Source organism: Xiphophorus couchianus, chromosome 20 (genome assembly GCF_001444195.1).
Source record: "Xiphophorus couchianus chromosome 20, X_couchianus-1.0, whole genome shotgun sequence".
Taxonomy (NCBI): domain Eukaryota; kingdom Metazoa; phylum Chordata; class Actinopteri; order Cyprinodontiformes; family Poeciliidae; genus Xiphophorus; species Xiphophorus couchianus.
Genome location: NC_040247.1, coordinates 23,128,789 through 23,200,877, shown reverse-complemented (window position 1 = coordinate 23,200,877; position 72,089 = coordinate 23,128,789).

Genomic DNA, 72,089 nt, shown 5'->3' with positions numbered 1-72,089 from the left:
TTTACTTTAGCTGGGAATCAAATGTATTTATTGCTAAAATGCTAACATAACATATAGCCACAAATTGCAGCAGCATAACCCTAGGTCCTGTCGCGTACATATAATCCGTTTTTTTCTGGCACTAGTGGCCTTTTTCCATTTTTTTGAAAGTAGGTAGACAGTAAGGAGGCAGAGAAAAGAAGGGAAGACATGCAGCACTGATACCGAGGTCAAGAATCAAACCCTGGACAACCTCAGGTTTTATTCCTGACCTCAGGAATCAAACCATGAGGTTACTGCACCACGTGACGCTCCTCCTATACTGTTTGTTCTAGGGTGTCCATGGCCAAAATAAAGTGTCTGTGGAGGAAGTACGGTAAAGTAAAAATGAATCAACGAATAAACTCTCTGAAACCTATCAGCATATCCAACAATAAACCATTACCAAGGTTGTTAGCTTTCCAATTTAACTTGTTTTTTCTTTAACCTGTAGATCAGGAAATTATTTCAAACATCAACTTTCTGTGTTATGCTTTGGTCTTTTTGCTTAGGTTTTCTATGTTTGGCTTTAGTTTCACTCTTGGTCAGCTACACCAAGATATACATTTATTTTTTAAAGCTGGGGGTGGACTGGGGCAGAACCGGTTAAAGCCTATGCCATGGAGAAGTGGCTATAGACGTATCTAGGACATGAAGACTAATTGTCTCTTTCTTGTGTTAGGCTACTTTCCAACTAGTGACAATGTCAGAAGACCATAGAAGGAGCTTCTGACATAGCTTAGAAGCAATGTCAGAAGCTCCTTCTATGGTCTGTGGATCACTGACCACTGAACTGTTGGTCAGTGGTCTAAAGTCTTGTTTTCACATAAAAGTGAATTTGAGCTTTGAGGATCTATAGATGACAGTCAACAGTAAATTTACTGTTGTTGATAAAAGCCTACAAAGACAAGACTGTCCACCTAATCTAAGAAGCAGGACAAGGGAAGGAATAGTCAGTGTGGCAACTGAGAAACGAATATACTTTCAATGCTATTCTAATTTGTTACAAGTTTAACATTCTAAATAAATTATAGTGAGCAAAGCTTAAACAAAAAATAAAATCATTTGAATGGGGCTTTTTTTCTGCTTCTTGGCTCCAATAGGAGTTTTCTGTACACATCTGTATTCCCTTGCATTGTCAATCTAATGATTGATGTGTGTTTTAGTATATGTGGGACAAACATAACAAAAATGGCAAACCTAAAAAGCACGAGAAGTTGTTCTATCCCACCCCTCCTGCTTTGCTTCTATCTAATTCATTTACTGCAGTGTCTGGTTTTCTGGCAGAGTGGTCAGAGATAATGTTAATCTTGGTCAGCAGCAGTGGGAAGCCGTGCAGTTCCACACAACACAGCGGATTGGGATGATAACACAAATATAGTCAGAGGCAGACATGCGGTACTTATCTGCACGCTGAAAAAGTTTTTGGGGCTGACCATGCGTGACAGAAAAATTCTTGACTTTCTCCAATAAGTTGGTGTTCTTGAAGCAGAACAACATGAGAGCACCGTCAGTTCATCCTTTAACCATTGTGTCCACTGGCGTCAGGTCCTAAATGAAGGATACAGGATGATGAGGGAATTACAGTTGGCAGCTTAATGGTTGCCGCTGAGTTAGACAGAGCAGGAAATTCACTAACCTTTTTCTCATTTTCAGTGCAGGGATCATTCAAGTTTCTAATTGACAACTCATCAGACTCCCCGCTATTATGACTTCATTATATCTGCAGAGATAAAAATTAATGAGAAGCAGAGACACTAGATGGATATGCCAAACTTAGAATTCATTTACATTAAAGAGGGAAACTCTCTATTGGCCGGAAGCATATCTGTAATGACTTTAATCTGTGAAAACTTCTAATTTAATACCATAGTTCATTCATTGTTATTATTCTTTATAACCTTATATATTTATGACTTTGAGCTCCTGTCACCAAATTCCGCTTGATAAGCCCTCATTACATGTGTTTATGCTTGATGTTTACTTTCCTGAAGTCATTTCCTGACCAACTTTCAATGATGCATCCCGCATTTCTTCTCCTGTGGCTTCTCCTTCTCCTCTGACAAGGATAGGTTTCATTACTGTAGTCAATCTAGGCCCAGTGGACAGCTCCTCTGCAGCACTGTGCACCTCAATATAATCCTTTTAATTAAAGGCCTGCCCCCCACCGCCGCTGCCCTGCTCCCGCCTCTGCCCTTTTCTCACACAGCGCCAGCCTTTTGTTCACCCAGGCACTCACCCACTCGCTTCATGTCAAGCCACGCTCTTGCCATTTCAAAAGAAGAGACGTCACCTTTGTCTCTACCTCTTTCATTTGGCTTTAATCTCTGCTGCAATATTGCGGAAAGTGTTTTGTGTGTGTGTGTGCGTGTGTCGGCGTGTCTCTGTGTGGGTGTTCATCCAAGGTAGGTTTCATCAGGGTTAAATCAGTCTTTAAAAGAGCTTGATTGCCTGTGATTGGGTGCTGATAAGAGGGCAAAGGGTGTGGTGGCATTTAGGGTGAACTCGGTGTAGAATTCTCTCTATTGATTTGCTATTGTAAAAGTGTTTTTCACCTGTTATTCTTCTCTGTGGTTCTTTGAATAGAAAGAATCATCTTCAGTCAAGTAGCTCTAACTATGTCACTCTGGTTAACTTTGGCCTATCAGACTAGGTTGTCATCAAAGCCACTCCTGAAAGGTTCTGCAGAAATATATATGAAAAACTATTACAATTATTATTTTACTTACTTATTTTAACTTTTACACAACTTGCCATGCTGAAAATATGAACTTGAATATATTTAGTTCAGAACTTATATGATGGACAAAGACAAAATAGGTCATAAGTCACTGTTAAGTGGAAAGAAATGTGTACACTTCTATTGAAATACATTCAAACAGAAATATCTTAAAAGTGTGACTTAACTCCGATACCCCTAAATTCAGCTTCTGTAAGACACTGTCCATGTTTGTGTTTAAATAACGGATTTTTTGCAGGCCTGTATGTCCCAAAACTGAGGACTCAGTCACTGACCACAAAGTCTCATGCAGTAAAACAAATATAAAGACGCAAAGTAATATACTTCTGCTTAGATACTTTTGCTTTCTTCTCACCTCAGAAAACACATTAACTTCAGTCAGGCTAGTAAAATATGACCCCAGTGACATAGACCTAAAGGGCTCAATACCCAGGAGTATTTACTATCATGAGTCGTTCTACCCTTTCCACCTCCCTGCATCTGGTTCTCTTTTTCACAGCTATCAAAGAAGCTTTATCATGCCGCCACTACCTCAACCTCTAACAAGCCCAGCTTGGTGCTTCTCTTCTTGCATTCCCTCAGTGACTCTCTGATTGATAAGAAAAACTCCCCTACCCATCCTGCCCTTGACCTGTCTCCATGCACTATTCATCGGCATTTTAAAAGTCACATTGGGCTTGCTTGGATTGTCCGTTGTTTGAAGCAGGGTGGGGATGGGGGGCATTATCAATCTCTCCACTCCCCGGCCCCAAACCCCCAGGGTTTTATGCATGCGAGCTGGTTTGTGAGAGTGAGTGCACCCTGTCCCAAGTAGACAGGGCATTTATTCACTCAACTTTCAAAGTCTGTCGGTGGTCGGCGGCCATAGCAATAACGGCCTCGGTCTGTCTCCCTCCCTCTCTCCTTCTTGCTTTCTGTCCCATCTTTCAGACCGGTGTGTTAGCATGCGCAACAAGCATCCAAGGCTTTGGCCCTTTGACAGGCAGACTGTGGGGAATAAGACTGGCGAGAATGGGGAGAAAAAAAAATAGAAAAAGGAGCAAGTCAGAGCAGTGCCCTCAAAGGGTCAAGTCGGCTTCTGGCATTGCCTCATTGAGAATCATGCAGCGTTGAGCTAAATGACCATGCATGGATGAACGGTAAAGGCCGGACTGATAAAGCACAGAGGACGGTGTGACAGAAAAGCAATCTGATGAGTCAACTGCATGGGATCAAAAAGAAAACCTGGGAGAAATTCCAAAGGAGGTGTTTGTACATCCTACATGTGTTTTGACCTTCGGTGTGACTTGCAAATAATGTTGGGCTCTTCGGTTTGCGTTGTCTCTCATTGTGTTGCAATCGATTGAGGGAGACGACTGGTTATTCACAAGCACCACCGGAGGTCAAAACAGTATTTCCTATCTGCCTTCAGTGAGAGACAATTTTATTCTCTCATTAAACTGGACTCAACACTGTCATTCCCATGACAGCTAATTAATGAATGTTTGACCAAGATGAGGAATTGCCCCCTACAGTAACCCAGACAAAGGAAATGAAGGCCCTCGACTGAACATTATAGCTAGCACTGGAGTTTTCACACTGTCTTCCTGAGCCATAAAGGGTTAACTTCCTATGGCTACATTTTCATTTCCTGTAGTGGGCTGTTCATATTGGTTGAAGGTGTTTATGTGAAAGTCTCCTTCTGTGTTTATTACACCACAAATGACAGATCAGGCTCTCTGACCCCTCTGGCTAGCTTTAAATAAAAGCAGTTTATTCCAAGGCAGCAGCCCCACTGTAGACCGCTGACATGAAAGAGCCTGAATAGTGCTAGGAAAGCAAAAGGCCAGTTAAGGGGAAATTATATTCCTAAACAAGGTTTGACAATAAAAGCATGAGTGGGACAGATAAACAAAAGGTACTGTACCTCCTCTTATTGCTTTTCAACAGAGTGCATGAAAAGGCACAGGGGATTTGGTGGGTTTACTGTGCTATGTTTACTGGCTCCTCTGAATATTTTTGCCCGCTGTTGACTTTCCTCTGCTACATCTGACTTCATAATATGCGGCTTTACGACGTGCCCCACATTGTTCTGGAAGAACTATTACCCACACTTTTTCTTAGAATCTTTGTATTTTAGGTAGGTTGTTGTTACAATACTGTGGAAAAGTGATTGTCTCCTAGGAGATTTGATGTTTTTACTTTTGTCACACTTAAATATTTCAAATGATCAAATTTATCAAATGTAAATGCAAAAACAAAATTATTTTATTAAGAATAAAAGCTTTCCAGACCAACCTACCCCTTTGTTAAAAAGTTTGTTGATCCTTTTTCTCCAGGTTTTGTGAAAGTCTGAAGAAGTCTGGCTACCCATTTAGATAACAGTCTGGATAACTGTTGAGTAATAAGATTGAAGGATGTTCATTAATTGCTTCAGAATTTATTTTTAATTATCATCAGCAGAAGTAGCAATGGGTTTCTCCTCTTATGTTAGCCCTTTTATTTGTTTTTACTTGGGTTATTACTTATTGATCGATAAATTTTTGAGAGTGATTAATTATGTAGTGGTAATTTAATGCGACACTATTACCTGTCACTGTTACCTCGTAGTAAAAAGCAAAAATAAATCCCATTTAGACACCTGGTTTCATTAGGTTCAACAAGTTTTAACAGTGATTTTTAATGTCCTGTTCTGTCACTCAAGAGCATCTATAAGGAGGTGAGTTAATGTTCAGGGAGGTTGATAGTAAATCTTGAGGAGTAAGGAGATGAAGAGCTAAGCGTGGGGTGGAGAACATGCAGGTCTTTGTGGTGGAGTGGATTATAGGGGCAGCCAAGGCATGGTCAAGGAGTCAAGTAACTTCTTGGTAGTATTTTTGAGGCTGAGACTTGGTGCTTGATAGGATCTATGTGTGAGGAGCCTAAGTTCTCTTGACCATCAAATTGACAAAGGAATGTTGCTGGAAACGTAAAGCTACCAGGTTGACACACAAGTATTGAATGACTGTCAGGCAATTTCTTAAATCCTTTTTATTTGTTGAGCTTGGGTTCATATGTCACAGTGAACCAACTTTGGAACCAATTGATAGATGTGAGGGCTGCACAGTGGCGCAGTTGGTAGAGCTGTTGCCTTGCAGCAAGAAGGTCCTGGGTTCCTGGGGTTTTTCTGCATGGAGTTTGCATGTTCTCCCTGTGCATGCGTGGGTTCTCTCCGGGTACTCTGGCTTCCTCCCACAGTTCAAAAACATGACTGTCAGGTTAATTGGTCTCTCTAAATTCTCCCTAGGTGTGAGTGTGTGTGCATGGTTGTGTGTCCTGTCTGTCTCTGTGTTGCCCTGCGACAGACTGGCGACCTGTCCAGGGTGACCTCGCCTCTCGCCCAGAACGGTAGCTGGAGATAGGAACTAGCACCTTCCAACCCATTAGAAAATGGATGGATGGATGGTAGATGTGAGCGCGTACCAACATTGTAAATCATCTGGTTCCCCGAGATGAACTATGAAGAGAGAATCATTGCACTGTGTAAAACTGAATTTTGTGACAATTGCCATGGAGATGAATGTACTAGACTCTTTGCTACATGGCTTCAGATGATCTATTGTTGCTGGATGTTAACCAATTAATGTCCAAATCAACCCTTTGTTCAAAGGTTTAAATGAGTTGCTTTCTCATTTTTGTCTTTAAATGTATTTGTTTATCTTTTAGTTATTTTTAATTTATGTGATGTGCAAACTTCTGGGTATGCAAAGACTTTTCCAACACTTTGAGCAAATATTACAATACATGAACACCATAACCAAACAAAAAAAAATATATAGTTTGAATAAATAAAAAGTTAACTTTTTGAAATGATAACACTGAGGCACAGTAGCCTTTAAAGTATTATGAAACGCTGTATAAAACGATGGACAACATTTGGGAACTCAGATATTTTCTATCATTACACGCAGGCATTATGTCAGGCACTAGTAAGCATGCTCCGAGCTGGCCAGAGGTCCATCGGGGGGCGTTGTTATCTCTTCAGAGTTGTTTCACTCTCCATGTTCCTCTCAAAGAGTCAATGTTGCGGCACATCAGAAAGAGCCTTTGCCTCATTAAGCCATTGATATTCTGTGATGCTGGCACCCTGCTGAACACCATATATAGGGACGACGGTGCCAGGAGATGGACACAGTGTGGGTTTTATGGAGAGGCTCTACTAATACTGAGAAAAATACCATTATCATGTGGATATGGTTGGTGTGTAGCAAGCGAATGCGTGTGTCTGTATATTTGTGATTAGTGTGTTTGACAAAGTGCGGGCGAGTGTGTGTTTGGAAGGCAGACCTGCAGCCTGGGGCAAACCCACTGTTATAAATACAGCATTCTAATGGTGACTTTATGGTGTTGCTGGCGTAAGGCTATGGCCCCCCAGGGACCACTTCCCCATAGCCTTTCTCCTCCCTCATCTCCCTCTCCCTCTTTTCTTTTTCCCCCTAATATATTCTCCCGTTTCCCCACATTGAGAATTTACAACCTGACTGAGTAAGACGGGAGCTGTAAATTCTCTGCCCTCCCCTTGCTAAATTATTTATCTGCAGGCTCTGTGACACAAGCAGCAGATGAGAACACTGCTTAAGGAGATAAAAGGTGGAGAAAGTTGGGGCCTAATTGACCATAATGATCAGGTAATGAAGAAATATACCAAGCATGTTAGGGCGGAGTGATTTTACTACATGCAAATGTGGTGACAACGTGTGCTTAGTAAATAAAAGTAGACTTACAACGTATAGGTGCAATGAAATTTGCATGTTTGTGATGCACAACAAGACTACAAGATGAGTGCCATCAGTGCTGGAGTTTAGAACAAGTTTAGGGTCGGGATGTAGCAATATCAAGATTTTGCATCATGATCATTTTGTGCAAATTCACTTGTGACGACTATGAAAACAATTGTTGTTAAAATGTGTTGAAAGCGTACCGAAAGAATCACATTGGTTGCCGGTTCGAGCCCCCTACCCATCTGTGTCTTGGACATGACACCTCACCCAGCTTGCCTGCTGGTGGTGGTCAGAAGGGCCGGTGGTGCCATGTGGCTGCCTTGCTTCTGTCAGACCGTCCCAGGGCAGCAGTGGCTGCAATCCAGTACCTTGCCATCAACCGTGTGTGCATGGGAATCGTGTCTAAAAGTGTCCTGAAAAGCAACATATAAGTCTATTTTTAATGATAGGTTTTGGCTTAAAAATGAGACACCATGTCTCAATGAGATTAACTGTGTAAATAAAACTAAAGTTTGAAACTAATTAAAATGTTTTATTTACTTCTTACTAGAAAAGACTCACTGAAATTTAAAATCTCATTTACAACAATTTTAACATTATGGGAAGTTTTAGGTTAGTCACTAATTACTTTTTGCTAATAAACCTTGAAATCTTCATATTTCTCAACAATCCATTAATCAAAGAAATACATTTTTCTGTTGAGTTTTCTTTCAATAAAAATGTGCATTTGTTGTACATCACAAGATAATTGTAAACAAAGATTATTACGTTAAATTATGAAATTTCCTTTGCAGGGTTTGAAAACACAAATAGACAATGTGTCTATGTTAGTCTCTCAGCTGGTACTGGGCTTTGACAACCTTGATTGGCCAGTCAGAAACGAAACAGCACCAGGTAAACTTCTTTCCTCGTTTAGACATTTGACAAAACACAGAAATCTAATCCTGCCTTGAAGTGTTTTAATAAACAACCTCTAATCTGCACCCAAAAGCACACATTTTACCCAGAAATATGTTGTATTTTTACAAGTTAAGACAATTTTAACTGCTGTAGCATAGCTGCTGTTATGCATTATTATTGACCTCTTTGACAACTACAAACTGGACCCATGTTACTACAATGGCTAGCCAGCTAGCAGATATGCTGAAAGTCAAAGAATAGCCAGACCATTTCCTTCTAATGAGGACAAAAACCTATTTTGAAAGCCTACCTTGTGCAGAAATGAATCCAACTTTAACATTTGCCATTCTTTTGTGGCTGAAATAGCCCCACTTCACTTTTACTGCACAGCTTCCATCTGTGACAAAGCATTTGTAATGATGCTTTTGAGAAATAGTCAAATTTTTAATAGTGCCGTCGTCAAGTACAGCTTAATGGGGATTTCCTTTCGAAACGGTAAGGCTAACTATTGGAAATTTCATCATGAAATCATTAAAATCTGGTTTCATCTCTGCATCAGGGACAACACGGTAGCGTCGATAAATCATTTGTTTCATTTTGTATCTCCCGATAAAACTCACACCTAAAACAGAAGGAAAGAACTTTTTAATTAAATCATCCAAGTTTTCAGCAACGCCCTCAATACTGTAAACGTCTCTATCTCGCCTTTGTTTTCCCTCTAATGATGCAGCCTCCTCCTGTATATTGCACTGTTCACATGATAAATGGTGATAAGAGCAGGCCATTAATACACTGCACCACCGAAGTCAAAGGGGGACAGAACAGAAAAGTAAATGTGATGTCCCTCTCCCTCCCCCACATGATCCTCTAGATCTAATAAGGCTGCGGCTTCTGTAAGGACACCCTGATTTCTAACCCTTCAATGCACTTTATTAAGCAATGACATGGCTTGGTTGTGTTGACCCCAAGGTGTCAAACATCCTGTTCTGATGACTTCCACATTTCCCCTCACCAAATGCCTCTGGCTCAGGGCCAGGGGCATCTATAGAGTCAGAGTATGGGACAAGAAAAGCAAGGGAGAGGGAGGTAAGGAGAAGGATATCTGCAACACTAATAGATCGTTATCTTCCCCAAACCCCCCCACACACATTTCCTCCCACCCCCCTACTCAACACTGGACTGGAAAAACACCAGGAGCACCATGTCTACTGAGATAAATAAAAGAAAGCCTCCGGATCGATCCCCTCCCACCCCTCTGGTTTTCAGGGAGCCTTGCGGTGACCTTTCCACAAGATAAGGTGGTCACAAAGGTCACACCAGCTCTACGCCCCACCTCCACAAACTTTTCCTCCCAGGCAAGCCATCAGGGAGGGATGGAAACTCAAAATGTGGATTCTTGCACGCAAACATTTCCCACCTGCCTCCAAAGGGGTCCCAGAGAAGAGTGACAGAGTCACAACAGCGGACTGATGCGATGATGACTGTCAGATTGACCTTTTTCGAAATGCATCAGGGGGTCAAAAGATGGGGCGTCCTCCCCCTCGGTTCGATGCAGAGGTACGCAGCGGCACATCCCAGGCGTCGCTGTCTTATTTGGTTCAAGTAAAAGCAAGGGAGCAATCTAAAGAGCAATGGTGCCAGGATCACGTCCCTGTTATTCCTCAGCAGAGAAAGGTTACAGAAACAGTCTATAGGAATTTAGATTCAGTGCCTGTCATCAGCATTGCTCATAACAATCCGCTCTCTCTGGAGGAGGAGGAATTCACATTTATTCTTACACTGAAGAAGATGTGCTGCCACAGGAAGCCTATTTCAGTTAATGTGTACCATTACCTGGCAAAATGTATATATCTGCTGGCAGTTGTTTCCTTGATAGTCTTTATTGTTCCAAGATGAACAAAGAAAAATCATTTGTTCGAGCAAAGAGTCATCAAAAGCCTCTTCTTCGTTTGTGTCAGTCTCATTCAGTCTTTTAGAAAATATAACCTTCTTTTGCAGTGTCTACCAAGTGCTTACGCCTTTCAAACTTTGTCATATTTTGCTACTTTGCAACCACCAATTTTAATGTATATTATTCATATTTTATATTAAATAATGCGAAGAAGAACCTTCTTGCAAACTGTAAGAAAAATATATATGGTTTTAAAGACCTAAAGGTGTGTCATAAATAGGGAATTACCAATCCAAAAGGTAATGTGGCATAACCTTAAGTCTTATGTATTGGTGTGTGTCTTTGTTGCTCATTGTAGCTCATTCTTTTTTTGTCAGCTTACTCAAGCTCAGTGAGATTTTATGGAGTACGTAGGTGAACATACATTTTAGAGGTGTGTCACAGATTCTCAATCGGATTTAGGTCTGGACTTTGAGTCATTCTACCACATAAAAACACTTTAATCTAAACCACCATGTTTCTGTGCAGGTATGGCATGACATTTTTTCCACAAATAGCATTTTAGGAATTGACCAAAATGTTCCAAGAGATGTTTACTGGGTTCTCATGAATAATTATGCCATTTATTCCCAGATTGCAGTGTAAAGATAACACTTACTATGATTGTCAGGTGTAAATCTCTGCAGTTCTACCAGAATTACCATGGCTGTTTTGGCTGCATCTGTAATTAATGCTCTCCTTAACCAGCCTACCAGATAAGGTGAACGACCAAAATGGCCAATCCCCGCCCCGAAAAAAAATCTAGATTATAAAGCCATGCATACGTACACCAGCAAGCAATTTTCCTTTATAAATTACAGCTGTGCCTCAAAGTTTGTGCACACGGTTCTGCCCTTTACATGCCCACGTTCAACCATAAATGGTTGATGCAAAGCACCTCATGAATTTCTGTGTGCATTTAAATGAGCCAGCTGATCATGTTATTTCGTGATTAACAATGGCAGCTGAAGAGAAAAGAGAGAAAACACAATTTTGCTGAGGCAGAAAGCGATGTGAGTGTGATGGAGAGTTGGAAACGTATAATTTTGGTAACCACAGTGAAATAAAGTTCACGCAAACTTAGGCCCCCGTATTGGTCCTGGTTGTGCTATATTCTTTCCAAGATAACAAATTGAACGGTGCTCTCTGAAATGTTCGACTTTAGGCGATGCTTTATAGCCTAATCCTTCTTACTCAGAGATTTTGATCTTTGGATCTTTTATTTAGAGTTGTCATGGAGAAACGGGGAAAACACAAATGCAAGCCATTTTTTGCCCTTTTTGTATACCACTTCACAACTACGCATTGACTGACTTTTGTCAGTTTGCGAAATATAAATCCCAACTGAAACTGAAAATTTGTACAAAATGTAAAAAGGTCCAAAAGGTGTGAAAATGTGTAAGGCACAGTGAAAAAGGGAAGAAGATTTAAAGTTATCTGATCAGGTTGAATGACTTGGTAGAGCAAAGATTACCACCGAATGGGCAGCAATACTGCACGAGTGTCAAACAATAGTTTGGCTCACGCTGTTATTAAGAACACTTGCTTTCTCCTTGCATTCACTTTGCAGAAGTCAATAGACTAACTTCAAAAACCTCCTTCACCAAATAGCAGGTTGTTTATTTTATTCTTCTCTATCTCTAAGCCTGATTTATGCTTGTATAATACATAGTACATCCCTTTATTTTTTTCACTTTATCCAACTTCGCATTGCATGCTTTGATGCTTTGACGGCACAGGCACCAGCTCATAACCTTGATGCAAGTAAATAAAGACATAAGCAAGAGTCCAGATTAGGTCGTATCTTGGGTAAAGGTGCTGCGTGAAGTCGGGCGCAGGTGATGGAGATAATAACCTTTCTTTTTTTCTTTCCGGGCGGTAGAGGACACCTTTAATTCCCTCCATGTTTGTGTGAGAAGAGAATATCCCTCAATGCTTTATCTTTGCATCATCTCTCGCTCGGACACATCTTAGAGATAGAGGAGGAGCAGCTAGCGATTACACGCCAGTTCATATCCAATCCCCAACTGCAGCTGCAGATACTAAAAAAGGGGGGGAAAAAAGCTTGTGTTTCACATTTCAATGCACACTTCACGGTGCATAATGAAAGGTATTGCTCTCTTACCCCAGCTTTGGTCTCTGCACGCCCATGTTGCCAGTGACCAGAGCTAAACACTTAGTGTAATTGAAGAAGGCAATGTGCAGAAATCAAGACGGATTGGTGCTGCAAACGGAGGCCACCTCCCCGGAGCCTCAGTCTATTAACACTGTCACTCCGCTCATCAGCCCTGCACCTGCCCGCTCCCCCTCCTGGTTGGCTTTAATCATGCTTCCTAATAAAAGCCTATACATCACAAAGCCCACTGTAACTCACACAGTGTAGCAGCTGTTGGTAACATGCTAGGCTCATGCACAGTTTCCAAAACGATGTGGGAGAACTATCACCATAACTTATGGTTAATTCGATCAGTTTCCTGACTTTGGACCAACAGGATCTCTAAGGTAGAGATCTCTCTGCCACCATACCTGTGTGTGAGAGAAAAAAAAGATTGCCCATGTGCATGTTTAGAGTGATTGCCTGCAATAAAGATGAATTGCTCCTCTGTTTTTATGACTTGGCGTCAGTATGTTGTCACAGCAAATATAGCAGAGATGGTAAACAGAGACAGGTGCATTTGTTTACCACTAATGGGAGCTAGTAAAGCTACAACGTTAATGTCCTCTTGAGAAGCAGACTCTAGGCACATGCTTTGTGGTTGTCAATAGGGGTTTGTAATCGGACAAAGCACTTACAGTCATTGATATGCATCTTTGAAGTCTAAGAATGTTCTGGATGCTAGGTTTCTTTTTACCTAGCATAAAAAGAAACCTAAGTACACTATGTTGTGTACTTTTCAGAGCAACATCTTTTCATTTGGGCATTAATTCCTTAAAACTGAAACCAGATATTTGCAAAGAGTGCAGATATTTTTTTGTTTCTCTTTTCCTTACTTAGTTAAGATTACTAAATATATTTATATTTTTTAAATGTCAAAATAATGACAGAATATTTTGGAGTTTTTTTTTAAAAATCTTCAGGGACATAACTTAGATTTACTCACTATTTGTCAGATCTGCCTTAGGACTTGGGTCAAACAGATTGGATGTTGTTGGAATTTTGCTCCAAAACTGGTTTACCTGAATCAGGTTGAGAAGGCCACCTAGCGTACTTGCACCGTTTTAGCAATGCTTAAACATTTTCCATGGGACAATCAGGAGATTGTGATATATACTCAAAACTGTTTGACTGTGTTGTCTTTGATCCACTTTGTAGTTGATTCAGATTTATGTGTACCCTCATTGGCTATTTGGATGGCTAATTTATACTCAAGCTTTAACTTCCTGGCTGTCTTTAGATGTTGATTCAACATTTCCAAACAATGTACTCCTCTTGTGTCATCATTTATTTTGCAGTTTGCACAAGTCTTTCTTGACGCAAAGTACCACCAGCCACACAACAACCACCTCATGCTTGAAAGTTGGGATACCATTCTCTGGCTTAAAAGCTTCTATTTTCTCAATGCAACTTATAGCCAAACACTTGAATTTTTATTAGATCTCAAGACATGTAATCAATAATTCCTTTGTGCTTGAATGAATTGAAAAACTTTAAACTGTCTGCAGCATTTGGAACTCCAGCTAATATCTTTGTCTTTTGCTTTCATTCTCGGGGTAATACTCATATTTTGCACCAAAACACGTGGTACACACATGTGGGACACATCCTCTCTTTCCTAAAATGTATGCTGTTATAAATTGCTTAAACAGAATGTTGCACCTTCCGTCATCTGGAACCTGTACATAAGGACGAACCAGACATATGTAGGTCCAGAGTTCTCCTCCTAATATCTTATAAATAAAAATAGAAATAAAAGCACTATTTATTGTCAAAATTTTGGGAAATTTAGGTGTAGCACCAGCGAAGTAACCTGCAGTCGAGGCATGTTGGCTCACACAATGAAAAAAGAATACACAAACAAAATTAAGAATAGTAAATACTGTATGTTGAGGACAAAATTACAACACAAAGTACTGTGCAGTTATAAAAATAACATACTTCAATTGAAGAAATGTATAACTGAAGTTGGATGTAGTTCTTCTTTTAATTTACAAAAATCTGCATTTATTTTTGAGTATTAGAAGACAACAGACTATTTACAATTTGTAAAAACTGGTCAAATAACAGGAATATGCAAATAACAACAGTAATGTTATTTAAAATTAGCAAAACTGTGAAAATCTTGGACGAGTTCTTTAAAGGTTTTCTTGATATCACACAGAATTAAATTAAACGTGACATATTTGAACAGGTAGCTCGCAAAGTTCTGTACAAGACGCCAGTGAACATAGATAGTTAAGGAAAAGCAGTATTTAAAAATAAAAAAGTTTTAATTGCCTCTTAAAAACACTCAATAGACTCAGAAGTTCTCAAACTCAAAGGGACATAGTTCCAGAATCTATAAAATGTTTACAAAGTTACCCATGAAATAATCATTTCGTCGTTCTCAAATTGATCATAGGCACGCTAATTTTAATGTAAGAAAACATCTGCATCTGAAGGTAGGCATAAGAAATATCCAAAACATTTTCTCTCACATTATTTTGGCAGTTTGTAAATGTAGTTTCATTCCAATTATTAGAAATCATTACAAGTCGCCTAAAACATAATTTATTGATGACAGTGAGGTTATAAAGAGTTTGTGTAGTTTTAGAATATGTAAATATCTGGATTTAACTGTGTGAACTCTCCTGTATTTCATATAACCACTTGTCAATATATTATGTTTAAGCATTTTCAGGTAGTAAATCTTTTCCAGCCTGTCATTATGGTGTCAATGACCTCGTTCAGACTTGATAATAAGTGTGCAGGTGGTCATTTTGGACACCGTCACTGTGTTAGCAAGATTTGAAGGGTGAGAGATGGTGCTCGTGCATTCCTTGTTTTTCCTGATTGACAGCTGCAACTTACAGCAGATTTCTCTGCTTTTCTCACAATATGCTGCCTTGTCCTGTTCCACATATTTAAAACTTCTGCAGCAGCACCTTTTCTGGACATTCACATATTTATAGCTCTCTGTTTTCCCAGCTTTGGTTACCGGATTTAACCAAATTGCTTTTGAATGCTGTTTAGCTTTGACTTTTTTATTTAAGAAATATCTGGGAAAATAAATTCTCATTCGGAAACTATTGAAAATAGATAATTATGTCAATACCCTTTGGAAAAAGATACAAACCAACTATTAATAACAGTATGCAGATGGAGCTACTTTTATTATCTCTTGGCTTTTTAACTAGGAACACATGATTTCTCGTTTGTTGTCCAAACTTTGAAGTATCATCTAACTCAGGGGTGGGCAACTCCAGGCCTCGAGGGCCGGTCTCCTGCAACTTTTAGATGCATCTCTACTTCAGCACACCTGAGTCAAATAATGAGGTCATTAGCAGGACTCTGGAGAACCTGACTGCACTTAGGAGGTGATTCAGTTATTGGATTCAAGTGTGTTGGACCAGGGAGACATCTAAGATTTGCAGGACACCGGCCCTCGAGGACCAGGATTGCCCACCCCTGATCTAACTAAATGAGGTAAACTAGATTAGAAAACAGTTCTAGGTTCTAAACAATATAAAGGAAGTAACTAGTAGTTGCATAATCTTAAGTGCCTGCAGTTATGTGCATACCTAAAGTGGTGAAAGTTTCTTGCTGTTAGATGTCTGGAAAAATATGTCACAAGTCTTATAAAACTCTTTGAGAAGTTTGAGACCTGCAGTGTCAAAGCAGAGAAAAGACAAAGCACAGAAAACCATAACTTGAAAGATAAAGTGCTGTAAAAAAAAAAAGAAAGAAAAAAAACTGAACAGGCAGAGCAATAAGAGATTTTATTATACCACATACAGATTACAGACAATTAATTTCCTTAGGAGAAATAGATTCGAACAGATGCAAGCAGCTTTATCTTTAGAAAAAAGCAAACAAAAATATCCCTCCTCTAATTGCTTTGCTAGCAACATTTCTCTCATACCTCATAGACTTCTTGGAGCAGTTGACCAATAACCATTAGTGTTTCATTTATGTTATGGTAAGGTGGGCCAATCAAAGACCTCCCCAAGACATGGACATAAAATATCTAAAATCTGCACTTTATAGCATTGTCATGATATGCAGTGAGAGGTGGTGAGGGAGACGCTGTGCACCCAGGTTATTGAGAATGAAGTGATTAATTTAAAGATGAAACAAACAATAATCCAAGTCCAAGCAGCACAGATTGAGTAGAAGGCTAAGGCTCAAAACTGGTAACAACTGGTCACAATCAAATAACTGATCAAGACTTGACAGGAGACACGCCAAGATGAGACAACTAGACAAGGAACACAGGTGGGTTTAAATACTCAGGGAGACAATCGGGAACAAGAAACAGGTGTAACTAATCAAGGGGTAGATGGGACAACACAAAAACTCCACAGAACACAGAAATCTAAATAAACACACAGAAACAACCAAATCCTTACAAGCATGATGTAATTTCTATTTCTATTTCAGACTTCCCCCCCCCAAGGCAGTTCACTGTCTCAGGTCAAACTAAGTATAACTCCAGCAGTGGCTGAGAAACAAGTCTGACCTACTTTTCTTTTAATAGTAGTTAAATAAATTGGTAGTCATAATGAGAATCAGCTATTCCTCTTGTCAACAAATAGGAAATATATGCTAAGGAGTATTTAAATAAATTTAGATATTAAGTGTGTACTAATTGATGCTTCCAAATTGAGTCAATTATTGTGTAAAAAGTGCTAATTATTAATAGTGAGTGGGTTTTCCACAGAAATGATCTTTGTACCTATTGCTGCACGATCTATCCCAGAAGCACAATCCATACCGTTGACTCATTAGGGCATGTGCTAAATGAAATACTTACAGGAGGGTATTTTTCTTTTTTTCTTTTTGAATTTCATTGTTAATATTACAATATTAATAATATTGTAATAGCGCAACTGTTTCCAAATCAGTAATCAGGATAAAGTTACTTATTCAAATGACGTTACCATTTTTTGTCATTTTACGTTGTAAGGAGTGACGTCTCATGACTAATACCACACAGCGACACAATCCTAAACGATGGAGAGAGGACAGGTGTGCATTTCTTATTTGCTTGCTAAGTTTACAATGTTTACTGTTCATTTCCACTCTTTACCAACCTACTTGTAGACTCTTTGTAGTTAAGTATTCAGATCAATTGTGAATAAAACAACAGCTCATTTGTAGCCTCAAAAACAAGTTTTATGCAATAGAAAATGAGCTAATGGATAACTAGTAATAATCTTAAGAACTAATTTGAAACATAAACGTATCTAAAAGGATAGGATTCTCTCTTGAATAGCATGCTACGTTTTCCCGGTTGCTTTTCAAACTGAGGCTCAATTGCTGCCAAACGTTTTATATAAGGTGGAGAACCCATATTTAAAGAAAAGCACAAAAGTCATTTTATGTCCACAGGGTGCTGCCATACAACTGACAGTTAATATATTTTTCTCATGACAGTGCTGGATTCTCATGAGATTTGCAAGATCTTGTCAGTCAGTCAGCATCCTGTTCTGGCAGTTACTGGCCTCATTTCAGGGAGAAGACAGTGAGAAACCAATGACGGCTTCTAAACAGGGATCAGCATACATGCTGTCACAGCAAAACAGAGTTGGATTTTATTTCTTTATTAAATGAACAGCAAAAATGATGCTACAGTATCTTCTAGCTGGATAATATGTTTCCTCATCATAATGTGTCTATTCCCAAAATGTCTGACCAATCATTATTTCAGGCCTCTGTTGATTGATGTGAGCAATTCTTTTTGTGGTGGACCCATGATACAACATACAACTAACATTGTTTATAAAAACAAACTAATTCTCATATAGGGTCAGACATTTATACACAGTCTTAAATTTATACATGACCAACCTTTTTATACTTGCCTCTAACTACATTATAATAAAACCACAGATCTTGAAGAAATCAAAAGTCCTGACATAATGTTGGTGAAATATTCAACCACTGTGTACTCAGAAATGGCAAAGTGGATTAAAATTCAATAAACAGATATTTGTTTTATTGAAGCTGTGGCCAAATTAATTATTGACTTGATTTATGGTTTTCATAGCAAGTCTGGATTTGTGTTTAGGATTTTCATCTGGTTGGAGCAATCAATTGTGTCCAAGTTCATCTTAGGTGTTGCTGAAGAATATGGAGGTAATCCTCTCTCGTCATTATTCCATTTACCTAGTAAAGATGTGGCAGCTGCCCTGACAGTAAAACAAATCCTCTACATGATGCTGCCACCACAATTTTTTTTACAGTTGTTACCATGTTTATACAATTTAAAGCCTCTCTAAATCCCAACCTGTTCACATAATCCTCGTTTTTAAAAATGAATTAAGTTGTATTTTTTAGTCCGGATGCACAAAACAATATTTCAGTGCATCACTAAAAGCACAAATTTAATTGACATTAAAAGTGGTTTTAATAAGAATTGTATACCAAATGGCCACCTTACAGTTTGCTTTAACACCAATTTATTACTACAACCAAACATTCCTCTGCTTTTACTTGGAGCAAGGAGTGAAAGTCTTGGAGTTTTCTGTCCTGCCAAATAGAAAACATGTATGAACAAGCACACTTTGAGAGAGACGTTTCACTTTATAGTGACCCCACTAAAAGCAAAAGTTTACAGTTATTTGTGTGTTGTCAGGGGGAATGAGTTGTCAGTGCCTGAGGTCGACAGCGAGCCAAGTGCCTGAACACAGGCCTCTGCTGCTTTGATGGATGTAGGGAAGAATACAGTGAAGTGATGGTGGAGAGAATCTCTACATTTCCAACTCACAGCTCCTCCATAATGGAAAGTGCTTTCAGAGAAAGTGACGCCAGACCAGGATGTCAGACTTGGGTCTCAGGGGCAAAACAATAAGAAAACACACACACTCACACACGCCCACGCACGCACATGAGCAAACAAAAGAAAACGCTATGAACTGAAGCAGGATGAGCTGTCAGTGAAGTAGGTTGGTCATGGTTCAACCCAAATCCTCAGATGCTGCACAGGCCAAAAGAAGAGAGCAGAAGGATAGTGGAGGAGGCTGGAAAAAATGGAAATCAATATTTCCACAACATGGCTGCTCTCACCACTGTCAATGACAGCAGGCATCATAAAAAGATATGGGAGCAGAGAAGGGGGAAGAAATGAAAGAGATAAGAAGAGAACAGTAAAGTAAATGACATCTGAAGCTATTTCCTCCAGGGCCCTGGCTGGTGTCGAGCTTGGAGGACTCCGCGGAGTTATGGGCAGAGTTAAATTTCTATTAGCTCTGAGGGGAAATTTAAGTCCGCTGTCTCCAGAGGAGGACTCGAGTGCAGACACAAAGTGCCCCCATTGTCATGTGACAGATGACAACAGCACGACCCTAAAATGAGTCAGGAGGTTCACCACTAAATAGTTATGTCAGTGAAAATGGTTTAAAGTAGGAAGGAGACATTTAGGATTATGATGTGTTAATTTACAGCAGTGAGCTTGCAGAGCTTTAGAGCGGGCCGTTCATGGACATAGGACAGCGTGGATATCATCTGCTGATGGAAAATGTAGTTCCAATGGACAACCAACACCTGATAGCAGGATATGTGATGATTGTGTTGGTCGTAATAATGACTGTAATTATTCTCCCGCTTTAACAGCTTATGGCTTTGCAGCTTGCAGTTTGGAACATTCTCATTTCACGGCTGTGAATGCGGCGCGCCTCTCCAAAAACACGGGTCAAAAAAATTTCTCATCCGTTTTGCACAGCGCTCCCACTTAAGTCAAACCAAAGGTTTTCTCAGTTAGGATCAGCTGAAGGAAAGGGAAATATTTTTTTACACTAACTTTAAAAATTGATCACAGGCATCTATATTTTGCCAGTGTTTCACATTTACTGTAATCCGGATGTTGTGTTTTTCTCACAGTAAAGGGGTATATGCAGCAATAGAGGGGAACTATTTATGGAGAATTTATTGTTGTTGACGGTGTGTACCCCCTGCATCTTCTCCCCACCACCGCTGCTTTGCCCAAAGGGATTTCCGAAAAAGATAAAACATGTTGACTTAAAAAAAGACTCTGCATAAGAAGCCTAAAAAAGTTGCATGCTGTAGAATGCTGTTTGATGCTTAAAAATAAGCATGTATAGCTGAGTTAATAGACTGTGTATGTTTATCAATTAAAGCAAAATCTAAATATTTCTATATGCATGCAGCTTACCTAAACTGATTATAGTTACTGTCTATAGGGCCCTAATAACTGCATTTGATATATTTTTTCCTATTTAATGTACAGAAATCCATATGTTTAGAAGCACATATGCCAAAATTTACAGAAGATTAATTTATGTAATTTTATCTTGGCTGCAGACACACCCTGTGAAGGCAAAACCCCAACTCTTACACATTTTGAAAATTCCACCAAAGTAGCTATGATCTCTCTTGTCAACTTATTTATTCCGTCACCATATTTATCAACTTTTCAGATTCCTCTAGCAACTTTTTTGAAAAAACCCAGTAGTGCAACCCTTTTTCTGTGTTATTGGAGACCTTTATGGTGACAACGCTCTGCAGTTCTGGAGCAATAAGAAAATCCAAATGCCTAGGAACTATTTGACCAAAGGATGTCAATAATGGGATGGTTTTAGGTAAAATATTGCTGGACTAAACAAATTTACACAAAAATGTTAGACTTTGCACAGAAACATAAAGATAGAACGCTAAGAAACATATTTAGACAGTTTATCAGCAAAGGGTTAGGTATACTTTAACAGTCAATCATTTTTCACAGTGATTCCCACATTTGGCTTAATAACAACACCCCATTTTTCTATTAAACATTTCAGTCACTTTGTTAAATTGAACGAGGAAAGCTTTGTTTTAGTGCCTTTCTTCTTCCAACAGAATCACTTGTTGCAGATGTTTTAAAATAACTTTAAAGAAAATCTTGTCTCTTTGTGGTCTCAAATATTTAAGCTCAACAGCGAAATATTCCTGGAGTTAAGATATCAGTAGCCTTTTCATCCCGTGCAAAATAAAGCTTGTTTAGATTTATGTAATTGGGACGGTAATGCAAATTGCCCTTATGCAAGAGCATGCAATATATTATACATTGCTACATCTGTCAAATTTCCATGTACAAGTAATATGTATGGGACCAGGAAAAAGAACAAAAATAACATTAAGTAATAGGGAAATGCTATAAAAGCATCCTTTAATCATTCATAAAACTATAAAAGAACAATTAAAGCATTTAAGTTGAAAAGTAGAGAACCAAAGGATTTGTTGCTTTAAGGAGAACAATATGTCAAGCTTGGGGCTTGTCTGAAAATACCCCACTTTAAAAAACACTAGGCAACGTAAAACACTTAAAATAATAAGTACATTTAAGATACAAAAGCAAAAACCTAACTTCTTTGTTATAGAGAGGATGAGCCACATAAGCTTGTAGTAGAGCTCAGTAATTAATAATCAAACTGATTTCAACTAACATACAGTTCAGTTGAGTTGAATAAATTAGTTAATTGTCCTTGTTCAACACCTAAAAACTCTGAACTACATTTGTTGCTCATAAAGTGGATTGAGTGAAATTCTGACAGAAAAGTGCCCAAATGTTTGTTGTTGTTTTGTAGTAGCATTCTGTGAGTGAAAATGATAGTTTCTCAATTTTCTTTCTTATTGTTCAATTCTGATACCAACCTTTACGAAGGAGGAGGAGGCAGGAAGTAATCTTGGTAGGCCTGAAAATTCTGGGAACGTTGCTCCACATGCTTGTGGTTTGGTAAATGTTTCCAAGGTGATTTATTTAATTGAATTTCTGTCCTTTTTGTTCTTCAATTTCTTTAGATCATTACATGATGTGTTGCTTTTGAGATCTTTTAGCCTACTTCACGATGTCAGATGGGTTCCACTTACGTGGTTAAATTCTGTGGCAGAAAGTAATGAGGCCTGGGCGTAGGTGATGAAACTGGACCTAAAAGAGTATGTTTAATTATAGGTAATTGTGATTTAACAGGGGGGCAATTACTTTATCACATATTCAGCCCAGATTGATTGGAATAAATAAATAAAATTATTTGAAAACTGTGTTTTATATTTACTTTGAATATGTAAGTCTGTTGTCAAAAGTTGTTTGAAGCAAAAACGATAAGACCTCTGTCATCAGGCAAACCCTATTTTATTACTCTCTATTTTAGATAATATCAGAAGAAAAAGAAAATCTGTAGATACAGATTTACTGATGAAAGTTCAAAATTACAGAAGTGAAGATTGTAGGACCCGAAAAAACAAAGATGTGGAGCAAAAGCAGTTTCATAAAACACTGTGATCGAGCATTTGAATAAATCCCCCCCCACACACACAAAAAAGCGCAATTTCACAACCACCTGCTTTGCACTGAGCCTCCCAATCCTGCGGCTAAATAAACCTAATGTCTCCTCACAAATAATAAAGCACACACCATCTTATTGTTTCCCCTGCTGTTTTCCTCGTGCGTTTTATGTTATAGAGGGGGGCCTGACTTTGATGGAGCAGGTGATTTTAGGCTGCGCCGTTGGCAGCGGAGAGATAGAATATCTTCCTAAGGCCTACGGATAGCACTTTTTATGAGCTGCTCATTGCTGGAACTACATCAACCTGTCCAAGGCCACCATTGCACCGCGGTCTTTAACACTCTGCCTCTATTACCCACCTCTATCATTCCTTCTATCATACAGGCTCAGTTCTTTTTCTCTGCATGTGGAGGAAAAAGACATTTATTAAAACAGACAAATGAGATAAATTGGAAAGAACTGCTTGTAATTGTTTTCTATTTTAGGCTGACCACAGCAAATGGCCTGTATGAAACAAATGGGCCGGCCCTCATAACGACAAGCAACCGTGGTCTATTTGCACGCAGTCCCAAACACTTGCTGATTTGACATAAAGCAAGAGGATAAGACAACTGCTCCAACAGCCTTCTGCAGTCTTGTTAGTCTGTGCACACAAAAGACACACTCCCAAGACGCCCAGCCTTTAATCAGTGATCAGTTTTGGCATTCAGCATCAGCATCGTCCCAATCACACGACAAACCACTTGGCAAAATTCACATCGCGGCGCTCACTGACCTCAGTTCACTACGTGAGTGTTTTCCTCCGCTCCTATCAACACATCCATGACAAGGCATCTGGGGTGGAGCGGTAGGATAGATGCAGGAAGAAAAATATGTCACGAATGGGACGCTGGTATCAACAGCAAAGTCAAATTATTGCCAATCAGATTTTATTCACAGCTCAACCGCTAGACAAATTGCAGCTCATGCCGTTTGCCATGGGTCAAGGCACTGACTAATTTCATTTTAGTAAGTCATTTTCCAGGGTGGGATGACAACACAGCATAATCAAGTAAACATGCTTGGGCACACACAGGCAATCACACGTGACCTTATGCCTAGGTTTATCAACACATCCCTTCAACACCATGCAAACAGGAGGCGGTGCTGGCATTTCTTCATGGTTGATGTTTTACGAGGTGAGAGAACGGGATATGCCACCAGAATGGTCTTGGAAATGTCTGAAGGAAGAACATTAAGAGAAATTATCTCAACAATTGAGGCACACTTTGTCTATTTTTAATTGTAGAAATCCGAACTTGATAGTGTTTTTGTACTTCAAACATAAATACAAATATTTCCTATTGCATATTTTATACAAAAGCTATAATGAAATCCAGAGCCGTACAAAACTCTTCATACCCATTGAATTATTTATTTTCTCACATTACAAAATGAAACTTCTATGTATTTCACTGAGAACTTATATGATGCACCAACACTACATACATCATGAAGATGTGAATTTGCATAGTGTTCATATTAATTTAGCCCCTTTTACACTGAAACCCTTAAATAAAATCCAGTGCAACCAATTGCCTTCAGAAAATAATTGGTCAGGAAGAATGCAGCTGTTCTGTGAAGGCCTCAGAGTTTGGCAACATGAAGACTAAGAAACACCAGAGAGGCCAGGGATAAAGTTATGTTCAGCCCTCAGAGTCAGTACTGTATTAGACAATTTTCCTTGCAAAATACCTCAAAATCAGTCAGATGGAAAAGAGAGTATGTTACATATACATTCAAGGCGTTCTAGACTAAAATTGGACGGTTATAAGACATAAATATGATTTGATTAAATCATTCTAATGGATCTCTGGTTGCGTGTTTAAGGTCTTTTTTTTTTTGCTGGAAAGTGAACATCCAGGTTTCAATAGGTTTTATTGCCCTGTATCGTCCTCCCCAAAACCATTCACACCGCCTTATTCTGCTCCCAACAAGTGCCATTGTGAAAATTAGCATGTTAGTGTGATGTGTACTTTTACTTTTTGTTCAGTCATAGCACTTTGCACGCACCCTTAAAAGCACAGCATTAATCTGAGCTAATTCATCTCCAGACTTCGAATGGGTGTTGCCATTCTTCCATTGCTGATTTGATCTGTTATTTTGGAAAAAAAATAATAATAATAAAACAAAATTGTGTCTCTACAGCAAAGAGTAAAAACTACTGAATAGAAATGCATGCATGCTAAACCTTTTGCAAAATCTAAAATTCATGTCTTTTTTTCTGGATTTGATAGTTATGTAATATTTTTTGTTTTTCTATTAATCACATAAAATGCCCCAAAATACATGGAAGTTTCAGGCTGTGACTTCAGAATATATATGTATTTTTGTCCAACGTTCACTTTGTTTGCATTTGCTTGAGAGCAACATTAAGAAGCAAATTAGCATCATGTCATAAAACTGCAGGTAGACCGCTGAATGCACAAACAGCAAATTATATCCTTATTAAGCTCTCTAAAATTCTGTCTCGAAGAATTTGTTTTACTCAAACTAGTTTACTCTTACATCAGCTCCATTGCAATTCACCACAAGGTGTGAGTTGAGGCAAATTGATTAGATTAATACATATCTGGGCAAATAAACAAGTTGTGCCTTAAGGGTGCTTTCTTCGCAGCATTTCTTCAGAACTCTTCAGGAATCAAAGGCGCTGATATCAGCGGCTGCCATGCGGAATAACATCACGCGCTCATAAAAATACAAGTCCCATAAACATCAACATGGAGAAGAAACCTGTGAGAGTTACCATGTCTACGGCGAAGCATGTAGTTAAATCAAATTTCTGGTGCTGCAACAGAAAGAAGAAGAAGAAGAAAAAAAGAAGAAATCTCTCCAAAATAGAGCATAAAGTCTTGATAAAATGTGCACTGGATTCAAAGGCTGTTGCGCCGACTGCCTGTCATGTTCATAACTGGCTCTTTGAAGTCAGCTGTCAGTGTTCGATGCTAAACCATCGTCAGAGGTGCTCTCCCTCCTGTTCTTTCAAGTTCCCCTCCAGCGGCCGGTTTGCGGGGCGATGTTCATTTTGAATGTGCAGTTGCTGCTCTGGAGATAGGGTTGGTCAATCCTCCTGTCAGAAATATTATCCTTCCAGCTAGACATGTTTGCTTGGCATCCAGCCATCCTCAAAGAGAAAGAAAGGCATATTCAGCGGGGTGCAAAACACATGGTTGTTTTTTGTTCACAGAATTTCAATCCACTCTATTTCTGTAACTGTTACTGGAAAAAAGGGGCGGGAGAGAAAAAAAAATCACAAAATGTCACGATTTTGCCTACACATGGGAAAGCGGTCCGACAAGGCTCATCAAATGTACAGTTTGCAATCCTATATCTGCTTTCTGAGCTCTGTTCTCATATATATTCAGAAGCCTATGGGCTGCGAGAATCTAAACATGATATTTGATCTTCAAGTGAGAGAAATGGGGTGTACACAATCAAGTGTGACAGCCAGCAGAAATACCACCAAGGCAGAGGGATATAGTCCAGTGTGAGGAAGAGGAGATAGCAGCGTAACTAAAGATACAGCCTGCATGTAGAGAGCAACAGCACTCAACAGATAGCGAGCCCTGGGGCTTGAAGATAGGCCCCACAGCAGTAGAAACATTTGAGACAAAATAGCTGACATTATCTTTTAATTAGATTCACACTATTTACTAGCTTGTTTGTACTCTCATTTATACATTACCTGATATGGCTTTCTTTTATCTCGTGTCGGGGATTGTAGAGGCTGTTGATGATGATGGTGCTGCGGGTGGAGGAGACAGTGAACATGCCATATATTTCTTCAACAAAACCGACAGCGTCACGTGACTCGCCACTGTTTTACATACCGGTTAAATAAAAACATCGGTGAGTTTTAACTATACATTTGAAAAAAGATGAAATGGCAAAGACGGCCAAAGGCTGACCGATTGATCCTTCCAGCTGTAGTTAAAACTTCACAAGTTTTACTCCTCCGGCTCGTTTGGTATATTCAATAACGTGATGTATGCACTCATACATCAGTTTAATGGAAGATGCAAATGTCCTCATTAAAGACGGAAGCACAAGTCCCTTTTACACACAGTCGATCCATAATTAGCTTGTTCGCTGCACTGGCCCTGAAGCATTTACCATAATACTGTCTGAGGCCAACAAGCACAGTTAGACTGACTCAGTGCTTGTACAATGATGCAAAGTGGGGCAGCGAGGCTTCCAGCAAAATTAAAGACAGAAAAAGAAAATCTGATTTCCAAGTTTGTCTTTAGAGTTAGGCTACAATGTTAACTAATAGATATTGAAAAAGACTTACTATAATTACCGGACTATTGAGCGTACCTGAATATAAGCTGCACCCCAAACTTGAAAAATAAATAAATGTCACATACAGAAACCAAATTCTTTCACAAAAACTACCTTGGTCAAAATTAGTATACGAGCTGTACTTGACTATAAGCTGCAGGTGTCCAAATTGTGCGATCCTTGAGGTTTTCCTTTTGAGTTTTTTTTAATACATATATAATTATGTGACTTTTTATGATTTGTTTAATTAGCAGAATTGCGTAAAATGTATCTTTCCTCACAAGAGTTGGGTTTTTTCGCAATGTCCTCCAGGTGCGTCCTATCAAACTTCATACTTAGTGTCATGAAGAATTATGTATTGCCTCCCATAACAACTGGTTCAGTACTAAATACTTAAAATTTTATAGACAAGACTTGCATATTTCAAAATAAAACCTGGAAGTCAACACAGTATCAGAATAAATAATACGTCACATGACATTTCCCAATGTGTCAGCATTCATTTTCTTGAAACTAAGCCAAAAAATGATGGTACAAATCAGAGCTGGTGTTTTTTTTTTTTTTTTTTTTTTGCTTTTATTGTGCAAACCTGGAACACAATAATGTTTCAACACCAACTGTGTCTTCATCAGAGGAAAAAAAAAGTTTTTAAAGTTTGTAAAACATGAGGTGAAATTAATAAGCAAGCTCCAGCTCTCTTTTGTATTTTCAAAGTTTGATATCCTTCAGCTTGAGGCTGCTGATTCAGCTGCAGTCTGCAGAGAGATGCTCACAGACTCCTGAAATGTGGTGCGGGTTGTTTCCTGATTTGATGTGCCCTAAAAGGAAAGACATCAGCAATGATTATACGGAGGTAGTTGTTGCTGCATGTAAATCTGAAAAGAAATTTTAATGTGTTTTTTTTTTTTTATTACAATCAAAGATCATCTACAACTACAAAACACTAGAGGCAGCTGTCTGTCCTTCCAGATACGCAGTAATGAATGTCTAATTTCTCACCACATATCTTATTTTGGAGCTGCCTGAAGAAATCTTCATTCTTCTTATAAAAATGTTGACTCTATGGTGTCTCATATCACTTTGAATTTTGGTGTCTTTATGATATAGAGCACTTTGAACTGCCTTGTTGCTTAAATGTGCTATATGAATAAACTTGTTCGATTTAGTAATTGTAATGCAACAAAATTCACCTTTCCTAGGTGACTCATCACAAGTAGTTCATACCATTTATTCTGCCCCACTTGTTGATCACATAATATCCACAGATGAACAAGGACACAATCACAACTACGTATTTCTTTCAGAATGTGCCCACCAGTAACGGATTTGCAATCTCATTTTTTATCTACATTGCTGAAATAAAACAAGATGACAAAAACCCCAAGATGGTAAAAAGAAAGACTTGCTGTTATAGTCTCTTTTAAGGCTATTCACGTCTTCCATATTTACGCTGATTACCCTTAAGGCTCCCTCGTTTAGTATGTATCCCCACAGGTTGTTGTGTGATTGGGGCAATCTATAATACTAAGGCACTTCAGACCTCTTACTGACACTATCCTTTTGCTCTGCCATCTCATTGCACCACTTTAGGTTCCCATGCCACTTAAAGTGCACAGCATATTTCTAATGTAAACCTTCACTTACCTGTCAGCCGCTACATCAACTCTACACTCCTAATGTTTCATCTTCATATCCTACAGAGGCTCTGCACTCTTATATTGGTTCATAAATTTTACCACATTTTTTGTTTTACATTTTTTCATGTTATAACCACACTCTTCTAAGGAGGTTTATTGGGAGTACACGTAATACATCTACAGATAATTGTAATTGTGAAGTGGAAGGGAATTTTTTTACTAAATGTTTTGCAAGTCTGGAAATGAAAACTGTCACCTATATTCTTTAATGCAAAAACGCTCAACATCGGTCAGATTGGGCAGAGATTATCTGCGAACAGCAATTCTCAATTAGATTTAGACTTTCTAACACAAATAGAAATGGACCTAAACCATTTTATTGGGAGCACTGCCTGTTTAGGTTGGAAGATGTTGAAAGATGAACCCCTGTATCCGTCTGTAGTAATTTCTAAGTTTTTCTGCCAGGATTGCTCTGCATTTTTCTCCATCCATCTTCCCATCTACTTGGGTCAACTTCCCTGAGCCTGGCGTGATAAAGCCTTCCCCACAGCATGATGCAACCACCATGTGTTTTTTAGTAGGAATGTTGTTATTTAGGTTTTAGTGTTACTTGTCTACAGCAGTTGTGCTTGGAGGCCAAAATGTTTAATGCCACTCTTATCAAACCAGAGTACCTTCCTAAGCATATCTGATGCTGCTCAACATGGCTTGTGGAAAACTGGCAACAGGACTTTCTATACTGTAGCTTTCTTCTTGCTGCTCCACCAAAGGTCAACTATGTGGGAGCATAGCTAATAGTTAAGGTCTGTTAAAGTCTTCCCACCTCCCTGCAGCTTATCCAGAGTTATGGCAGATTATCTGATAATTCTCTCCTGGCCTTGACCTACACTTGTGCCACACTCTTTTAACTTTTGAACGACTGGTTATGCAGGGCAATGTGATGTGTTAAATCCTTATAAATTGATTTGTAACCTAACCCTACTTTTAAAAACCAACTTATTCCCACCTTCTTCCTGACCTGTCTGCTGTCTTTTGTCTTCATGATGTTCTCCATTAAACTTCTGACTTCCTTGCAGAACTGCTGTATGTATATTGAAAACAACTTTTACTGGCAAAGAACTACCTTTGCTGGTGTTAGAGTAAATGGGGTTGAACACCTACACAGAACTATCTTTCAGATTTGATAAAAAAAAGATGTCTATTTTTTCTTGCACTTGACATAAACTCCCTCTAAAATACCTTGAAATGTGTGGTTGTAGAGAACTTGATAAATTTAGCAATCTGTGTTTTATTCAGCTGAGTTTTTTTATGTATGCTATCACTAAATTAATAACTCTGATACTAAAAGCTGTTCCTTGCAGTGTGACTCTTAATACAACATTAACTATGAAGACAGGACAAGGTCACACACCCACCAATGCAAATAATACCTTTTTGTGACAATGAAACATTTCATTTAGCACTCTCTCTCCCTTTTGTGAGATCAGTTTTTTACATCTTTCGGACGGAGGTTCCATTTGAATCTTTGCCTTTTTATCTTGGTCAGTCTCATATTCTTTGGCATACCTAAATAATGCATGCACCTGCTTTTGGGGGAAGGATAAAGTGGCTTTTAACTTTCACTAGCACCCAATACAGAGCTCTCCCTGTCAGGGGCCAGGTGAGCTGCAGTTGAGCATTCCACCATCGCTGTGGAGGTAACTTTCATGCTCTGTTGGGCAAACATTTTCCAGGTCACATTTTTCAATTACTCTGAGAGGCAGGTCCCACAGGCAACCAACCTCCCCCTCCCCCAGCAGCAACCACCCTAGCACACTTTGACATACACACACGCACACACAGCTCCACCCATGCACTCATATAAACAGACTAAAGCCATCCCTACATACAATCTTTCCGAGTATGCAGCGGGAAAAAAAAGAAAAAGCAGCACAGCATCATCATCTCCCCCCACCTTTTACTGAAAGCAGACAAACAAGGCTCATATCGAGGAGAAAGGACAACTAATGTTGAAAAGAAAACAAAAAGAAGACAAGGAACCTTACAAATCATTTTCTAAAAAAGAAGATGCATACTAGTTTATTTCCATCACAAATTGATCACTTGTTGACCAAAGTAAGATTAAACTAGGAGCAAGCAAGCTTTCGACACACAGAACGCCCTTCCATTATTAAAATTGTCAAGGTCCCTCAGGTTCAGCATAAGGTGTTTATCTTCTTATCTGAAGACTTTGAAGTCTCTCCCTGTGTGATTTGCCTCAGGCATGTGGGGAGATATGAAGAGTCATCTGCCTAATGCTGCTTCTGCAAAGCATTCATGTCTTTATGCATTCATGTACGAACCCATCAGGACGATGCCAATGTGCAAATGCTTCGATTCATTCTCACCTCGGTTTTGCTGCCCCCTGCTTTCTGCTCCCCAGTCTACAGCTTAACATTCGTCTTTGGGGGAATTTTTCCAGTTTGTACCTCCTTACTTCCTGCATTGATAACAGTAAGTTTTCCCACAAAATATCTTTTTAAAAAAAGCTTCTTTTTTTTTGTTGTCATCCCATTACTTGTGATTACCGCCGTTGCCTCTTTTGTCAGATATGATTTCGCCGTTTTTCCATTGCACGGTAGTTCACACTTTTGAAGCTGTTGCTTAGTTCTGATCTGTACATGCACTGTACTATACAGAGGGACTGGGAAGAACATCATACACTGGGATAGTTGACTAAATTCCCAACACACAAGTTGTCAAACATGTCAAAAAGACAGAGAAACCCTAAATTTGCTCCTTCAGAGAGGACAACAGTTCTCTGTCAGGCCAAGTTTCCTGTGTGTCTGACATAGAACAAGTTAAACGTAGCAAAAAATAGATTTTAAAAGCAGTGGTTTTTCCTTATTTCTTATTCACATTTAGTCGTAGTTTACTTCATGTTTTAGTTCTATTTTCACTTTGCTTTAAGCTACACTGTTAGGTTAAAGAACCAAAGATATTAGCTCAGTTACAGAAAAGATCTTAGATTTGTTTTTACAGAAGTAAGATCTCAACAGAATACAAACAAATGAGTCCAACAATGCATTTCACATCTGTTGTGTGTGAGTGAGGTCAGTCTAATCTTAAATAAAAAAATAAAAATCATGTCAGATCACCTCCATTTTTCACTGTGCTGATTACATGTTTGGGGTGATGTGGAGATTCAGTTTTCTGTCATACACAATTTACATGGGAACCAAAAAAAACAACATAATTTTGGTCTCCTTCAACTAAAGCATCTTCTCATATATGTTTGCTGTGTCCTAATACACTGCAGCATATGGGAAATTGCAAACAGGACTTCCTCTTGCCACTTTTCCATAAAGGCCAGATTTGTGGATAGCATGACTAAAAGCTGTCCCTTTCAACAATTCCCACCAAATGAGCAAATAATCTCAGTAGCTCCTCCAAAGCCGATATGGGCCTCTTTACTGCTTCTCTAAATACATGATCCACACAGGAGAACTCTGTTTACTAATTTTACTTCTTATGCCAATTGGTTACAATTGTTTTGGCTTAAAACTGAATACTAATATGTGCCCCGCTTTTCAAGTTTTAAAAAAAATGTCGAGAAATGTGTGTCCTTTTCCTTTTACTTTACAATTATAGTTTATTATAATTATTATTCTCATTCGTCTTATCACAACAAACCCAAATAAAATAAATTTAATTTAGCAATAGCATACATAAAAAAACTAATATATATACAGATATAGTTTAGAAGATAACAAATGAGGATAAAAAAGTTTTTCAATATTTTGTTGCATTTCAGCTCATACCTACCAACAAGTAGTCAAAGGGTGTGAGAGAAAAAACTTAAACCTTTTTGATTCTTCACTTCTCACTGACATTGACATTGACATTAAAATCATAGCCTGCAGCTTAAATCCCTCTTGGAGCAAACCAAAAAGGACATTGTTAAACCACATTGTGGCAGTGCCTGACATTTTGTTCCTTCATTATAAATGACATAGACAGTGTCGTATATTCTAAGTGAATTCCAAACAGATTATCCTGGTGCCAAAACTCCTCATTAGTGCATCACATCGTCAGCTGAAAATAGCCCCACGACAAATACACTATTTACTGCATCTTGAGTAATGTTTGTCTCTGCTGACAGGCTGAGGAAGTGAGAGTTTTACTGAAAGGCAGACTGAACATGTTTGGATTGGACTTTTTGTGGAACATACACACAAGAATGAAATTGTGGAAAATCACCTGACTTTATGCTATTAATCCATGTGTAGGAACTGAAATCTCCATAAATGCACCATCTGTTGCCAGCTAGATATCTTTCAGCCCCAAACACCTGGCATGACTTTAAAAACCTCAGTCAGGGCCTTTTAAATCCTGATTACAAGATGACTGCATGGAGGATTCCTGAAGACCTGCTGTATGCCATACGTGTCAGATATTTCAAACCACACACTGACTCAAACTAAATAAAGTAGTAGATAAATTGGGATTGACGGAAAGATCAAATATCCCAGCATTATGCTTCGGGAATGCTGTTCTTCAGTGTGGCGGGGAAGCTAGTCATGATTGTTGGGAAAATGGATGGAGCTGAACACAGAGAAGTACTGAAAGAAAACTTGTAAGAGGCTGTAAGAGCAAAGGAACAACAACCATAAACATGCAGCCATAGCTACCTTAGATGTAGATCAAAGAATGTTTATGAGTTAGAAGGGTCTAGTCAAAGTACAGACCTAAATCCAAGTGAGAATCTGTGGTAACAGTTCAACTCTTATTCTTACAAAGACCCTATATCTAACCTGACAGAGCTTGAGCTATTTTGTAAGGCAGAAATGGCACAAATTTAGGACTTCTACGACCAACAAAGTAAAGACATACCTCAAATGTGACATGTAATTCCTGGAATGCGATTACATGCCACATGTTGTTTTCTGGGTTTTTTGCCACATGTATAAGACTTATTTGTAGGGGAAAAATTGTAATCCACTCATCATTTCGCTTCTATTTCTCAATTACCAACAACTTTTTTGGTCTATCACATAAATTCAGAATAAAGTACACTGAAGTATGAGGTTACAACTTAAAAAATGTGGTTGCTGTATGATGAAGTGTTAATAAATGTTTGCTTTAATACGTTCGCGAGGCACTGTATATATGGAGATGTGGGGACACATTGAGATGCATCCAGTATGCAGATCTATATTCATTAAAAGACACACGCATACTTTACGCAGATTATAACTGTACACTTGCAGTTTAACAGCAGCTCAATAAGTGTGATGAATTTTGCTGTAGAGTGTAAATGCAAATTCACAAACACCCTCTTCTGCAAAACACGTTGGCAAGAAAACATCATTATTTTCTTTCGGCAGACTGAGGAGAACATTTTTTAAAGGAGTATACATTAAATCACCGACAGACCTTCGTTTCTACAACCTGCCAGACGTTGTCATGTTCTGATCCATCTGGTTCTGTGTAGTATTATGCATGTGCACCCATCAATGTGAGCAGCACCCCTGGGCATGAGCATGTCATACCTGCTGAGTCTCCCCCGAAACACCTGCTGCCTCTCGTCTTAACACATGCAAGACAAGTGTTGAGCACCTGCATTTTTATTCTTAAAAAAACTGCTCTCCTTATGAAATTTCAGATATTGTGAGTTGTTTTTTTTTTACAGGATAAGCTCGGCACAGGTAGCGCTAAGCTTTAGTACCACACAGGGGTGTTAATTAGACACACCAACAATAGCATCAGAGGTGCTGCAAGTGACGCATGAAACCCTCAGCATGATTAGCACACACTGAAACATTTTACTCTGAGAAACCCTCCGCTCGAGAAAGCTCCTGGTCGACTGCTGCTGTTCTGGGCTTTTTAGTGGTTTACAAGAAAATATATGACGAGGAATGCAAATAAGAGAATAGGGTTAAATGGAGATTTGGAAAGCTTGAGGGCAAAGTCATCTAAAGAGAAAAAAAATCGTCAAAGCAAGGGCTCGAAGGCAAAATCAGACCAATCACCAAGATTTAGCTCGTATGAAGTACAACAGCATAAATAAATCACAGTTGGCCTTTGCATTGTTTTTTAAAGCGAATAAAGAATTTAAAACATTATTTGGCGATGCATCCTATTGAGACTCTAAAACAGGAGAACACACCAGTGTATGGATGACGATGCTGCATCTGTTACAACACTATCGCTGTCTGCAGCAGTCCCCATGTTTATATCCTTTCTTCACAGAAACAGGAAGTGGATGTGACACTTTGGGGACAAAGATCATCTATGCAGGAAACAGAGATGAGCTCCATGTAAATGAACAAGTAAAGAGATTTGATATCTTTTCACTCACCAGAAACAAACTCTGTTAATCATGAAAACAACTGATTATGAAACGGCTGAAATGGTTTTAAATACCTCATCTCGCCATTCTGCACCTATTTCTAGTGCTTTGTGTAGTTTCGGTAATAGACTATAAATTTGACAAATGTTAAATAGTTTGCTCAACACAGCTACATACTGACTTCCTGTGGAAAGCATTTCAGAATAAAATGAGGCTTTACATGGAGGCAGGCCCAAAACGATTAGGAGAACATTAATAACGTTGTTATGGCACATGACGATGCGCAGTGATATAAGCTACAATAAAATAAAAATGTTCTGAGTGATGTGTTGATATTTTGTTCTTAACATTTTACCAAAATTACCATTTTGTAGGTGTTTGGTTAAAGACATTTAACATAGATTTAGGGAGTGTGTTGCTTAAAGCAAACAACTTCAACACTGCTCTTTGCTACTAAAGCAGCTCTGTATCACTTCAGTGCCTTATGACTTACTACTTAATGTTTATTTGTATACCTTCATTTATTCTGGCAGCATGAATGTCTGTGTAACCTGGACTTGCGATACAACCATAGGGGTGCTGCTTTAGTCTCAGGAGACACAAAAAATATCACTCCTGTGTCGCTTTGTAAGGTAGGCAGGGAAGAGCGTTTTCACAAAAATAAAATGCTTTTAAACTTAATCAAATTTTCAATATGTGTGCACTTTACTTTACTAGTGTTTTATGTAAAAAAAAAAAAAAATGCCAGTACGCCCCTTAATGTCATATAAATATGGGATAGAAACATGGGTGATATTTTCATCTATTGATCTACAGAAAAATATTTTTTTGTACAGAAATTATGAATAAAAGAACAAAGCCAGTTCTAAATCAAATCTATATCAGCCAAATACAAACCGTTGTGGAGCCACTATTATTAAATTTAAGCCTCATGGGTTTGACGTGGACATGAACAATACCATTGAAAAGATAAAGTTTTAAAATAAAAGCTCCTTGAAATCATAGCAAAGGGTTGACTTCACCAAAGCAGGAAGTATGTGCTTTCAGGGTTGACGAAGTCTTCTTTGGTGCGAACAGAACATGCCAGCTAAAGCCCTGGAGTGAGCTATAGGAGGAAACGCATTTCAAAAGGGAAACTCAGCCTGATGTAATACCAAATAATGTCCCGGTATGCGCACTGTACTGAAAAAAAAGTAATGATACATTGAGAATTAAAACTTAAAATACAAAAAGTGCATACCAACCCACTTAAAGCATTGGTTCAAAACCATATAACTTTATATGCATTAATACACCAAGGAAACTGTCTTAGCATTACCGCAGGTCAGTCACTACCCTCCCTATGCATTGCATGAGCAAATTATTACAATATTCTTTACCTTGGGATACAGTCAATCAGCATGAAGGAAAATAAACTATATTAATGGATTTGCTGCTTTGCAAGAGTCAGCCCTTTGTGTGTCAAGCAGCAATGAATGTTCTTTTGGAAATTATAGATATGCTGTCCAAAAAAAAATCTGCAAATGGGTGAGTCCTCAAATAAAATCCTCTGTATTAAAAAGAAATGTGGATGTGCAATAGTGTGATATGGGTATGGAGAGAGCACAGGATGCATCTTTCCCAAGTTGAATAGCAGGAAATGTTAGGCTAATGTCTGATTATGCTAAAGTCAACAGGCAACAAACTAATTAACCTACTCTGCTAACGAAAGACATACTCATGCAATAATATAACCTCAGCATCAGATGTATTGATGAATACGTGCAATTTGTAAACAAAGCACTGCTTTGTCTGCTTACTATTCCCAGATTTACAGGATAGTGAATTCTGTAAATCTTGTGATTGTCACGTTCATCTCAAAAAAAAAAAAATCGCACGCACTAAAAAGCAAACATGTGTTGCAGTGTGTCAGAACCAAACATTAGTATGTACGGATCCAGAAAGCACTAATTGGTTGTACTATGTGAAAAAAAATCAGGGGAGGGAGGATATTTAATTAACCGCCACCACGTCTCCATGGTTACGTGGAGCGGGAAGACAGGAGTCGAACCGACGGGCTGAGATGGAGATTAAGGAAAACAGGAGAAGGAGGCATTCTCATCTGTTTCCTACTGCTGAATTGATGTTTGCACTTGGGTGTACAATCATGTTTCACACACGATCGCACATGCTGAGACACACACAAGTTATCCGCTGGGATCAGATTGAGCACAGAATTGTGCTGTTCGGGCTGTGATAGTAGCTGGCCTTAGATACATATGAGCTCCTGCTGCCTTTTTCCTAACATGCTTTGGCAGAAAAGACTGTAGCCCTGCTGGTCTATTTTTTGCTGGCAGGGTGTTGGGGAAAACAACTAGAATGCTTGTTGACTGCTTAATCATAGAAAATCATTTTGGTACCAAAGCGCTGTGATGGGATGTGAGGCATGAAAGCCTTGCCCTGTTTTTTCTGAGCACTAATCCAGTCAGTTAGTTCATCTGCAGATGCTAATCCCTTTTTTTAACCCGAGCCAAATATGTAAAATGCATTGCAGCAAAATGCGCTTACAGTATTTTTATTTATTTAGTTTTTGTTGTGTGTGTGTCAGTGTTCTTCTGACATTCAGCAAGCGGAGAGAAATTGTCTCACCTCTCTGTTTTTTTTTTCTCCGCAACTTGTTCGCATCAGGAGAAAAATGAGCAGCAGGCCGAGTTGCTGTGATCTCTATCCCACATGTGATGATTTTTCAAATTCTGCTTAGCCATAAAATTGAATCTATCAAATCTCTAGTGCGCCACCTGCCCCCTACATTTCTTACTCCCAGCTTTCCTTTTTTCCCCTGAGCTTTATCGTTTTGCACAATCTTAGTCCCTCCGCGCAGCCTTGAGGTCAGACAGCGTGATTATCGATGGGGGAGATTTAGATAAAGAGAAAAAATGACTTTAGCTCTACCTAAAATGACCTTAGATATTACTAGCTTACTTTTCAATTTTACAAATTCAAAACAAGCGCAGAGTGCTGATGCACAAACAGGGCATGCAGAGATGTGCCGTCTGAGACATAAGATAGAGATGCCCTGTCGTGACATTACTATCTTACATCTCCCCAGACTCCATATAGTCTAATCCCTGCTTTAGATTGAAAGCTTTATACAAGGCTAAAACTGCCTTTCACTCACAGCATGGCGGAACACAACTCGCCAGGGTTACCTCTAATTACAAGGTCCACAACTCCATATTTCTTCCCAAACACTCAGAAGATGTTGCCTTTGCAGTTATTGAAAGGTGCGCGTTTGAATGACTTGAAGTGATTTCTCTGTTCTTAGCACTGAAATCATTTCTGGCTTCACAATGGCCTTCCCGACATCACCATTATCATCTTCTCCCAAACCCAATAACCTCAGAGCTCGAACCAAACAGGCTGTAAAAGTACTTTGCAGCTCTTTGTTAGAGCAGTATAAGACTAAATCTTGAGAAACGGTATTTTATAGTAATCTTTCATGCCCAGCTGGAACCTGTGATTAATTGTTTTGGGCGTTTTAAATTCTATTATTTTCCTGTTAATGATGAAAAATTCAACAGCTTATTAATTCACTTCAATGAGTTTATTTGGGAGCAAAACACATTTCAATGTCTTCTTAATTAAAACAGTCAAATGCAGGTAAGAAGTACTTATTTGCTTTGGTTAGTCATGGCAGCGTGCCGCTTTCTTCCACCCCGCGCCTCCTGCACCTCCAGCCTCCATCTCATACATCCTTCATGTGGGTTAATAGGGAAAATACAGGAGGCTGCTAAGCTTTGGAGAGAATTTTCATGACATGTTTCATTTAGAAAACCTAATGGTAATGGTAAAAATGAATCCCATGAAGGCATCAAATAAATCTGATTAGATGGGAGATACGCTTGTGTTCCTTTAGGGTGAGGATTAGCAGGCTGCTGTAGTGCAATCCATACTTGTCATAAACAACACTCTGACATGTGTTGCCGAGGATGCCGAGATGTGCATTAGCACGGAGGAGATTATCATCATTGAAGGATGGCAAGATGTTTTTCTCGACAAGTTTGTCATTTAGTCACTTGTGCATTCAAAATCTTCCACTTGACAAATCACCTCTGTTTCATAAACAAGGGATGTGTTGAGAGGTTTTCCAGAAAAAGTTCAGAATGAGGCTTTCCACTTCAGTGCCTCTTCAGAGACTTAAAGCTGCACTCTTTGGATTCTGTCCAAAGTGATGTTTTTCTATGGTCCTGCTGACATGCCGGGACTGCATAAAGTTTTATGAGATCAAATCAAGCCCTTTATAAATGAGCTTTTTTGTATGGATACAAAAAGAATAAAGCATCTTAATGTTTAATTAAAAATATCTAGCAAGCTGTCTTGGTAACAGCGATGTTGACAAGAAACAGCACTCAAAATCTGATTGCTTAAGCATCAGTTGTGTATCAGTGGGCCTAATTGTTGAGGTTTATTCCTATAGTACCATCCCTGCTTAATGAAGCATGAACTCTTTGTTGTGGCAGGATAACGTAGCCATGTCACCCTAAGGACTCTACCCTGTAATGCACTGCCCTGTTCTCTGTAGATTTCAAAGATATTTTAAGCATAATTGAAAGCTGAATTTGCTGAACAGGCAATTATTACAAATCTTTGAAATCACTTGCAACAAGCAGCGTACGTGGAGGAGGGCAGGAAAGTCTCTGTTTGGTGCAAAGAAAATTACCACAACTTAAATGCAAATCAAAGAACAAAAGATTCACGGACCTTTGGAAAAACAAGAGAATAGAACTGCAGTCAGAATTGCACTGGCCAGGAGGAGATTAAGAGGGTCTCCAGCTTGACATTCCTATGAGTCCATATATCTGAGGAGCTCATCTGAAGCCTTAATACCTCATGCAAGAAGGCCTAAAAAGCAGCAGAGTTCCACAAAAGCTGCTCATTAATTTCCACTGCTGCACCACAGAGAGCATCTTAACTTATTGCTGCACAGTCTGGTACTCCCATTGCAGTGCAGTAGAAAGTAGGGAGTTTACAGCAGGTGTTTTAAGAACAGCTCAGTGGGTTGTCAGGTTTCTGTAATCACACTTGAGTGACATCAACCTGAGACAGTCCCATCAGCGGGCTTCCAACATCTTTAAGGACACCTTACACCTTGCAGCCCCTGTTCTACCCCTTCCTATGAGACAGCCTGGGAGTCATTCAAAGCACAGCAAACATCCTAACCAATCTCCTCCCAGGTAGGGGCTAATTTCTGAAATGATATTGCTTGCAAGAACCTGATGGACATTTGCAAAATGCCATAAGTGTAACACATAATCATGTTTGTCACTTACAGACTTTAGAGAACTTACAATTTTAATGTATTCCCTTTTAATGCATTATTTTGCTAGCCACCTTAAATTACAACATGGAGCTTTTAGAAGTGATGCTGCAAAGGAGCGGCCTGTTTTATTATGTCACAGATTGGTTGTTATTTAAAGAAGAGGTCTAAACACCACATTCACACAGATCAGCATCAACACAGATTAGGTTAAACCTTTTATTACCCTTACAGATATTTAATTGTGCAGTGTTTCATTATTCCTGAAAAATGATTGCATTAAGAGCAATTCTTTAATGAGTACTTCCATAATTTTAGAATGTGACAAATGCATCTGGGATGAGGGAACATCTATGACGCGATCAGAAAACTGCAGTTTGCAGATGCTGCTCTTCAAATCTGAGACAGTCTAAACAATTTGCTCAGGAAGCGTGTGCTAAAACACCTGTTGACAAATGCAGATGGTTAGCTGTAAAGTACAGGTGCTTGCTTGTTGGTAGTGATTGCTACTCATGGTACAGCCACAGAAACAATTTAAGTAGTAGTATCTTTTTTCCTCCATTGCATTTTTATTTGTTTAATTCTATGAAATGTATAATTAAACCCAGAGTCAGAAGCAAAATCCAGTTTGTGTTATATATACATTAAACAATAAGAGTTGTATTAAACATTTCTCAGTGTGAAGTTTTGAAAATTCTTTTTTTTTAATCCTGTAGAATTACACTTACTATATTTTGCCGATAAGGCCAATGCTCAATATTTTTAAATTGCCGTAGAAATAATAAATTTTTAAATTAATTACCAATATTTTTCAGGATTTCTCAAAGTAGAGAATACTCTGAATATTTCCACTGGCATAGAAATCAGCAAGCCAAAATACACCCAACCATCCTGCACTGCCTTCTGGTTGACATGTTGAAATTAATAACATATCTATTCCATTTTGTTTTTCTGGTTTGCGTCTATTTGCAGTGGGAGTTTGTTCACATGCTTGCAATTGTGTTGAGACAAGTATCGATCTGCAGAAAAACTCAGTGCTCCGTGCGTTTGTCTGTGTCTCTCACAAAACAACATACAGGTTAATCAGGCAGAACTTAACTGTGGTTTTGTTTTTGCAGCATCTATAGTTGTCCAGCCCCTGCTAACCAGGACTTGCATACAGAGGGGGGATTTCACAAAGCTGTGTAATCTACTGCTTATTCAACAATAGTTTTTCATCCTCTTCTTGCTTATTATTTTTTCTTTTTGCTCTGGATTCACAAAGCAGAATGTATAAGACAACATGGACACCAACAACAGAAACAATTTCAACCTAGTTTTGATTTGGCCACAATATAGAAATATAGAAACTTTTTTTTTTTTTACATCATTGTAATTAATAGACAGACAAGGTTCAGACAGACTTCTAGAATAACACCAGATAAGCGATGCTGCAGAACCTAGCAGACACATCTTCACCGGCTTTCAGCAGGTGGTATTTTTTGGCCGTGATCTGCAGCTCTGGTCTTTTATAATTCAGAGCTATTTGCTGTGTCTTTATTGTCCATAGACACACAGAAATGCATTTCGACAGTTTGCTGGATTTAAATTTAAGCAAACTGTCAGCACACAGAGAGAGATGCTTTTCACTTATTGGTGCTATTTTAGGAGCAGTTCCGTGTTTGTGTCTTCGAGTCCTGCACATTTCGAAACACGCACACACAGACCTTCAGAAATTTGCCCCCCGCCTCCCGAGTTTCTGAACAGCTAAAGCTGAAAAAACAAACAAGGCTTTGCTAATCATGGGAGAATTCCAGTGTGTTTCTGCAGGGGTCTGATGGCTTATGTATATTTTTGTAGTTGTGCATTTACGTAGGTGTGTAACAAGGCCACAGTCATTATTATTCTCACTGTGTAAGCAGGTTTCCCACCGGCACTATTATCTTTGTGGAAAAACAAAATGACCAGCACAATTCGTTTCCAAAATGGCCTTGGCAAGGTGCAGAGGATAATCATATAATTTGCAGATTTAATTGGAAATATAAATCCCAGTGCGCAAACCATTACAGGCAGCTTTGATATATACCTTTAAGATTGATGCATGATGACACCTCGCAAATGTGGAGGGTCACCCGTGTCACTTTTAAATATCACAGCACCCTGAGAAACCTGATTGGAGCTTCAACAACACATTTAAATAGCTGTCCTTGCATATTGATGAGCACAATTACCTCCTCAACTGTCTCTGTCTGCTGCAGATTAGATTGGCTATATTTTTTTTTCCCGTGGTCCTTTTTCTCTGTTTGACAGAACACGGCGCAGCTAATGTTGCTGTCACTTGCTCTTTTTTTCCATTTTTCTCCTTTTCTAAAAAAAAAAAAAGAAAATCATTAAATTTCACTAATACACTGGGCAAGTTGTATTCTGACATGTCTTGTTTTATATAGAGTATGTGATAGAGCTATTACAACATTATCATATTTTATCTGAGCCGTGCTTTGTCCACCTGAAAAGGCTGCCGCCTTCGTGTACATTTCCATATAGTATTGCAGCAGAGTGTAATGCTTTATCAATAAACCACTGGACCGTGTGCTGTTTTCATAATGGAGTCGTGAAAGCCTGCTCTGGTTCCTAATTACCGCAGCAAACAGGACCTGGCAGCAATTCAGAGGCAAAAAATCGGACAAGGAAAGCAATAGGAAGGAGAGAGGGAAAAGGACACAACAAGAGCAATGATAAAAACAATACTATTTGTCAGTTTACCGCCAGCTTTAATCAAATTATATCTGCTGAAGAAGCATGAAGGTCTAGTTTTGCCCGAAGGACGAACCTAAGAGTTTCTAACAAGATCTGCGCCACTGCTCAGTGTCTGTAAGTTTGAGAAGTGGAAATGCAGTGAGAAATTGTCTGTGAACCGAAATCCACAGACAATTTTTAGCAGCCTATTCATTTTCCAATCAGCGGTCCCACCATATCTAAGTGCTTTCGGGTCACCTTAGCAACAACACTCAATGTGGAAATTATGACGGCAGGAAGAAACGGCAAAGTTAGCTATTTTGAGTTCAGCTCTTTAAAATAAAAGTTAGAGAAAGCACTGCAATGTAAGAAGCTATTTAAAGCAAAACTATTTTCTAAAGCAACTTGAGGCATGTCTACTTTAAATTGGGTTGCGAGAGAGAACAATACCTTTGACACAATAGGAAGGTAAAATAGAGCACAGAAAATTAGCTGTTTTATCTCTTAGAAGATACTGGGTTTGTGCATTTTGGCAGCCTTTAGGAAATCTCAAAGTTGGCTTGAGGCTTACATACACATTTATTTACAGTTTTAGAAATGATAACTGTACAAATCAGTCTGATAAGAAGTTGAATCCAAGGCCAAGTATCAACTTGAGAATAATTTTTGTTGTGGTTTTAAAATAGTAAGGCCTAACTTTACAGCAACTCCTCTTCCAAATATCCCATTATTTGCCACAAAATATTGAGGAGCTCTTGAGCAAGAAGAGAACTCAGAAATGGCAAAAACAATTGCAAAGATTTACAAAAATTCTAATTAGTGCATTCTAATTTGAGTGGAAACATTCATTCAGACTGGAAATGCCGTCAGTGACTAAATCTTTGGGGATTATTACTCATGTCCTTTTCAAGATGACAGAGTTGTCAGCCATTTTCAGGTAAGCAGCTTGAAAACAGAAAACTCATGTTGTGTTTAATGAGTAGAGAAATGCCAACGGTTTGCTGCAGACTACCCCTAACTTTAGGATATATTTTCCCTTAACGTATGTTTGATTCTGCATAAGGCTCCCCAGACATTATAAAATAAAAAAAAATAAAAAGCACCAACAAACTTTAACTCTACTTAACTTACTTAAAAAACCACAGTGACAGTTTTGAGGAGATGATAGAAATGATGTGGACCCATGTGTCCAAATCGCACTGAGCCTGTCGGCAAAGCGGGACAGGTCTTCACCCGAGGACAGCTGCAAACTCTAATGAGTATTGACAACAACCTGAGCCTCTTTGACTTTCAACCTAATTCACTCTTGGAGGGAAGGAATCGCTGCCTTAAGCTAACAAAGAATGAAGAACGAGAAGCAAATCTCTTCATCCTCAATTTGGGCTGAAAATTGTGCCTATAGTTTAACTATATCTCACCTTTACATCGATCATTTTCTGATATTGGATTTTTGAGAAGATATCTTTTTGGCTCCGTGTATAAACTTTTTTTCTCCAAAGCACCTACACTTAAGCGACTGTGGAGTTTGTGTTAAGAGAATATTGATCCCAGAGGCGCTAACGATGGGACTTTACTACACATCAACAATAAAAAAAAAACTTAGAAGCTGTCACCCCAAACAACTCCACAATCACCTGAGACAAGCTGATATCTATTTTTGTTTTCTTATTACTGACACAAGAAAATAACTCTATTACAACTTCTAGGTCTAAACCTTTGCAAAGTTTAATCCACTTTGAGGCGGGATAGCAATGAAGAATGATCAGAAAAGTATATATTTTTTTACATGTACTGCCAAAAACAGTTTCTGTTTTGTCTTTCGTTTGGTTTCTTGCCAAGATCCACATCAAAAGGTTTGATATCTTACTACACACAATGCCAGTTACAAAATCACGAGTCAATAACTTTAGTTTTACCAATTAAACTGACATTAGCTGTGTTAGTAATTGTGATAAACATTGATTTTTTTTTCAAAACAGAAATTTGAAAATTGCAGTTTCCTTCCATATTCAGACCCTTTTTCTTATTCCTCTAAATAAAATCCAATGAGAGAAATTGCTGTCAAAAGTCACTGGTTTAATAAACAGAGCCCACCTCTGTGTTGGACCAGAAACACGTCTAAAAGCCGCATCAGACTGGCCCCGGAGGCCTGGACTAGAATAATTTACACATTGTGTGTGTGTGTGCAAAGCATTTACATGCAAGTATTGTTGATGGTAGCATGTTGTGCGTTGATACAGTCCAGTTGAAAACACAATATTACACTGGGAGTTTGAACAGAAAGTGTCTGAAATAGTTGAATTTGTCTTTAAATAGGCACGAGGTCCCACCCTAAAATTCGAATCAGAATCAAATTTATTGGCGACGTATTTTTACATAATGGTGCAGCATATTCGTCTCTTTTCTTGCGTTGCTTCTTTGAGATATTTTAAGGAGAACCATTGGTGTGGAGACAAGGGAGAAGGGAAAAGAGAATAAGTAGCGAGAAAAGATGGCTTCCTTGGACAATTAGGCAGATAGAGGACAGTAATATAGAGAAAGGGACACAGGCAGAGACTCGCTGATTCACATTCCCTCAGAAAGCAGCACTGAGTGGCCAACAAACATCTGAGAAACCTTTTACCTCACAGATATAAGCAGAGTGTGGTCTTCTCCAAAGCAAATGAAGGGGTGAGCAGGAAGTCTCCTCAGATGTGTGAAACCTTGAGGCATGGACATGTTAAGCTAATCCCCTTTTAACCTAATGAACACACAGCTAATGACCAGACTAGGCTGATTTGGGTTTTGTAGTGCTGTTTCTGTATGTTCTGAGGACAGGGTGACATTTAAGATGAGGGTTTTTCAAACTTGTCATTGTTTCATGATCGATATGTAAACACATAAGTGTTGGCAGTTCTCTGCGGAGAAAAAAACCTGTAGAAAACTGGAAGTAGAGATCTTCTCCCACAATCTTTCCCTTCTCTCCTCCACCGTCTGTCATAAAACTCCATCAAACAGCTAGACATGATCATTTATTTGAACCACCATAATCACTGTTATGATCTTGTTCCTGTCGGGCTATATGGCTGCAATTCTGTGAAAGTATTTCTTCCATTTTCTTTTGAAGCCTTTAAGGACACTATTTTGTTCAAGCTCTTTCTAGTCTTATACTTTAGTTGAATTACAGACTACATGAGGGCATGGCTGTTTCAGATGGCTTTAAAGGTAAAGATAGCTACACAGCCTGATCAACTACCAAAACACAATTTTATATAAAACGGAAAATTTGTGAAGTTGTAGCTAAATTCCATTGTTGAAATCACAAAATTGTCTGCCCATCAAGTTGCATTTTTATAAATTAGAAACAGGTGGCATATTTCACGACTCACATTAAATCTTCTAAACCTTTTTGCCTCTCTTTAATTCTTGCCTAGCTCTCTTCTCTCTGTTTGCTTCTCCTAATGACACCATTATGAAAATGCTACTCAGTCGTCTTATGAAGGCGTAATAAAACGTCCTTATTATTTTGCGTATTTTTAATTACTTTTTCATTTCGGTGCACTGAGAAAGGACCTAGAGTCTGTTTTCATGATCTGTGCCACTTTAGCTGATCTGGTGGCCCAACAAAAACACACAAGCTCACAGTTCTGATAGAAGCAAGAGACGCAATGAGGAGCTAAAGCAATAAATATGGGTTAGCTTACCCAGTGGCAGATCTCTTCTTCACAAGGCATTATATGAAGCTGACATGATAGGGCCTATAACCATATTAATTATAGATTTAATGGGGTTAATTTGCTGTCTGCTTTAAAAGAATTACAAAGAACTGAAGTAACAATTAACTAAACATTTGTTCTGGACTAATGGTGATGTAGTTTTGTATGTATTACAAAAGAAAAAGTTAATTATTGAGATGTTCCAATCGGAACTTAATGTTTGTTTAGGGTAACTTTCAAGGTATTTTTAAATGAAAGTTCCTGATTCTTCTGAACTCCTGGTACCAGCTGTTGTGGATGGCCTGTGGTTTTATGTATCGCATTATGGCTGGATTTCAGGTGTTCAGCTTGCAAAATTCACATTATTTTATTTTGCTGATCCAATTTTGCTGAGTTCAAAATGAAAAACTGTATTTACTGCTGCAGTTTCATGACTGACTGTGTCATGTGGTCTTCTAAACATCTAAAATATCACTCAGTTATTACTGATAAAATGTAGGGTATGATTATAATGTGTTCCAGCATGGCATTAGCTTAATGAAATACCGGACTGGGTATTTGACAAAAGCCTAAGCTGAGGTGATTTGTACCAGGAACAATAAATCCTGCACAGTAAACCTGATTTCAGCATTAAGGCGACACACATACCTCATCTTGACATGAGTCCATGTTCAGCCTAAACATAGTCATTTGATTCAGCAGCAATTATCTAATTATATCCATTTTTCACTTGTGAAAATTATGTCAGTGTTGGGGAAACAACTCAGTATTTTTATCTATTTGGGAGATAAAAAACTGAATAATTGAGAGAATAGTGGCAAATACGATGACACATTGTCCTCTTGCTGCTGAACCGCTGTATAGAATTAATACAAATCTACAAGCTTTTATTTCCAGACATAACGGGAAAAAAGATCATTTTGCTTTCATAGAAGAAAAATTGTCTTTATTCAGCATGAATTGTAATTTTCAACCAGAACTAATATTCTGTCATACAATGTCTGCTACTGATTTCAACTCAGGGATGATGACAGAATGACACAGACAGATGAGAAATAGTTTAATTCGTATCGCAAAAAACAGCGTAATTATTATTACAACCCTTCAATAAAACCATAGTACACATGAACAGACCTGGAGTCATATTTTATTTATGCACCATATTCTGTATGATTGTGTGACTCATCTAGTAAAGATATCTTAGTAATGTTTCTATTTTGTGCTTGCCAACCTTCACCATACCAGCTCTTCTTTCCAGCAGCGTAGCAAAGCATCAGAATCAGATGAAAATCAATAAACGTGCACAAGAAAAAGGTTTATGAAACAGTAATGAGAGGCTTTACTCCTTCAAACCGTAGAATTTCTTCAGTTTTTCAAATTATGAAGTGAAACTGCTGCTCAGGAAAAAGCTAACAAATGGTTTGTTGGACTGTATATTATTTTTAGTCCTAGAGTTGATCTACATCAATCTAATAGCTGTTTGATCAAAGTGTTTGCTTTTGTTTAATAATATGTGTATTACTGAGCTGAGAAAGTATCTGTGTGTATTTTTTTTTTTAATGAAAGGGTGATGGAGGATGACAGCTTTCTATTTTTAATTGCCATGGATCCCGTTGCCTGGTTGCCTCTGGGCCACAGTAAGGGTGCAGACACAAATATTCTCTAATGAGTATTAATCTAATCACTGTCTGATATAAACAAGGCTTCTGTAATGATTTCAGACCCCCACCGTCATCACTTCCTGACTCTGGCATTTAGGCTGAGGGTATTTGCATTAAAATTAGATAAAAAAATAAAAAATCTGAGCAAATTGAAGGACGTTCTTGAGGCGAGCAAGGCAGGAGGGGGGATATTGATAGCTGGATAAATGACCTCTCTCATTTTGTCTGATTTTGACTCTTAGAGGAGAAACACATCATTTAGATGTTGTGTTTCTGAGAGTCGGATGCCAAACTCAGAGAATGATCATACACTTACATATAACTAAGCATTCATTAATGACAACCCAAAATGCTGCTTCTTCAAAATAATAATAATAATAAACAGAAATTAAATACAGAAATATTGGCCTATTGAAAAGTAGAGTACAGTCATTTTCAATAACTGAACATCCAATAAGGCTCACTGGTCAGATTAAAAGTTTTCTTGGAAAAGAACTTTAAGCAGGAAATAAACCTGCTTTTCATTGAACCCATATTTATGTGTTACATTTGTGCTCCGATGTAATTTTCTGTGTATTTTAATTAGCTGTAAGCAGAAACTCAACATAGTTAACAGAAAGAGGCTTAAAACCATTGATCTGTATTTAATCAATACAATTTGTTTCACTTGAAATAAACTTTTCAATAATGTTCTATTTTATTCAGTGCATCAATACACACTTCTTTTGAATGAATTACTGCAGGTAATTCATGTTACCACAGACGGAGGCAAAACCTTAAAAATGGACGATGGATTCGTCCTAATGGGAGTTTAGAAACGGAGTAAAACATTGAGGATTTTTTAAAAAATGATGTCAACCAGAACATGTTTCTTTTTCTCCGCTCTTTTCCCCAGGCTTAGCATCAGTTCTTGGCAAGAAGTTCATTTAATATTTGACATTCCAGTTTGAATGTCTTTTGAACACATAAAGCATTCAAGCAGCTGGGAGATGTTTGGGACGCCTCGGGGATGAATGGGAAAACTGCGCAGGTGCCAAGTTCTGTTGGAAAATGAAATCAGTGTCTTTATAAAGCTTCTCAGTAGAAGGAAGCATGAAGTGCTCTAAAATTTCCAGATAGACGGCTGTGTTGACTGTCGACCTGATGAAACATGGCGGATCAACAGCATGGCTCCACAAATCTTCAGCGACTGTGGAGACTTGGATTTTACACCTTTCTGATTTTCCTCTCGGATCTGGAATTTGATTTTCAATTGAAATAAAAACTTTACCTTCACATTTGGACCACTGACCAACGGTTGTGTCCTTCTGATAGACGTCTCTTTGTGCTGGTCATTCAACAATGAGAGAATGGGTTCATATTCTACAAGATTATGCATATTCTTGTAGCGAGTGCCATCGACTTCCTGTTGGACTTTGGTCGAGTCAGCACTCTTTTCTTAAGTGTGTAGGACATAACATGGAGATGACTTTGCATTTCTGTAGTAAAACTATTTTTTTCTAACCCTACTCTGATATTCTAAGAAACTTCTTGGGTTTTGACTAGCTCTAACCCAGAGTCAAAAAAGTAAATAAAAGTAAACACTTGAAACACATCCTTCAGTGAATTACTGAAGTAAATCAGCTTTTCCATGATTTCTAAATTTATTGTGTTGAACTTGTTCCAACTTTGTGACAAAAAAAAATGAATATTTCTCTCAAAAAGCATAAATGTTACTGCAACATCATATCAAGAAAAATGTGTGAGTGTGTGTGAAAAGATATTGGCATTGAGAGGGAAGATTACTTATCATTTGTTGCCACACAAACATGGAAAGACTCTCCACCACCAGTGGGAAATATAGCTTCTTGTGTGCTTACCTTTACAAAGAAAACAGTGAAAACTGCACCCTTGTCTGTCTTGTTTACCTCCCTAGATTGAGAGGGTTACCTCCAAGGGCAAGGGGACATGAATAATACCCACCACCTGCACCTGTTTCCTCTGGATGCTGTGGCTTTAATTACCTCAATTAGCATTTGGGAGATTGTTTGTAAGGATCTTTATCTACAGTGATGGAGCATACGCTCAGAGGGGATGCTAACTCATTGGAAAACACAGACAAATTGTCTTCCACTATAACCTTCTGCAACAGCCATGTCTCCAAGCGCACTCTGAATGAGCTCTGCGCTCTGCTGAGATTCAGATAACACATTGACACGTGATCAAATAAACTATATGTTAGTGTGACACATGGAAGACGACGGTGTTATGAAAAACTAAGCAGGCGGGGGGAGCTGAAATCTTTGATCTGCAAAGCATCATTTGTAGATACAAGATGACATAATTGTGAGCTAACGGATGTCTCTGGCTGTCCTCCTCCACTCTGGGAGTTTATTAGAAGTTGTTGGGAGAAACTGTGCCGATTTCCGCCTACTTTTGTCCAAAACAACACACTCCGAAGTGCGCCGTAGCATGATTTTGCTTCTGCTTTAGCCAGTGATCTGTAACATGTGATTTGTCCCCTTTCATTTCCATAATGACTTCTTGAGCTCCCTCATGGAAACGTATGGAGACCCCCCTCTCACTGTATAGGATTTGTCCTGCACTAATGGAGCTGAGATTGGATTCTGGCACTTATGTGTGCCGAGATGATTCCTCCTTTTCAGTGCCGTTCTCTTACTCCTCATACATAATACATAGGTTTAAAGCAGTATTGCTTTGCCGGCGAACTCATTTATTAACATGGAAGTCTCAGAGGGATCAGAAAGCTCAGTATCAAGGTTTGCTTAAGCACTGCTCTCATTATCACTGGAAACCACAAGGGACTCCCTTCCTTCAACAGGTGAGGGGAGAATAATCATCAGTATTTTGTGACTGCATTTTTTTTGTAATTATGTAACTGTTATCAACACATTTTTTCTCTGTCTTAAATGAGACTCGATTTTTCTTTGTAATGTCCTTAAAGTCACATACTCTATTTCAAATTTAGCTCTTTTTTTGGTCTTGATATGAGATTTTGAGACATACCTTTGTAGTTCTGTAACACCTCAGCATGGATAACCTCCGTACCACGCCGCATGGATGCAGTATTTTCTGTAAAAGAAACCCAAACCAAATAGTCAGTGCAGTCACTGTGTACTAGTACGCAAATGTACATTTTAGTCAGCTGACTAAAAAATTCTTTTTTTATATATATATCTTTTGTTATATTTAAACTTTGGGAGAAACAAAATTTTGGGGTCAATTTAAACATAACCATCTAAATTGACAGAAATAAACGCTTAAAATGCATAATTTTATATGTAATAAATCTATATATTCTAAGAGTTTCAGTTTAACTTCAGAGTTTCTGAAGTTAATGCAAGCTATTCTGAGTCTAATATTAATAATGTGGACTTCTGTTTCCTGAAATACATGTTTACTTAAGTAAACTTATGTTGAAACTGCAGTTTTACATTTGGCCTGCATTGGATGTGCTTAATATAGAAATGTGAAATGGTTCATTTCCCTCAGCTACATTATTTTTTTTTTTAACGGCCCTGTAATCATCAAGCTTGGCAGTCGATCTACGGCCACATTGGCTTTTTTCTTTTTCCAGAAGTCACTTTTTTCTGAGAAAGATGCTGGAGCTGGAGAAAAAGCATTAGGGGCTGATTGGACAAACGTCAGTTTCTTTGAGCACTTTGAATCAGTTTTCAAAGGACCACCAGCTCACTAATCAGAAGCGCTGAACAAAGCGAACGAGAAAAAAATCACTTTTGAGAAAAATTACTGGCTTAGTGTTTCATAAGAGAAGTCTGATTTCATGTAATCCAACACTATGTTAGAAGATGTTTTGGAAGCCAGTGCCAAGTAGCTGTTGATTATATTCCACTTAAAGGTGCTTCTGCATTGGTTTCACGTCTGACAGCAGATGGCTTCATCTAACATTTATGCTGTCTATGGATATTGCCATCTGAGTCCAAGTGACTATGGTGTTAACAAGGCATTTGGTCCACACATCTGTCCATAAAACTTTTACATGAAGCAAGTAAGGAAATTATGAAATGCACTTTTTATGGCACAAACTCTGACAGGTGTGGATGGGCTCCTGTGAGCTCCTATAGAATATGTAACACATAATCAGATAAGACACAAATTCAATATTTAACAGAAGCAGAGAAAACATATCTCTACCCTTGAGAGATAATGTCTCCATGTTGAATGTTTTTTCTATTAATTTGTATCCAGCAGTAAAAAAACCCAAAACATCCTGTCTTATCTGAACTGTCATTGTGCAGTCATCTTTTTAATGATTGAACTGTTGTTCTACACCTTTTGAATCTCTAATTAATCTTGTATTTATTTCCTCACAATACCAAGAGATTATATAATATCTATTTTTGAAGAAAACATTTTGTAAAAGTGCATGCAATAATTTGAGCTATTTCCCACATTATCCCACAGGTTATTAGTTAAATTGTACCCCTGAAATGCTATTTCTTATGTGCCTTATGTTTTTCTATGGCATATGTACACATAAAATACACACATTGTTTTAACTAAATGTCCAGCATCTCCTTTCAACACCTCTAATACCGAATCATAGTAAGCAGTCCTGTCATTTTATATCGTTAAAGTAGCCTGGCTATTGCCTTCCTATGAAATTCCTCTTGATTCTCATCTCCCTTCAGTGCTCCGTCTGGGATTCCCGTCATTGAGCTCAATATTTCTGGCTGAGTTTCCAATCAGAAAACAGAAGGACGAGTTATCGATAGTGATGTGATTTTTTGATGCTTTTATAGAATTGTAGTTTGGCTATAGTTGTAGTTTGACAATGGCAGCGGAGGAAGTGGACAAAGCCATTCTGTGTTGGCCACACTTCTAGATACTGAGCAATTAAAATCTGAGCAGATCAATGAGACGTTTTATTGATGGAAAAAATGTCCTGTCTAGTTGGTGTTGGGGTTGTTTACAGTGCATGCTTTTTCAAGCTGGCGCATTACGTACGTCACAACCCAATATTAGAGATTGGGGAAAATTTCTAAATTTGATCTCGTAGTTTACTATGCAGATGCTTTGTCTTCACTGAAGAAGGTTCACTCACCTCAGTCTGAAAAATACTTGGGTTTCTGATATTGCAACAAACTTTGCATTCAACTAATAAAAATTGTAAAGCGGGTGCGTGCTGTGGTGGCGTAGGGGATAGCACGACCCACGTTTGGAGGCCTTGAGTCCTCGATGCGGCCGTCACGGGTTCGATTCCCGGACCTGACGACATTTGCCGCATGTCTTCCTCCCTCTTCTTCCCCTTTTCCTGTCAGCCTACTTTCATATAAGGAACACTAGAGCCCACAAAAAGACCCCCTGGAGGGGAGAAAAAAAAATTGCAAAGTTTAAAAAATGTTCAAGTAATTGAACAAAGTATTAGGAATATAGTGGTATTGAAATCCATTCTGCATGTGATAAAGAGATACATGGTCTCAATACCTCTGCAGTGACAGAGTGATATTGCAAATAATATAGGAATTGAATAAACTATGCTCAGGAATACTTGTTTAGTTTTGGTTGCATTAAAATGCTGTAGTCTCATTGATTGATTGATTTATTAGAAACAGAGGTTGTTTTTAATTTTTTTGTTTTTTTGTAAAGTGTTTTATCCAAATCAGAACATTAAATTTGGCTTTGAAGTTAGAGAAGCAGGTTAATATCTGTTAAATGGTTGCACTGAACTCGAACAATGAAATATTCAGCAGTCAGACAGTTAGAAGTGTTCTAATGATTCCTGTGAGAATCACTGACACAAGTGGAGTTTCAGAAGAAATAATCATTAAAACCTCGCAGGGCTCCAGATATTTAGATATTCCGCTCGACTCTTTGGTGGGAGATGTTTAATGGCTTTCGAGTGTCATTAGGATGCAAACAGCAGAAATTAACAAGGAGCTGTTGAATGTGAGGAGCTACACAAAATCATCTTTTGATTGTCTTATAATGTAGAGTAGGCAGTTTTATTGTAATTAGCGATACTTAGTAATGTGTGAAAGGCAAAACTGTTTTTTCTTTTTTACTTAATGCAGCATCATTGTGCATTACTCTAGTAGAACAACTGCTTAAGAACTGTTATGTGGGAAATAATCCATCAGAACAATCAAATAATCTAAAGTTATTACTTGGAGATCAGGGGAAAAAGGAAAAAGTATTGAATAAAGCTGCGGTTATACACCGATCAATTCTCCTAGAATGTTCTATTAGTAGTTTTGTGACATCAATAGGGCAAGCTAAATTGTCATTGAGGAGTGTGATGGGTATGGGACAGCTTCAGTGTGTGTTTGAGATTTTATTTTGGAAATATATATGCATGCTACATGACTGTGTGAGAGCATGTGTGCATGGTGTATGGCTGTGAGCGTTTGAAGGTGTGTGTTCCTGCATGTCTCCGTCCTCTCCTGGCCTGATTCTGTAGTGCTTTGATTTGAGCGCGGTGATCCAGCTAAGACTCGGAGCAAATACACGGATTAGGCCGCAGCAGTGCAGATAACACTCTGATCAAAGTGTCCCGGCTGCTCCTCTGACAGGCACAGAGAGGGAAATAAGTTAAAGGAAGAGATTCTGCACTCCCGCAGCCCGAGTCGCACACTTTCTATATCCACCGGGTAGCAAGACAGACAGGAGGGGAATGTCCTGTTTCATCTTCCGACGCCTTTGCTGTCAGTTGCAGGGGAGAGAAATCACTCTGGTCGGTCCTGTCAGGGTCCATCAGGGTCGCCGAGACAAAAAACAAAATCTCCTCTATCCAAATGGGGAACACTCCTTGCTTTTGTCAGGCTTTTTAGTTCAGTCTTATTTCTCTCTAACCAGTCTTACCAGTTTTAGCCTCAAGATGGTATATGGTGTACATTGTCATGATTTTGTGATTTCTGACACAATTTATTGACTTAGTCATGTTACTAGTTTTTTGTAACGATTTGCTCTCCTCATCAAATCTTCATAAAAATAAATTAACGTTTACTGGGTTTTTGAAAGAGGAAGTAATTATTTTTTCTTCTTTGCTAAATGTTACCATCTTGTTTCTCTGCCATTGCATTTATTCCTCACTCTTATTTTCCTTGTTCTGTTTTCTTTTTTCGCATGCTAATTTATTCCAGTTAGATACTGCTCTCTCATTGATTTTGGTCTGTTTATACTTGGTTTCTGTCAGTTAATAGCAACTCAACAGTCCTTTGTTCATTATTAGTTTCCACAGTAAATATTTTTGCCTCGCTCTCGACTACCATCCCTAAGCGGTAGAGAAGCTGCCTCTCCTACTCTTTGCTTACAAGTTAAATATATATTACAATTGATCCAACTAATAAGAGTTTATTTAAAACTTTGTTCATTTACCAGTTGTGTGGTTGATGAGCATAATAATGTAATGGTAGAGATGGTCATCATGGTAAAAATCAGAAAGTAAAGATGGGTCATTTTTATAATTCTATTTATTTGTCTTAGAAAAATATTTATACCGCTTTTAACTTTGTTTTTTCAGTCCAGTAAGTCTCTGCATATTACATGCATACACACGCTTCACCATTCATGTCTCTGCTTTGAAACAGGCTTTTTTTAATATTAATATTAAAATCAGAAAGCACTTTAATTTGAAACTTTGCATTAAGTCCTAAGTGCATAGTTACAGCTTCACAAAGTAATGCCTTGTTTTTACATACGCATGTGTTTGGTTCCCCAATTATGCTATATGTAAATATGCATCTGATTATTCGACTTAATGAAATGCATGTCTTTAGTAATGGATGAGAACTTCACCCCAGTGATAGGAGGACTGAATTTTAACACATATTTGCCCAGTTTTGTGGATATGCAACATAATTAATGCTCCTGAAAGTGCTACAAGCTATACTGAATCAGTGAGCTGGGCGGTTGGTCTGCCTGGTGGTCATTTTTGTTCAATAAAATATTATCCATATTTTATCTATATGGCTTTCTATTCTTCCCATCCAACTCTTGGTTATTACAAATGTTCACTATTTCCATTTGAATGTATTTGAATGTTTTCTTAAACTTTGCAATACCATTTATTTAATGAGCAGGCATAGTGTCACTATAATTATTCTTTGCAAAAGTAAAATTGCACAGGGAGTTTTATAGGTATTAACATTGAAAAAAACACTTCCTGGCTTTATATTAACAAGTTACAAAAATAACTGTGAAAATCATCTATTGGTATTAAGAGTTAAGTTTTGTTGGGAACTCCCAAAACTAATCTTAAGAAACTATTGAAAACACCAAAACAATGAAGCAGAAACAACTGAATTATTAATTACTAAGAGCTCTGATTTGTCCATGACGTTCTTAAAAAGGGTCGATTTCTCAGCTGTTTTTCTAGGGTGCATTAGTCTGTCCATCTGGTGCCATCTGGGTCTAAATTACGTCTCAAGCAACTTAAAAAAAAAAAAAAAGGTTAAAAATAAAATTTAATAGGGTCACATTTTTTAAAATTATTTGAATGTTTTGTTGGGTGAAAATTGTGCATGAGCTTTTATATGGCGTCCACATCCCTATCTATCTTCTCAAATATCTCTGTCACTGTTGAAAAAAGAAAAAATCTTTGTTTCTAATTTGTCTTTCATTTTCAAAAATTTGGCAGCCGAAGAGAGCTGCTCTGATCGGTTCTGTTCCGTCTGTATTTCCCCGCTCAACCTCTTCTGTGGTCAGTGTTTTCGATGCGTAGAAGAAGAGCACCTATTGCTCGTTGTGTGTATGGGGCTCAGCACTGCCCCCTATAAGTGAGGCACGGTACTTTCTGCTTCACTTGCCTCATTTTCACTGCACATTGATGACCGACCAGAAAGACTAAATGTGCTACACATATTCATTAAAAGTATCAAAGAGACTGTGGAACGTCAACGTGTGTAGAAAATGTGTAATTAAACAAGTGATATAAAGACAGCCATCAATGGGCTTGTGCCAAATGCCTGCTTCATCTCCGCCCCCAGAGGCGAGGCACAGCACTGCACTGCCTGACCTCTGCCGTCTTTCATGTATTCAGCAGGCAATGTGTAAATTCAGTGATTTTGACCATATAAAGGTTGAAATTACCAATAAGAAAAACAATTTATAAAAACTTCAAGTGGACAAACAGATTTTCTTTCATCATTGTTAGCATCTATTTTACTTCTCATGTCCTTATTTTTACGTATCAGGATTAGAAGTGGCCCTCTGACCGCACGTCACCGCCTGTAAGTATTTCCTCCCACATCAACAGGTGCTATGAAACCATACTTTCTATATCAAGACCAACATCAGACTATTCAGTTCACAATCATTCCGAAGTCCTAATGCTCTATTTTAATACAGCCTTTGGAAATGACTGCTGGGGAATTAGAGTTAATTACAGCTGATTCAGAAGGCTGCAGACAGCATTTTGACAACAAAAGCAGACACAGGCTGAATCAGTTTTATGGGAGAGATTTAGTAATTTGGCTTTGTAATAAGGTTGTATGAATATGATTGCTCTGCTTCTCTTTGTATCAGGTAGAGAATTTGCACAATTATTAGTTGTTGTTTTTTTTAAATTTACAACTGCTAGGATTTTAGCTTTTACTGTGGTATGTTATTAATGCCAGCACTCCTTTAAAGATTTTCTAATTCATTGACTAGAAAATCCTCAGCCACCTAATGGGCATTTCTTCCTCACGGAGATGGAGAATCACACTCAACAACTTGATCTTTATTTTGTAATTTATGAACATATTCTGGGATTTGGAAAACATCAACTTTTGTCTTACTAACATTAAACCGTCGAGAGATCTTTTTATTTTTTCATCAGCAGTAGTGCAATTGTAATTTTGCAAAATATGTACAAATATTAAGAAGCAGGACTTTCTAAAATAAAAAAATTGAGGATCATATCCGTAAATGTTTGATTTAGAATATAACTCTGGTGAATCAGAGCTATATTCTATCCATGCTAAATGCTATGACATAAAGTTATGGTTAAAACAAGTGGTGATTAGGGTAATGGTCATCTTCAGATCCTTTTCATCATCTTAATTTGATTAATTTAAAAGCATATTCATCTCTCATACTCTGCTGATTTCACTTAAACTTTGTGATCTACCAGCACAGTAAAGTCAAAAACACCACAAAATGTATAAACATAGTGAAGGACTGACTTTTATGTAAATATCAGTTTAAAAATATTTACAAAGCACTTTAAGAACAGCAGGAGTTGCACCAAAGGACTTAAAGAAATAGACAAAAAAAAGCCTTGAGCTCATTATGTAGCAGTACGCGGTTCTGCAGACTAAAACCTACTGTGGCTTCTCAGACTCACGTGCGAAGAATTAATGGTTGGTTTGTTGTAAGAGTATATTTTATTGAGGTAAATCTACAACAAAATAGTAAAGAAAACAAAACTAACAAATATATATATATATATATATATATATATATATATATATATATATATATCGTTTTATAGATGTTGAACTATGTGTTGCTTAAGTTTGATCTTCAGTCTTAGTCTAAACTGTTTATTCATATTAGACACAAATATGATTTAGTCTTCCTTGTGAAGGAGGAAAAAAATATTCCGTCTCTTAACCTGTAAGATTTTAGCGTCTTTTTGGATGCTGTGTAGATTTAGATTGTTTTGAGAAGAATAATTACTTTTCTATATAAATGTTATTTCTAAAACACCTAAAAGGTTCAACTTGTACAGAAAGTTGAATAAAATATTCTGTTATTACTTAAAGTCCTGAAAATGATTGTGATTTTGTCATTTTGAAATGACAAAATCACAATCGGCAGCTGAATAGTTTACAAAATCAGTGATTGGTCCATCTCTGTCGAATAATGAACAACACCAGCCTAATCCTGCCTGGATGTCCTCCGTCATGACAAAAAGAACATTTTGTTCCTATAATTAAACGACAAAACTGTTATACTGAGTCTGTGCTTTTTCCTAAACATGATTCGTGCAAGCATCTCTCAACCAGGATGGATTTAAGTTCTTTTGCAGTCAGATTTGTTGTGCTGCCACACACAGATCAACATTAAACCCGACCAAAGGAGTCCCAGTGCTGCTAAGCAGAAAGAGCTGCAGAGTTTAAGGATTGAGGTGCTCTCCCTCCGTCGACACCAGCTCATTACTTATCCATGAAGGACTGTTAACCACACTGAAATAGAATCAGATCTATTCACAACAATGGTTTTAATTAGATCTGTGTGTGGGTGTGTGTGTGTGTGTGTGTGTATGCTTACACTACCATTGCGCCTCTGTGTGTACAGGACTGCACGCTTGTCAGTGGACAGCAGCAACCTTGAAATCCAGGAGTCCCATGTGAAACGTGATGGTGTGCTTCTGTGTGTTTATCACCTCAGACTAATTGATTAATGTGTTTCTGATGTCGTCTAGAAAACAAATTGCTTTCACCACACACACAAGCTCTCTCTCTCTCTCTCACCCCTACACACGTACACACACATCGTTGAACTTTATGTAATTAACGCCTGAATGGACCATGTTTTTCAGATGCGCCAGTGCTGATGTGGAAAATAAGAGGGGATTAAAGCAGCCTTCTGTTAATTCCACTGCCTGCTTTTACACAAAAGACAGACCAGAGATAGACAGTCAGTTCTATGTAGTTAATAGGGTAATTAACACTTACGTCCTCTTAGCACTGTACCATTTTCTACGATACTGTGACACAACACCTTGAGGCCAGGCAAGACATTAAGGGATTTTAATACAATCTTCATTGTTGTTAATATCCAATTAGAGAGGTCTTCAACACCTATATGTTATATAGTCCTACTTAGTGTTTCAACAGGTTACTTCATTAAGAGCTAAAAATGTATCCAATACTTTAACATCCCAAACCAGGCTTGCCATTTGTATATATAAAAACAAACAAACTTCTACACAGCATTTCATCTTTCATGGTGAGGTTTGCCGAAAGTTCGATCTGTGAGCAAGGTTAAGAGTGACACGTGAAGGACTTGCATGAGTGAGATAGAAGGGAAAGGTCTCCCTGATCAAACACAGAGAGATGGGTGACAAAAGAAAAGCGTGGTGGAAAAGACAGGGAGGGGAAAGGAGGTGAAGCAGGGAGAAAGAGAGAGGAAAGAGAGCTATTTGCTGGGCGACAGAGCCCCACAGCAGACGTGTCGGGAATAGCAGGAAAGCAGCTCTGTGGGAAGAGGCTGAGTGCTGTTACTTTCTATTTATTTCATCACTTTACCCGGTGAAGCTCGCTTTGTGGATAGATGCATTGTTTATCCAGAATAGCTGGCAAACAATAAGTAGGGTAAACTCTTTTATTCTCGCTGGTGTATTTTCTCTAAGTGGGAATTTACTGATCAGACCCAGGAATGATTTTGGACTGTCAGCTTCATCTGAGGCTTTTCAGAAAACAACATGCACAACAGGCTACCACACCAACAACAACAGTCTTATAATAGACACCATAAAAACATCCAAACGCTTTGTGTTGGGAATCAACCAGATTCATCATTTTCTACTAATATAACAGGCGGCTCAATAAGATACCCTTCAGACTTCTGCGGTTTTACCGTGTAAACTAAAAGCTCAGGCTTAAATGTCTACACGCGCCTTAGATTGTCTATTTAAAAGTGTTCATGAATATTTTATTGTGTGTTGTTCTTCTCTTTCTAATCCCCACAGGTGAATGGTTAAATATTCATCGCTGCATACTGACTGGATTACATAACCTCCTGGAGGTTTCTGGAAGCAACATGATATCTATGATTAATTTAACTTTGTCTTTTGGTGCGGGAAGATGTATCGCTCGATTAGATTGTTCTTCAAATATCTGAAACTATTAGTGAATCTGTTATCCAGGTTCTATTCATTGAATGCTCTGCAAATCCGCCAACAAAAAACATCTTTACTTTTAGTAAATCCGGAAAATGTTAAATGGCCAACACTTGAATATCTTTATCAAGAACAAATTTCCACTATGATCAGTCAGCTACATATTCCTCACACTAATAGTCGCAATTTGTAGCCACATAAGCAAGACTGCCATTCAATCCAGGCCAGGCCCTCTTTTCATCTGATCCAAACCAGGTGAAGCATCTCAGCCATGGACACAACAACTGAGACGGTTGTAGTCGGGGTTGGAACCAGCAACCCACCAGTTGCAGGGTTAATCTTTACCTCCTGAGCTACTGCTGTCCCTGTGTGTGCACATATTCATTCAAGATGTGTGTGTGAGGTGTGTGTGGGGGGTGGCACTTGACGGCTTGTGAGTAGAAGTTTTTGTTCAATCTTTGTGTCTTTGCCCTGAGTGTCCTGTAGCGTTTGCCAGAGGGGCGGAGGGAGAAGAGTGAGTATCCAGGGTGTGAAGGGTCTTTGATGACACAGTTGGCTCTCTGCTGGAGTCTACCAGTGTAAATGTCTTTCACGGGAGGCAGTGCGGTCCTAATCACCCGCTCTGACGCTTTCACAGCCCGCTGCAGTTACTTCCGGTCTTCTGCTGTACAGCGGCTGTGTGTTGGGATGTTCTCGATGGTGAAGTGGTAGAAGTTGTTCAGCAGCTGTTGGAGGAGATGAACATGGCGTGGCTTCCTGGAGAAGTAAAGTCTTTGCTGTGCCTTTCACCACCTGGTGAACATTGTGTATGGAACAGGTGAGGTCAGTGGAGACGAGGACTACAGGAAAGAAAGCTCTCCACCCTCTAAACCTCTTCTCCAGAAATAAAGAGGGTGGTGTGTTCAGAGTGCATGGATCTCTTGAAGTCCCTATCCTGGAGCGGTCTCCGGTCCATTTGGCTTTTACTTTTACATTTGAACCGCAACAGAGTTCAGCTAAATCAAACCGAGACCTACGTTTCTACGTTTGTCGGGCCGCATCAGAGCACAATTCCACATTCATACCTTCAGAAACAAAACACAATTTCTAGGCAAACGAACCAAAGCTTGATTAAAGTGAACCAAATAGGACTGGTGTGAATGCGCACTTAAAGATGCAATAAGTAACCTTATTAAAAATGTTAGTTTTTTACATGTTTGTTATAACTATCTCTATGCCGTGACTGTATGGCATGAGACTGATAATCTGAAAAGCTTGAGCTCCTGTTCCCCACAGAACATGCTGCTCACACCCTCACCCTTGCTCTCTGCAAGGCTACAGCTTCTTCTTCTCAGCTTTACAGCTGAGAAGAAATTTAGCTTAGGCTAGATAGCATGGGCACCGATGATGGCAGATAAATAGTTTTCCTGTAATAGTAAGTTGAGAGGCACATATATAGAGTTTATTTTCCAGTAAAGTAATGTTTTGTAGGAGAGGCTGCAGCTTAGTCCAACAAACCAGGATAGATTCTAAGATGAGGATGGAAAAGTGGGTGAGTTGTGGAGATTTAACTCAGGTGATTGCCAAGAGGAAGATGCTAATTGAAACTGACCCTGAATACAAATACATGTGACCCTTTTCAGGTTTTCATTTGCAAAGCATTTTGAAAGAAATGCATCACTTTCCTTCCACCTCACTCTTTATGTACTGCTCGGTGTTGTTCACATAAAATCTCAACAAACACATTGAAGTTTATGGTTCTACTGAAAATTCTGCTAGGCATTTTATGCAAATGCATTAATAATTTTCCTGAACTGAGTACGCCAGTTTGGAGAATCTGTGCAACATCCTTAAGTGAGTCACTCGACTGAGAAGAAATTTAGCCTCAAGTGTGAAAATTACGACAAAACTTAACAGGCTTTGTGAAATAGCTCTGAAAATTTGCCATTTGCAAAACCGTGATGTGTGCTGAAAGCAGCGTCCCACTGAGGATGACCACAGATGTTTGAGACATGATGAGTCAGACATTTAATCCAACGAAAGAGAGCAGCTGAAAAGGCTAAGGTTGTTAACGAAATGGCCACAATACTCACACTGTTCAACATCGGCTGCAATGTGTCTGGGGAGCTGGAGCGTTTTCACCGTTTGAATATGACACATCCAAGGAAAAGCTCTCGACTGTGTGTTGCCTCGAAATGTGATGAGTACACACAAACCTTGCAGCACGGCAGTAAGTAGCATAGCTGGGTCCAAATTATCAGCTGAATGAATGCATCTTTCAGACCCCATTATTCGGATTTGGCGATGCGCACACAACAAACGTACCCCCACAACAAACTGAGGCATCTGGAGAAACGGAGGGAGAGAGAGAAAAAAAAAAGTTCCTTTCACTGAGCTGGCATGATAAGAGCGTCTGTATTTCCACTCCCTTTATCACGTCTCATCCCAGACAATGGATTGGATTTCAAAAGCCAATAAACAAGGGAGATGTCCATTCTGCATGGCAGTTATCACAAACCAGCGCCCCGCTCTCATTTGCTCGCCCCTCTTGTCCCCCCTTTTTCTCCTTCCCCTTTCTCTGAAATAAGCAGGAAAAGAGAGATGAAAATTAAAAGTGGGGAGGGAGAGCTGGGAGAGAAGAAAGGGAGCAGAGGAGATGAGACGCCTTCATGCTCCGGCTCTTCTTTCATTGGACTGATAAAGGAAAGCATCAAGGCCACGGGTGGATGTGGGGTTTTTTTTCCTGTTAACTGAATGAGGCTTTTGAGGGTGATAGTGAGGAGCCGCTCCCCTGAGAGATGTTTGGAGGAACGGGGAGTGGTGAGCCAACATAATAAATATTCTTATCTGTTATTGTCATTGTAATGGGACAGGGCAGAGGGAGGGAGGAGGCGACAGAGGATAGCTCTGTTGGTGCCAGGGGACCTGACAGTGTTGACATGTGGAGCTGAGAAAATCAAGGGAGAGGCAGAAAGTGAGAAGGAAAGAGACGGAAAAAGAAAAGATTTTAAACCAGAGGGAATTGGAGTGTAATTATCTGTGGTTCGTCCTGGTAGGGAAAAAAGATATAAACAAGGAAAGGTGACAGCGGTGCTTCACTGTATCATTCACAGCCAGATGTTCGTAACAGGCAGGAGGAAATGTCTTTAACTTTGAATAGATGTCCTACCATTATTGAAAATCCTAACCATTTTCCTCTGGGATTACGAGAAGGAACTTCAGCTGGAAAGTTTAAGTGCAAAGGTCTGAGGATTTTCTTTTTATTATGATGATTACATTTGGCTGGAATAGGCACCAATAGACAAGAAGTGAAATAGAGCTTTGAGTACTTATGATCACTAGGTGACTACTTGGTGCATCAATTAAAATAAAATAACAAGAAAAAGTGCTCAAACACTACACCTAGAGCTAATGAACATAACTTGTAGTGCAAATAGGGTTTAACAGATTCATATATATATATATACAGACCAAAGGTTTGGACACACCTTCTAATTCAATGGGTTTTCTTTATTTTCATGACTATTTATAAGGCAAGAAATCCCACTTATTAACCTGACAGGGCAGGTTGACCTATGAAGTGAAAACCATTTCAGGTGACGACCTCTTGAAGCTCATCAAGAAAATGCAGAGTGTGTGCAAAGCAGTAATCACAGCAAAAGGTTGCTACTTTGAAGAAACTAGAATATAAGGGCTATTTTCAGTTGTTTTACACTTTTTTGTTTAGTGCATATTTCCACATGTGTTATTCATAGTTTTGATGCCTTCAGTGTGAATCTACAATGTCAATAGTCATGAAAATAAAGGAAACTCATTGAATTAAAAGGTGTGTCCAAATTTTTGGTCTGTACTGTATATATACACGTGTATATATGGGTACGATACATTAGATCTGACAATGCATCGTGACTTTTGAATACTGATCTTTGCTACAGTACATCAGTTTGACTGTAAGTGGCTTTGTCTTTGGCTTGTAATAAAGTAAAAGTAGAAGTTACTGATGATTTAAGATTTCTGTATTTATTCATACAAATCAGTTCAATTTGTAACATATTCTAGGAGTATTCAAGAAAAATAAAATCAGTCCAACTTTGTTAGCTGTTGTAAAAATTTAAATGAACACAAACAAAATCAATTCCAACAAATAATGGCAAATGTTGAAGTTTGAGTGTTTTTTTGTTGTTTTTTTATGTTAAAGCTGAAATCAAAACTTATTACACTAGGCCTTGACTTTCCAGTCTAATTTTGTAAAATTTTTATGAAGCTGTGTTGATTGTAACTTCAGTTTATCTCTTTTTTGCAGATGACGGTGTTATCTTCTGCTGCTGGGGCCCGTTGGGTGTTTTCAAGTTTTCAAACTATTACTTGTCTGTATGTTTGTCAGGACACTAGAGATGAAAATGGCAACTGGAACTTTTCTGCTTGGAGTTTGAAGTGGTCCCTGTGCACAAATGGGTACTCCAGCTTTCTAGCACAGTTTAAAAACATCAGTGTTTTGGGACTACGGTCACAACAATTTGTTCTTAAGTGTGAGTATTTGCTTGCATGGTGTTTTGTTTGTTCGGCGTGTCTGTCTAGGTGACTTTCTTCTGCTTTTTTTTTTAACAAACTCAAGACTACTGGTTAAATTTTGCAGGACAACCATTTATTACTGGTTAAATATTCCTGCCATCTTGTTTCAGTCGACTCTACTTGACTTAAACAAGATGATGTTTCAGTCAAGAAAATTTTAACTTTCCAGTATACAACAGTAACTTTTATAATTGAACAAATGGTCCAGTTTCAGACCATACTACTGAAACCCACATAAGAAGCATCCTAGCATGGAGTTAAAATGGTTCCGGGAATTAATACGTGTATTTATCCACATTATGTACCTTCTTTTGGACATGTGAACCAATCCCTAATGGCTCTGCATGGCATAAAGCAGTATAGATGAATACATGTCTAAGGTAACTAAAGTCCTGCAAATCATTTCTTTCCCATCTCTCTGATATTTTATTGTTTTGTCCCGAAGCGCTTTCTGAGTTGACCTGGTGATAATGAACGCCGGGGTCATGGGGATTGTGTGGCAATGAAGAAAATTTAAAAGGAACAACCCACTAATGATCTCATGAGATATGAGTTCAAACTAACGTAGTCAAACACCATAAAGGTTCACTCCAAGGATCAATGGAGGGGCAGTGGAAGAGTCAGGGGGTAGTTCCATTTAGAGAAGCGGCTTCCTCCTCTGCCCCCCCCCAACGAAAAGTCATTTTGCACATGTTCATACGTTATCATCCTATATATTGATTCATCATTTGTACACACCACTCTGCAAGATGGCGCTCCGGCTCCCCGTGTTAAATGGTCAGCTGTGGACAGTTAGTGTGAGTTATCAAGGCAGGTTTCCACATATAGGCTCAACATACTACCGTCTCCAAAGCCCAGTGGACAATTACGGTGTCCCAAGTGCAACAATGCATCCTCGGCTAAATGGACTCGCTGTAACATATAGTTTCAGCAGTGGGACTTAAAAGTACATTCTCTTAACAAGTTCTTGATATATGTGATGTGTATTCCATTTAAAGCAAGCCCTAACTCTTGTCTTAATAGACAAGACGTCACGTGGAGCTTTTAAAACACAGAACAACCTCGCAGACTAATACGCCGCCATGTCAAAGCTCCACCTGGGGACTGCTTTCCCTCGTTTTATGAAAAGATTGTGGTTCGTTGGATCGGAGAGAACAAGTCCATGTTTTCCTTAAGTTTCAAAATTTATATTGCAAACAAAATAAAACAAAACAAAAGAATACCTGTGGTATTGATTGTGTGGTCAAACTCCAGAACAAAGAGTCCCGAAACAGACATGAACATGGAGTGTTGTATCGTGTGATTTTCTTGTTGTGTAGGGCGAGTCGGCTGCCAGACTCCATGCTCGGTCTGATCAATTATTTAAGCTACTCTGAGCGTTCTAGGTTTTCCCCGGGATTCATCACGTCCAGCTGGCGGAAGTGTGGCGTGAGGAAAAACGAGATGCGTAGGGAAAGATAAATACCAAAAGAGGCTCGTCAGCTGGGTCGTCGCCTAACGCCACGCAGCGACAGCATGATGGAGGAAAGTTTTGGTGCGTTTGGTCCCATGTTCTAATGCGTGTGGTGGCGCATTCAATATGACATCAGGCTGTATGTATTAGAGGTGTGCTACTTTTATCTGGAAAGATAGAGATATGAGGAAAAATAGACAACCTTTGTGAGCCTGCTTGCTTGCCTGAGCACAGTGTCTGTGAATAGATGCGAGAAGAAGCTGCTTAGCATTTGTATGCGTGCGTATGTGTGCACATATTTTCTCCCACGCAGTGGCAGCCTGCAGCTGTAATGAATGGGGCCTGGGGAAAGCTGAGAGGATGGGAGGTGGCAGATCATAAATAATCATTTATCCCACCGTTTCCCCCGCTTCGCCGCCTGACAGACCACTGGGTGCAGGCAGGGAGCAGACAGCAACGCGAGCTGAGTCGCAGCTGCACCACCTAGAGCACATATGTGTCCTCGGTGCTTTGGGTCAGATTTTCCTTCACAGCAGGTCCATCTCGCCCATACACCAGTGAAATAGGCAAAAAAAAAGAAGCAGAAACTATTAAATAGTAAAGATGGGTGGCCTGTGGAAAACGAGAAAAATAAAACAAAACAGTGCATTGGCGAAGAGAAGAAGTGCAGGAAAACAAACCAGCAATAGAGGCTTCCTAGAACTTGGAGAGAGTATAAAGTAATGAAAAGAGAAATGAAAATTAAATGCCAGCCTATATTGTTATGTGTGTTATTTATCTTAAAGTCAATAGCCTTCTCACCCGTTAACTTTTAATGTGTACTTCCAATTGGAGCCTGAAATTAAACAGTGCTGGAGGAAATCAGCAGCACATAATGACATAGCCCTGAGGGGAAATTCACTCATAAACAAAGGTTTGCTGTTCCTGCAGGGGGGAATGTGTGTGCGTGTGCATGTTTGTGATGATGGCGAGTGTTTGTGTGTGTGTGCGTGAGGGGAGGCGGGTATGGTATCGTGAGTGGCAAAAATTAATCCGAAACAGAGAACCGATACACCAAGCATCTGTGTTGCATTCAATATAATTGGTAAAGCGAAGTGTTATCAGTCAGGCAACAATAATCCCACTGTGCCTTGCAGCAGCATGTACGTCCCTTAAACTTCTCCACATTTTGTCACTTTGCCATGACAAACTTCAATACGTTTTTCAGGACTTTTAATGCAGATCACCATAGATAATATCACTGTGAAGCAGGAGGAAAACAAAATATGGTTTTTAAACCGTAATACAACTAAACGTTTTAATTGTTGTGTGGTGGACACACAACATTTGCGATAAGGTGGCATTATGCTGTTGGGTTGCACTTCTTCAGCAAGGGCAGAAAACCTGTTGAAATGCAAAGTTTAATGGGAAGAAAAACTTGCTGAAGGCTGCAAAATACTTGAGATGGCAGTAGAGGTTAATCTGCCTAAAATAATTATTTACCAAAATCCATCCATCCATCCATCCATTTTCTGTTCACCCTTGTCCCTAATGGGGTCGGGAGGGTTGCTGGTGCCCATCTCCAGCTACGTTCCAGGCGGGAGGCGGGGTACACCCTGGACAGGTCGCCAGTCTGTCGCAGGGCAACACAGAGACATACAGGACAAACAACCATTCACACACAACACACACCCCTAGGGAGAATTTAGATAGACCAATTAACCTAACAGTCATGTTTTTGGACTGTGGGAGGAAGCCGGAGTACCCGGAGAGAACCCACGCATGCACAGGGAGAACATGCAAACTCCATGCAGAAAGACCCCGGCCGGGAATCGAACCCAGGACCTTCTTGCTGCAAGGCAACAGTGCTACCAACTGCGCCACTGTGCAGCCACATATTTACCAAAATCAATAAGTAAATAAATAAATCCCCACTAATTTATTGCCAAAGGATAATTTAGGCAAAAAAAATATATATTTTGCCAATAATGACTTGGGCTCTTATTATTTGAAGGGATGAAACCCAAACATACTGCCCCCTCTGTAGCTGAATCAGGGGTGTCCAAGTCCAGTCCGTGTCAGCTAGCATCCTGCAACAATCAGAGGCATCCCTTCTCCAACACACCTGAATCAAATGAACTGCTTATTATCAGGCCTCTGCAGAGCTGAATGACTGCTGGTGAGGGAATTCAGCTATTTGATTCAGACATGTTGGCGCATGGATCTATCTAAAAGTTGCAGGACTCCAGCTCTCCAGGACTGGGGCCGAGCAGAGGTTTAGATCAAAAAATAATCATCTGTCAGAATGACCGAGTCAAAATCCAGGCGAGACAAGTTTTGAAATTGCACAGTCGCTCTTGATTGTCATTGGACAGAGCCTAGGCTATTTAGGAATTGTCAGAAAGTCGGTGGGAAGCTGATGGCGACCTACTCCAAAGGAATTGCAGCTCTGACTGCTGTGAAAGTCTCTGAATGAGAGTTGTATGAAGCATTGGCTCTTAATAATGCACCATTCTCTGTTGGGCCTTCGCATAAAATCTCGATAAATACATTCATGTTTGTGGTTGCGACATGACAAAATGTGGAAAATTGAAAGGGTAAAAATGCTTTTGCAAGCCTCTGTACACCGTCAGTGAAGAAAGCCAACTGCAGCATAAAATTATACAGAATGATTTGTGGAATAAAGTTCTTTTTTTGTTTTGCTTTAACATTTAATGAGAATGGTCTAGGGCAAAAACACAAGGATAAAAGTTTTCATAGAAAATCCTATTAATTCAGACCTGTATAGGCTTCAACTGGCACACTGTGGGGTTTTTTTTAAATTATTTTTTTCTTATTATTCGCTTTTGAATCTAGATTTGATCTTTTATTCTTTGTTTTCTTTTTATCTACAGTCAGTCTGACCCCACACAGAGGCATATGCAAGCTCTTACTAATACATAACACCACGACTGAGCTCAACACTCAAAGAGCAACATTCATCGCACCTCCTGCACCTTGGTCCTCTCCAGCCAAGCAGAGTAAAACAGAAAGAATTTGGACAAGGAGAAAAGACAAAATGGCCAGGGGTTAAAGTGTGCATTCTGTTGTGATTACACCACAAGTGTTAAGGTGGAGTTGATGAAGAGTAACTTTAGATCGCAATGCAGAAATGTTTCCCCATTTTCAGTTCTTTATTACTTAACGCAGCAAAAATTCATATAGCAACGCAACATCTTTGTATGAAACTCAATGAAACTCAAATCTAGCTGTGCATTTGAAGCATTAAACTTTAACCTTTAACCCAAGTCTGAATGATGATTACAAATTAGCTTTTTGTTGAAAATGTCGCTTTGTGTTGCACAGCTTTGAAAGAGACGTCAACGATATTATGAAAGACCACAAACGACAAATCTCATATTTATTTTGTTTAGCTGAATACTGAAATTTAAACAGCGAAAAACTGGACATGTAAGTGTAAGTACGGTAAGTGAAAATTTTAATACATACTGTGTAAAGTACTCTTTGTTGAGAATAAATCCAACGATAAACCTTTGGACATAAACTGGGAAAACTCAATCTTCTAAACATTTTCTTTTTTGTAAGTTTGTCGGCATGAATTCTAGCCAAGGGATTTCCTTCAGGCTTTTTCTTAGCGAAACGTTCATGGATTTTGTGTACAGTCACACAAAAAATATTTTTAGGTAAATGGAATCAAGACAAAGCTAAATGGAGCAGAATACTCAAAGTTGCTGTTTCAAGTTGAGCGTTTCCATCCAGATGGGCTCGACACCATCATCAGCCCCTCTCCAAATCCTGAAGAGGGTCTGGAAACTTTCTCTACACAGACTTACCCAGGAAAAGAGGCTTGAGGCCAGTGTTGGGAAGTTTGCCCCAATGAGTAAAGGGTATTCTCTGAGTAACTCCAGGTTGCAACAGGGACGTTTCTGACTGTTGCCTGTGGTTATGAACCGACATCGCCTTCTTGTAGGTTATGGACGGTGTCCTGGGTGGGATGCTGTCAGGATTCTGTGGTGCTTCTGGGGGACTTACTGTGTGTGTGGCCATGTGAGGAACAATGAAGTTACCTGGAAGGGGGTGTTTGGAAGGGATGGCCTCTCTGATCTGAGTGTGGCAGGATCTCACGGCATACTGGAGGAAGAGGAGGATGTGTGGTTTCAGAACCTCCAGACCTCAGCTTTGCTTGTTGGAAATCATGTGGGAGTCTATGCATGGTTCAACCATCTACTTCATTTATGTCTACCTTCTTAAATTTGCAGAACAAGTACTTACATTTCTGATGTGCGTGCTGTACTTATTTAAATTTTTTTTTTTTTTTTAATATGTTTGACACTAAATAAATGCAGACAGTAAGAGGTTCAGGGGTTATTAATGCATTGGGCAGCTATGTGCCTCAGGAACAGCTCAGTTATAATCGATTATGATCGTCATCTTCTGGATTCAGCTGAAGGGAAAAACATGTACATCTATTCCACCATTTATTGTTTTGATGTGTGTTAACATGTCAGTTTTAGATTTCATAATTCATTTTTATGTTTGCCTACCATTCAAACATCAAATCTTTAAGAAACTCTTCATGCTATGAGGGGCAGCATGTGAGTTTCGGTGATAAATTTGAACAAATTTCTGTTTGTAAAAACGCTTCTTGCTTACAAGAGTTGTCACGAGATCTGCTTGAAGTCAGTCTACAAATTTATGATTGTGAGGGTTTTTTTTGTTTTTTGTGTGGATAAAATGTAAAGAGAAATTATGAGATGCTGTGTGTTGCACAGTTATCCAAGTAAAACAAATACTTAGATACTATCTGTAAGAATTTATGTTTTCATCTATGCATGTTCCTTAATTTTTTAAAGGCTCGTTTCACATTACAGAACAACAGATTTAAACATTTTAAAGTCTTTTTTTTGTTTGGTT